General features: G+C 58.9%; 2 protein-coding genes and 1 long non-coding RNA gene across 3 annotated transcripts; 1 reads left to right on the top strand and 2 right to left on the bottom strand.

Moving 5' to 3' along the window:
• Positions 1–10907: 10907 nt before the first annotated feature.
• LOC120385130 (anoctamin-6-like) lies at positions 10908–34797 on the top strand. Its single transcript, XM_039504241.1, has 8 exons — positions 10908–10992; positions 11917–12071; positions 13921–13995; positions 15172–15213; positions 24345–24444; positions 25346–25506; positions 27621–27728; positions 34739–34797. The coding sequence occupies exons 2-8, from the start codon at positions 12057–12059 to the stop codon at positions 34766–34768; spliced, it is 531 nt and encodes a 176-aa protein (XP_039360175.1). The 5' UTR covers positions 10908–10992; positions 11917–12056; the 3' UTR covers positions 34769–34797.
• Positions 13879–30667, bottom strand: LOC120385131 (anoctamin-7-like). The gene is made up of 3 exons (XM_039504243.1): positions 30279–30667; positions 29518–29608; positions 13879–14462 (listed from the first exon to the last, which is right to left on the bottom strand). The coding sequence occupies exons 1-3, from the start codon at positions 30640–30642 to the stop codon at positions 14456–14458; spliced, it is 462 nt and encodes a 153-aa protein (XP_039360177.1). The 5' UTR covers positions 30643–30667; the 3' UTR covers positions 13879–14455.
• On the bottom strand, positions 31038–32282 carry LOC120385140. Its single transcript, XR_005589292.1, has 3 exons — positions 32212–32282; positions 31716–31773; positions 31038–31090 (listed from the first exon to the last, which is right to left on the bottom strand). It is a non-coding gene; the product is annotated as an uncharacterized LOC120385140 (long non-coding RNA).
• Positions 34798–68820: the final 34023 nt, after the last annotated feature.

Raw genomic sequence — 68820 nt, forward strand, 5'->3', positions numbered from 1 at the left:
AGCCGGAGGATTGAAAGCAGCAACGTCAAACCCCTGTGCAGCTAGCAGGAATGGACACAGACTCTCCCTTGTATCTCAACAGAGGTTTAGTTTTACTCTTGGTAAACTACAAGGCTAAAGGGACGGGCGCTGGCACCAGATCTAAGGAATGAAATACAACACAATCATCATCGTTATGCCCATCGTTGCCCCTTTAACCTTCCGTTGTCTCTCTCTGACCACCGTCACCCTCCGTCGGTTCACTGAGATTGCCACACTCATTGCTTCCAACACACACCTGATCTCCAATTTTGCAGCCAAAAGAAAAGTGATAGGCTTTCTTAACCATAGTGTTTATACTGCACTTTTGTGACGCAAAAGTCACTTCACCACAAACATAGCACAAGTTATCTGCACTGTTCACACAAGTACGAGGCATCTCTGCTCACTTTGGCTAAAGAGAAATGGGTCCCTTTGCAAAATCAAACACTGACAAATAAGAGAGCAAGACACTGTATGATTTCTACAGCTGATATAGGGCAATTGGTTCAGCTTCGTTATGATTGCATCATCCATGACTTCTAGGAATAACATGATGCAATTCATCGCTGTTGTCTTAGTGCCTGAGCATCCACAGAGCCAAACTACAGCCAGACCTGACCTCACTTTGAGGCTGGCTAAACTTAAAATGCTGCTGTGACACTGCTCTAGCACTGTGGAGAAGACAGTTGTACAGTGACTGGAGGGTTTTCCATCCCTGTAATAGCTACATTGAGAGAACAATCTTTCATTTCATTTAGCACTATCTAACCATGGCTTAGGTCAGCTTAATTATACTGGTTCTGGGGTTTTCACATCCTGAAAGACGTACTTGTTAGATGGTTTATCCCATCACCCTCCCATTCCCTGGTCCTTGTCGAGTGACCAGAGAGCATCAATACACAAAGTTCAAAGGTGCAAACAAGTCAATGTTTATTATGCGGTAAACTTCCAGCAAGCAATGATTCCAATTTCCTTCCTCAGTGTCCCCCTTCCCAGCTCTGACACCACAGAGGCTTGCCTGTGTCCCTGTTCCCCTTCCCTGTTCCTATTCCCCTTAGCAAAACATAATTCTAATTCCCCTACCCCCATTCCCATTCCCCCCCCTTACTTCCTGATTGACTGCAGACTATATAGTAATACTTGAGTTCTGCTTAGCTATGCCTTAACCAATCATTTTACTGAAATGTAACTAACCAATCCTAACATATTGTAACATGATTATCTAACCAATTATACCCCACCACCTTAATTGGTTTACACTCAACAAATTAATTATACAGCAGACTGAAACAATCACAGCACCAGACAGAGATTATACAGACAAGCAATAGGAAAGGGGGGACTACAGTGCTAGAACAACACAGAAATGAGGATTTCACCCTCAGCTATTGATCAGTGAGTTGTTCCCAGACAGAATGCTGTCATGATAGAGGTTGTGGGTGCTGGTTGCTTAACTGTCTGGCCCACAGGGCAGGATTTCATGTTCACCGTTACTTTCTCAGAATGCCAGCACCCATCTTTTGTTCACTTAAAATGCGAGCAGGAGATTACAACACCTCAGAACTCATGGAGCTCCAGGAAACATGTAACTTTAGGTCCGGGTGAGCGTGTCTAAAAATCAGCTGTGCTGTAGAAGGTCTCTAGGAGTTGAAAGAGATGTGCCACCTCGACCTCCCTAAAGAGTTCATCAACTATTAACAAAAACTAGGGTTCATAAGTCACAGTCTTTGTAGCAGGAGGATAGTGGGCTGGTCTAAAGTGCTAGGTTTTTTTAAGACTCTTTTTTCCTATCTCTTGGATGTTTTGGTCTCTGCATAGAGACGTGGTTTCAAACCCCACTCCTGACATGATCATCTGGAGAAAATAGCCTCACTTCAATCTCCTGTGCAACAATAGAACCCTATTTGCTTAGCTTTTCTATTCCAGTAGTTGTGAGAGAAGCTCCAAACCAGGGGGAAACAGGGCCTGTTCTCTCGACCCATCAATTTTTGTCTTCCTTCATTCCAAGCCCTTTCCTCAGATACATCCGTATTTCCCACACTATCTTGTTTAATGTTCTTTGCTTTTATGAAACTTTAGGGTCATCATTTAATTGCCACACAACTGTACTTATGAAGTGAAGTGAAACACAATATTTTTCGGATATTCTTGCAGAAGAGTTTTGCTTTCTGACCTGGAATTGAACAGGGACTGCCCGAGGGGGACAATGCTACTCCCTTTTCTTGGCTCATCCAAAAAACATAAGTTCTTGATGCCCTTTGGGTTCTCTGTTCTTCAAAGGCAAATGAGCTGGTTTAGTGGCTACTGAGAAAGCCTTAGAAAAGGGCCCCAAAATTGACAACGGGTGATTTTTGTAGTGTAGTGGTTATCACATTTGCCTAACATGCAAAAGATCCCTGGTTCAAAACCAGGCACAAACATTGTGGCTTTCCTTCCTTTGGCCTTTTATCACTCCAAGTCCTGTCTCAACTACATCCGTAGCTTCTGTGCTTTCTTCCTCATTTTTTTTCCTTTCATGGAGCTTTAAATTGAAAAGGAGAGGCTTAGCCGGCATTTTGAGGGAAGGAACAGACCATCATTTGGGAGACTGCCAGCTCCATAACAAATCTGAGCGTAGAAGAATCCCAACCCATTGTCCTGCATATTTAGCTCCCAGCCAGCAGTATTTCCCTTGCCTTTTTTTTTTTTTTTGAGCTAACCTTGAGTCCAGGGCGCACACACTCTCTCCGCCCCACACATCAAATCTGGCCCTGCTGCAAAGTGACCCCTAAGAACCAGCAACCTGCACGAGAGCATGACTGGGGAAAAGGTTTCCCATGAAGCTTATAAGCCACTGGCTGCGTTGGAAAGAGGCAGGCTCTGAGCGTAACAGTCAGCAAAGAAGGCCTGTTTGGGGATGTGGCTCAGTGGCTCAGTGCCTGATTCGCATGTATAAGGCCCTGGGTTCACTCCCTACATTTGCCTTTCACCCCTGCTGCTTTGCTCAGGCCCAGCTGGCATGTGGCCCAGCCAGTCTCCCTGCACAAGTGTCAGTCCTGAGCAGTGATGGCAAAGTGCCAATTGCATGGAAGCTCTGTGGGGGTTTCTGCTCCTAAAGCCCCAGGGTGACTCTAAGATTCCCATCCACTGAGCTGCTTGATGAGGAAGGAGCCCTCCTGAGTCCCAGGCTTCCTGTGTGAACATCTGATTTGTGGGAAGCAAGGGAGGGGGAGGGTAGGAGCAGAGGTGAGCTGTGGCAGGGGGCAGGGTGGCCCTTTTAGAACCATTTGTCCTGGGACAACAGGTTCTAAAATGGCTTCTAAATTTAACAACCGGCTCCTGCGAACTGGTGAAACCGGCTCCAGCTCAGCACTGCGCTAACCCATTGCACCACTGGAGCCCAACTCAGGAATTGTCTCTTTGTTTCATGGATGGATTAGTGGAGTGGGGGGGTTGCATTAGCTAAAACAAATCCATATTAAAGGCTGCAGGATGGCAGCAGCAGAGGTGGGGAGCCTCCTTCCATGTGCTAGAGCTGGTTCCCCCTTCCGTTGCTCAGGGGAAGGTTGGTGCTTTGAGCCCACCCGGTGCTGGAACGTCCCATGGGTGAGATTAACGGGACTCTTGGGAAGGGAGGGGAAGTATTTTCTATCCCTGCCTAGCTCCATTGGTCTCCTGTGGCCCTTTTGGCTCTCTGCTCCCTGTTGGGAGATGCAGAGACAAGCCCCATCTGGGTGAGTCACTGAGAGGCTGTGTCCCATGGCATGTGTGGGGAGAGGGGTAGGGGTGGGATGGGGCTCAAGGAGAAGGTTGTGTGTGACAATGTGGGGAGGGGAGGTGTGTTCCTTAGGATAGAAATGATGAAAAACACAGGGGAAGTGACAGTGAAGCCCCGTGTCTGAGTGTTATGACCCTGTGTGGTGCTGCCGTTCACCTTCCCCTCCTATGGTCTCAGCTTTCATTGAATCCAGCATTTTTTCACCTGTCCTCACCACAGAGGTGTCCCACATGCCTCAGCTACTGAGTGTCCCTCTTAGAGACGCCGAGGACTGGAACTGATTTCAGCTGCTGGACAGCTCTGCTAGGTCTTTATTCATTTGCACAGGAAAATGCTGAGTGTTTAAATTCATTTCAAGCCCCGCCCCCATTCAGCGAACTCCTGAACATACTGGAGATGGGTCTGGAAATCGATTTTCATTCGAAAAAGTTTTTAAAGGGAATCACTTGGATTGGAACTAGGAACCCATTACCCTGCTGGGAAACATTCACCCACTGATTTATACTCACAACAAGGAGTGTCCTGTATAGCCCAGAGCAGGAACAGTTTTTACCCTGGGGATTAGTAAACTTTCTCTCTATACAAACACCACAGCTTACAAACTCCCCACCCCCGCTCTGTGTCACCAGAGCACAACAACAACTCTCCTTGGGGCACACACAGCTCCCCAGCTCCCTGCCCGTCAGTCTCTCCAGCATTGCTCCAATCCCTTAAAGCAGGGTCTCAACCACGATTTACCTTAGGGCCGGTGCCAGTCCTCCAGTCCTCCCAGTGGCCAATAATGTCACTCATACCACTCAGAACCCGCCCCCCAAAACTCCGCCCTTCACCTGCCTAAGGCTCTGGGAGGGAGTTTGGGTGGGGGGAGGAGGTCTAGGGTGCAGGCCCTGGGCTGGGGATTGGGGTGCAGGAGGGGTGGAGACTCTGGGGGGTGTTTGGGTGCAGGAGGGGTGAGAGGCTGGTCTCTGGGAGGGAGTTTGGGTGGGGGAGGGGTTCTGGGGTGCAGGCTCTGGGATGGAGTTTGGGTGCAGGGTGCAGGCTCTGGGCTGGGGCAGGGGGTAGCAGGAACAGGAGGAGGAGTGGGGTTGCAGGTTCTGGGTGGGAGACTGGGGCAGGCGGGAGGGGGCTGGTGGGACGGAGGAGGGGGTGCAGGCTGTGGGAGAGAGTTGGGGGCAGGGGTGTGTGGAGCGGGGAGCAGGCTCTGGGAGGGAGTTTGGGAGTGGGAAGAGGTATGTGGGGAGGGGGTGAGGGTGCAGGCTCTGGGAGGGGGTCAGGGATGCAGCACTTACCTGCGGAATAGGAGCTTGCTCTGTCCATCCCATGCATTGACCTGGTATTGCAGTGTCTCCAGGACCAGTGCCTCTCCTTCTGGGGAGAATTGTCTGGTTACAAAAGCAGAAAGAGTTTCACACTAAAGATGCTGATTTGAGAAGTTTTTTTTTTAAGTAGTTGAAAAATCAGGTCTCTTTAGTCCTTTGGTTTCTTCATGACAACATATTGTTAAAATTTCTTGGGAATGTTTTCTAAGCTACAGATAGATGTGTTTCTTAGTCTTGCTGGAGGATTATTTTAAAAACCAGAATTCTTCTGTTTGCTGTGAGTCTTTTCAACGATATGAAGGATGAATGCTTTTTGGACTGAGGGTCTGTTTGGGAGATGGTTGGGTGTGTGTGTGTGTGTGGTGGGGGGAACACAGATTGGTAGTACTTGAGGTCACATGTATGTCAATAATTAACTGGGGACATTAGGGTTTGTCCTTTTTGTTTCACATTTTCCTCCATCCCTCCCTCCTTTCTCTTCTTCTCTTGCTTATTTTGTTCTTTCTCCTGTTCCCCTCCCAACACCAGGAGGGGGGGGGTGTTGCGGGGGAGGGCTCTGCAGCTCCCACTGTGGGAGGTCCACCCAAAAAAGTGGGGCTGAAATAGTGCTCGGGCAGTCAGGGCCAGATTAACCTTTTGTGGGTCCCGGTACCAAACATATTTGTAGGCCCCTATGTAGTCACTGTGGGCTCCGAGTGTGGGCCTGGTGGGGCAGTGCCATTGGTGCCATAGGATACCCGGTACTGAACCTCAGAGACATTTTTCATTTTGATCACACACCCCTACATGACTGTACGCATTGCCATACACAGCTCCCTCAGCCCCCGGGTTTTCTTATTGAGCTGTACACCCATGTGGGTTTACCAGTGTCCACAGTGAGCAGAACTTTCATAGTGATCAAGGAAACTCCCCACAGATTTATCTCCTTCCTCATTCAGACCTTCTCTAGCCATGTCTCCAGTACCCCCCATGTCACCAGTCACGGCAGATGGTCCTAGTCTCAGCTCAGAGTTCTAAAGCCAGCAGACACCTGATCAGGTCTGACAGATTCCCCCCCTCAGCCCCCATCCTACCATGTGAGCCAGCCAGCTGCAAACACCATCTCCCCAAAGTCAGGACTGAGCCCTTGGGAATCCAAAGCCACCAGCCTCTCTCCCTCTGCTCCCATCTACATGCTAGTCTGCTACCTGGTCACCACCACCTCTCCCCATACTTGTTTCCTTTCCACTTTGGAAATGCTCCCACCCAGCTGGAAGCTCCCTCTGCCAGCCTGACCTGCTCCCTCCTTCCCTGCTCCCCTTGACATTCCTGTCCTACTGGTGCCCTCTGTTCCTTGAGGTGAACTCCAGTGTCTTTAGCTGCTCTAGCTTAATGGCCCCAGTAGTCACAGAGCCACCTGCAGCTTCTCTGGCTACAGCCATGGGGCCAGTTCCCAGAGGCCAGCCTTAGCCAGCTGCAGCTACTAGCCGCAGGAGGGGTGGCAATGCCAGGGCTGAGCGTGCTTGAACCTTGCAACGGCAGCACTAGGGGCTCTAAATCCTCAGCCCTGGCCCTAGGCAGCTGCAGACTCTGGAGTTAGGCACTTCCCTCCTCTAGGCCATGGCTTTAAATACCTGCGATTCCCATCACCTGCAGCAGAGGCCACCAATTCCCACGCCCCCCTCAGCCAGCACCTAGTCGTGCAGAAAGTGCAGCCTGAGTGATTTTGGAGGCTGGGGTGCCAGGAGGTTCCCATCCCTGAGCAGCAGCTCTGCAACAAGCTCACGTGCGTCCCAGTTGGGACATTAGCTGTTACTGACAAGGCTTGTCTGTGTTCTTTTTTTTATCTCATTGTTAGGTGTGAGAAGTATGAACTGTTGAATAGGTTCCATTAGTTGGTTAATAAGATGTCTACGAAGTAAATCACTGGCTTTAAAATAAGATCCAATCTGGAGCATATGAACTATTGACCCTGGACTCCATCTCTGAGAGGGGACTTGTTTACCATCAGGGACAGGCTCAAACCAGTCCAAACCGGTTTTCCGCCAAAACCAGCCCTCAGCGTTCCATCTCCTCAGCCCTTTTCCCGCCACAGAAGTGATATAAGGACGTGCTCAGCGCCTGCGCGGGCCGTCCCCAGCGACGGCCCTCCACGGTCGGGTCTTCCCAGTGCTCCCGAGCCGAGAGCGACGAACCCCTGGGTCCCGCCGTGAGACTGAGGAACAGGAGGCCTGTCACCCCATTCCTGCCGTCCTGCATCCCTGGTGTCCAGCCTCCCACGGAGCCCCTTGGAGTGAGAGACCCGGGGGCACTGGGGCTGGGCAGGAAAGTGACTCTGCCCGGGAACCCGGGAGAAGCCTCAGAGCTGCCTCAGCCCCAGTGGAGCTGCAGCAGGAGCTGCCCCGGCATCGCTGGGATTTGGGGGCAGAGACTGGGGCCTGGCAGGGGGATCCCCTGTGGTGTGGGGAGATGGGGGTGTCAGGCAGGAGGAGAAGCTGGAGTTGGAGGGGGAAGGTCAGTGGGACGCGGGGAGGGGGTTGAACTGTCTCTGTGCAGCCAGGAAATTCCCAAGTGGGGGGAGAAGTGGTGGGCGGGGGTAGGGGGGAGGGGGGTTAATTGGATCCTGTCCCTGTTTGTGCCACTTGGCTCTCGCCCCCGATACAAATTCTCTCTAGTTCTGCCCCTTTTCTCGCTCAGTGTCTCACACGGGGCTATAAAATCTGGGGCGATTTCCCCCCTTTCCCCTCCAATGATCAGCTCTCCCGTCTCCCCCGATTTCCCCCGTTCTCCCCATGAGTCTCAAACGTCAGTTTAAAATCTTCTCTCGTGAGGGGCATTTTCCACCCGTGTTATCTGCAGCGATTTGTCCTTGTGTAGGTGGGAAATTGTTGCCCTGCGTCATTCCCCAGCACATGGCTGCCCCTGGAGTGGGGGTGGGATGGCTCAGTGGCTTAATGCTCAAATAAATTTGTTAGTCTCTAAGGTTCCACAAGTACTCCTGTTCTTTTTGTGGATACAGACTAACACGGCTGCTGCTCTGAAACTATGTAACTGTACTCTCTATGCCAGGATCTAAATCATGAATGAAGATATTGAACAGAACTGGACCCAGAGCTGAGCATGGTGGGACCCCACTCCTTATGCCCTTCCGGCCTGACTGTGAACCACTGATAACTACTCTCTGGGAACAGTTTCCCAACCAGTTATGCACCCACCTTAGAGTAGTTCCATCTAGGTTGTATTTCCCTAGTTTGTTAAGGAGAAGGTCATGTGAGACTGCATTGAAAGCCTTCCTAAAGTCTAGATAAACCATATCTGCCGCTTCCCCCCATCCGCAAGGTTTGTTACCCAGTCAAAGAAAGCTATCGGGGGCTGGTTTGACACAACTTGTCCTTGATAAATCCAAGCTGGCTATTGCTTCTGTCCCTATTATCTTCTAGATGTTTTCAGATGGATTCCTGAATTGTTTGCTGCATTATTTTCCCTGGTGCAGAAGTTAAGATGACTGGTCTGTAACTGCCTGGCTTGTCCTTATTTCCTTTTTCATATATGGGAACTACATTTGCCCTTTTCCAGTCTGCTGGAATCTCTCCCATCTTCCATGACTTTTCAACTATAATAACCAAAGTAAAACTAGCCCATTGGGTCTGTGAGCAGGTAAATCGCCTCCCTCGCCCAGCAGCTCCCCCAGGGCAATGACCCAATGCCTCCCCCCACCACAGGGACAGAAGCTGAAAGTCCATCTGATGGCAGGTCAGGGGCTAGCGTGGAATGTGCTGGGATCTCGGCCTGGGCCCTAGTGGGGTAGGTGACCCCGTCACCCGTAACCACACCCAGCAAGGCCTGCACCGATTTTCTCCCTGTCTGTGAGTCCCAGCAGAGAGACCAGGGACTCATTGGTCCATGGAGAATGAGCTTTCCCCCAGCTGGGGCTGCAAACCAGTGATCAAGGGCAGCGGGTGAGGAGCTTGCACTAGCGCTCCTGCAGGGTCCATGGTGTGGGGTGAACAGAGAAATCCAGTGTCCAGGGCTCTCAGGCCACGTGTCCATTCCACTGCAGGAGGGGATCTGGGAGCAGCCCGAGGGGACTGGGGCAGGAGTCGGGAAAGCAGCCGTCTGGGAGAAGGAGGGAATTCAGCTGTGCTGGGGAAGCTGGGCTGAGCAGAGATGCTGCTGCAGATGCTGCTAGTTCCCTGAGTACGACGCTGCAGCACTTTAACTACATGGTTAATATAGAGGTTGCAGCTCAGCTGAGTAGTGTGCTGCACTCATTTTAATGGTGTTAGTGGCTTTGCCAGGGTATAAAACCAGGGCCGCCCAGAGGATTCCGGGGGCCTGGGGTCTTCGGCAGGGGCCCCACTTCGGCGGTAATTTGGTGGCGGGGCCCTTCCGTTTCATGACCCGCCACCGAAGTGCCCGGAGACCCGTGGCGGGGACCCCCTGCTGCCGAATTACCGCCGAAGACCGGGCTGCACGTCGGCGGCGGGTCCCGCTTCGGCAGTAATTCGCCAGCAGAGGGTCCTTCCACCCCAGAGCGGAAGGATTCCCCGCCGCCGAAGACCGGGAGCAGAAGAAGCTCCAAGGGCCCGGTCCCGCAAGAGTTTTCCGGGGCTCCCGGAGCGAGTGAAGGACCCTGCTCCAGGGGCCCCGAAAAACTCTCGTAGGGGCCCCTGCGGGGCCCGGGGCCTGGGGCAAATTGCCCTCTTGCCCCTCTCGGCGGCCCTGTATAAAACTGAGGTGCAGCTTCACCCTGGTCACACCCCTCTATCCCTGCTCCACCCCTCCCCTCCAGCCTGTCCATGCTCCTCCCCGAGCACTCCTTGTGCCTACAGCTGCTGGGGAGGCACAAGTGGCACCTGTGTGGGAGGAATTTCCCAGGGTGGGGGAGGGCTTTACCCCTTCCCTACAGCCCCTTTGGCCCACCCTGGGCAGCATGGGAGGCAGAGCACAGTGGTGGGCTGGGGCCAGATTTCAAGAATGTCTCTTGATGTCAGATCCAAATATGGGATCCTGCCTTTACATGCGTAGGGGCTGGACACCTGCAGTGCCCAAGGACTCCACATGCAGCTGTGGCTGCAGTTGGAACAAGTTCCCTGCAGTCCTGTAGTTCAAAGGGAGAAACTGAGGTACCCAAAATTAGGCCATTGTTGTAAATTGAGGCCTTTCCGCCTTGCCCGTTAACAACAGTCGGTGGGCTAAGGCTCATTGGAAGTCACTGTTTAGACTTGATCACGGCTGACGTAGTCCTGGTCATAAGCAGAAGCCTGGCAGTGAAAGGTCCTGATTCCATCCCCAGCCTCCAGAGGCAGATGGTCCCCCAGGGATGGAACAACCCTGGGGAATATTTTACACTCACAGTCTTTCCCACGGGCTGGGTAATTCCACAGTCTCATTCACAGGGCTGAGAACCTCAGGGTTAAGTTGCACAAAGTGAAACTAACTGAAATGTGCCCCCTGCGCTGCACGCTGTGCTGTGCTGCCCTGGGGAGATGTGGCTTTAAGCTGCTGTCCCAGCCCCTTCCCACTCTCAAGAAGGACTGGGCCAAAAGAGATCTGATGAGGTTCAACAAGCGTAAGGATTTTTATCTCTCTAGGCCGATCTGATCAGAAGATCTCGGGGAGCCTTACAGTTTATCTCCCGCTGAGTCCCCCTTTTAAGGCCATCTATCAGAGCTGACTTTAATGAACTCCACACACACAAAGCTATAAAATAAAACAACAACACTTTATTTGCTAAGGGGAGAGGAAGGAATGGAAAGGGGAATGGATTAATGATTCTGGAGATTCGGAATAACACACAGGCACTTATAATACAAGATGTTCTATCTTTACAGACATCAGCGATAAAGGGTGCAGGATCCAGAAAAGAGAAGCCAGTAGTGAACACTGACCGTGGACAACAGATGAAACAGACAGGTACGTATCCCTATCTTAACTCCCACCCTAACCCGCTTTGCGTCGTCCTGAGTGCACGATTGATCTAACTAATCGGACCAGGTCCGTGTATGCAAGTTTGCTTTCCCAAAACAACAAACAAACAACCCCAACTTAATTAGTAAGTAGCTATTGCAGGCCCATAGCCAGTGGCAAGATTGTACCGCACCAGGAGAGAGAGCAGCCACCTGCACCTCTGACAGCTCAAAAGCTCAAGAGCCAGTGCCCCTGGCCCCTCCCCTCATTGGTCTCTGTAGGGAGCTGTTGCTGGGCAAGGTCAGATTCCTGCTCTTCCCACTTTCCCGCCTTTTCTAGGTACTGAGGAACAAGAACCTGACCCCAATGGAGGTCGCCTTGTCCTTTACCAAAACAAAATGGCCTTTTGATTTACAGAACTTATTTTAACTTTTATACAGAATAATTCGCAAACATGTATACTGAAATTAACATTTCCTCTTGTCGGTGTTACACCTGTTTTAAAAGATGTAACTGCCGACACCTGTGGCTTTGCCAAATTATGACCCACCCGATGAATAAATTGTCACATGGCGAAAAATTTGCATTGAACCCAAATACAACCATAGTATTACAGAGGGGTAGTGCTGATTAAAACATTCCTTATCGCAGACTGGGGATGTGTAATAACTGTTTGATTTGCTTCTTCCCTAATTACCACGGGACCAGTTAAACTAGGAATAGGAGAAGGAAGAACCAAAACAAATTGGTATACTCTTATTCCATACGGACCTACCATAGACCATTTACCAGAGTCTGCCGTTGTAACATTCATATTAAACCTCCTATACAAGTCTAACTATTTACGGAAAATTTAACCTTGATCTTACTGCAGTAGAAAGTTTTACAATGAAAAGACTCTTCCTGCTTTACATCCATTTCCCTGCATAGACGAACTATTGCAAGAAGGTGTGGATACAACAGTACATTGAGAGCCGAGAAGGAAGGACTGTGCTGGAGTACTAATTCTGAACATGGCACTAGGTCTTTCATGAACCCAAGGAGCTGATATATTTCCAGAAACCCACCCCATGGTACATGCTCAGGTACTTCCAATTTAATGCAACCGCAAATCTGAGAACTGTTGGGCACCCTAAGTTTGGTACAATTCCCAAAAGAGGTTTTACTATATCCCACTTACATGACATTTCTGTTTTTCTCTGCATCCCACAGGTGCAGCCTGATAGTTAAGGCACATTTCTGAAATTACTGCTTGAAATATACCTGCCTTGTTCGATCTTTCTTTGACCCACTTGAGCACACAGCACGGTTCTTCCTTGATCATTAAAACAGAAATGGGGTCATTTTGTTCCAAAGGATCCAGGGTGGCCATGGGATCCTCTGTGGCATAATGACTCCCTGTTATACAGAACAGATGGTCACCTTCAACCAAATCAATTAACCAAACCTTAACAAATACAGTGCAACCTATATACATAGAGAATAGGATGATGGCGGTCATGTCGATCTAGGAATGGAAGAGAAAATATGATTGGCACAGTTAAATGGGTTGATTTCCTTTCCATTCCTTTACCTGGCTGCTATGGAATCACTTTAATTTGATCCCCTTCTTTGCTGGTATTTGAACCTGATATACAGAGGCACTTGCTCCGTTTGTTATGATAACTGGACCCACCCAACGAGGACTAAGGACATGGCCTTTTCTATATAATACCTAAACATTACCTTTGTACCAACCACCCATCCTACATCATTAATGTGGCCTAACCAAGCACTAATGACTTGGTTATTAGCTTTTAGTTGAGGAGCTACTCGATGTTGAAGACTGCTGATGGTGTCTAGCAACTGTGACATGTATAAGTCTATTTGCACCCTGGGAAGGTACTCATCCGGTGGAACTCCTCCCACCCACTAAAGTTCAGGGGTGTGCATAATTCTCCCAGTTAGCATCTCGTGCGGTGAAAACCCTCACACAGTTCTAGTAGATCGCATGGCCGCTAGGATATATGGGAGTTTGCTATCCCAATCCCTTCCTTGCACATCTATTACTTTTCTAAGAGCAGTTTTCATGGCTCTATTAGCCTCTCGACGATAACAGATTTTGCGGGTGAGCAGCTATGTGCAACCGCTGTTTGATGTTTAAGGCCGCACACAGCGCTTTTGTGACTTCACCCACAAAGTGTGGTCCTCTGTCTGAATCTATTTCTGATGGGATACCAAATCGAGAAAAGGTTTGTTCCAGTATTTCCTCCTTTATGTTAGGCAACCACGCCACTTAGACACCCGTTCCAAAGTTTTGGACGCAGCATAGTGTCCCTGGCCATGAGCTACAGTTATTAGTTCTTTTCGTGGAGTTATTGGCATAACCAGTACAGGTAATTCACAGTTTGGTGATGTTGCTATAATCAATCCGTTTTGTCCTTACATATCCTTGATGTTTCCCTGCTGTTAAAAGGGCTTGGAGATCATTATCCTGTTTTTGCAGGGTCAAGATGCCATGGCCTGCTGACACATCTGGAGACGGCATCTTAACTACAGCAGCTGAAATTGGGTCTTATCCCATGTATATGCTGATCCTAACCTAGCAGCTTGTTTTGCTAGCTGATTGGCCTGATTGTCAAGCGTGGCCAGAACCGACCCCCTTCGTATGGGCTTTTACTTTGAACTCTTTTCTTCCAGATGGGAAGGGCTTGAACCACCCAACTAGAAGCAGAACACAGACAGATGTTTTCCTCAGGTGCTACCCCAGACGATACTGCCAGGACCGCAATTCATTGTGCAGCTTGTGCTGACGGCGGCCTCACCGTACCCTGCACCACTTGCTGTGTCCCCTCCTGGATTGCAGCAAACCCTGCAACAGGATGCCCTTCGTGGTGACAAGCACTCCCATCAACTGCCCAGAGTGTTAACCCTTTTCCTTGTACTTCTTCCCAGGATGTTGCTAAGAAGAATGGAGATAGTAAGTCTAAATCAGGATCTGGCAACGGACATTCGTGCTCATCTCCTGCGGTAATCGGAGCATAGGGAAGGATTCTCGTATGGGGGGGATCTTCTCAGTACGAATATCCCGATTGACCAGACTTAGAGTCCATCCCGCCAGCCGGGGAGAGGATACCCTTCCCTCATTAATTCTTCCAGAGATGACATATTTTACTGGAGTATGGCATGTCCTCACCACAATGAGAGCTGTGCCACTTAAATATTCCCAATGTGTTAGGGACCATACCAGGGCGAATACCTCACGTTCGCAAGCTGAAAACCTCGCCTCCACCTCACTGAGAGTTTTGGAACCATAGGCCATCGGTCTCACCTGGCCAATTTGTTTTTGCAGCAAAACAGCTCCAGTGCTTGCTGGAGTAGTTGCCAGGTGCAAGTAAAATGGCAGGCCTTGTTTAGGAGAGGCTCGCGCTGGTGCAGCCGCTAGAGCCTTTCTAAGATCATTAAAAAGGCACCTTTCACAATTGGCAAGTCAAATCCTAGTGAGGAAAAGACAAAGAAGCGTAAACTCTGGCAAGTCCAATGAAAAGTATAGGGCAGAGGCCAAAAATGAACGTGAAGAGCAACTAGCCAAGGCACAACAACTAACAGCAAAGGGTTGTTCAGTACATGGGATCAGGGCCGGCTCCAGGCACCAGCCTACCAAGCACGGGCTGGGGCGGCACCTTGGGAGGGGGGCACTCGGGGGTTGGGTTTATTGTTTTTGTTTGGCCAGGCGGCGCTGGGGGGAGGCGGGTCTTAGGAGGCGTGGTGCCGTGTTGGGGGGGCGGGGACTTGGGCGGTGCTCGGCTGGGGTGGGGACTTGGGCGACGTGCCGCTCGGGGGCGGGGATGTGGGTGGGGCGCCGCTCGGGGGGCGGGGATGTGGGTGGGGCGCCGCTCGGGGGGCGGGGCTTGGGTGACGCTACGGGCGGGGCCTTGGGCAGCATGACGCTCGAGGGGCGGGGACTTGGGCGGGGCAATGCTCAGGGTGGGGACTGGGCGGGGCGCCGCTCGGGGGGCGGGGCTTGGGTGACGCTCGGGGGCGGGGCCTTGGGCGGTGTGACGCTCGGAGGGGGTCCATGGGATGCAGGAAGTCTGCCAAACGGTCAGCAAAGCCACTAGGCAATCGGTGCTAAAGGAGCACTCCAGGAAGACCAGGCCACTGCGGCGAAGCTAAAAAAGTTCCTTGCTTCTGTCTTCACTGCAGAGGATGCGGAGGAAATCCAGACACGCCAGCCCTTCTTTTGAGGTGACAGATGCTAGAATCAAAGAATTATAGACCCATCTGGTTAGAAGGCACTGCATGGTCCTGGGTGGGTGTTTGGGTGAAGATGGGGGTTTGGGGTGTTGGCTCTGGGTGGGAGTTTGGGTTCTGGGTGCAGGGTCTGGGCTGGGACAGGGGGTTGGGGTGCAGGAGGGGGCTTGGGTGCTGGGTGCAGGGTCTGGGCTGGGACAGGGGGTTGGGGTGCAGGAGGGGGTACAAGCTCTAGGAGGGAGTTTGGGTTCTGGGTGCAGAGTCTGGGCTGGGACCGGGGGTGGGGTGCAGGAGGGGTTTGGGTGCTAGGTGCAGGGTCTGGGCTGGGACAGGGGTTGGGGTTTGGGAGCAGAAAGGGTACAAACGAGGGAGTTTGGGTGCTGGGTGCAGGGTCTGGGCTGGGACAGGGGTTGGGGTTGGGTGCAGGAGGGGTTTGGGTGCTAGGTGCAGGGTCTGGGCTGGGACAGGGGTTGGGGTGCAGGCGGGGGCTTGGGGGCTGGGTGCAGGGTCTGGGCTGGGACAGGGGGTTGGGGTGGGAGCAGAAGGGGTACAAGCTCTAGGAGGGGTTTGGGTTGGGTGCAGGGTCTGGGCTGGGACAGGGGTTGGGGTGCAGGAGGGGTTTGGGTGCTAGGTGCAGGGTCTGGGCTGGGACTGGGGGTTGGGGTTTTGGAGCAGAAAAGGGTACAAACGAGGGAGTTTGGGTGCTGGGTGCAGGGTCTGGGCTGGGACAGGGGGTTGGGGTTTGGGTGCAGAAGGGGGACAAGCTCTAGGAGGGGTTTTGTGCTAGGTGCAGGGTCTGGGCTGGGACAGGGGTTGGGGTGCAGGGGGGGGGGGGGGGCTGGGGTCAGGGCGGGGGGCGGGGGGGGCGTGGGGGGGGGGGGGGGGGGGGGGGGGAGGGGGGGGGAGGGGAGCAGGGGTGCAGGGGCTGGGAGGGGGGGGGGGGGGGGCAGGGGGTGGGTCTGGGGGAGGAGGAGGGGGGGGGGGGTGGCCCCCAGGGATGGGGGCTGGGGGGCAGGGGGGGAGGAGGAGGGGGGGGGGGACAAGATACCAGGCTGCTGCTCAGGAGGTCCAACCGGGATAAGCCCCCTCCTCAGATTCGACTTGGAGTCACCTGGTGGGGCGGGAGGCTGCCATGCGCCTCCTACTTCCACAGGCGCAGCAGCCTCAGCCTGCCCCCAGCGCCGCTCCTGTAGCCTGCAGTGGCAGCGGCCAGTGAGGAGCAGCAGTGTGGAGATGCAGGGGGCAGGCAGAGACGCTTGGGGGAGGCACGTGGGGGTGGCAGGCAGGGCCGGGGGATGCTCTGGGGGTGGCACGTGGGAGTGGCAGGTCGGGCTGGGGGAGAAACCCTGCCCTGAACATTGGTGGAGCCGGGCCCCTCGAGGCCCTGAATTTGCTGGAGCCCGGGCACCACAGGCCCATATAACTCGCCGCCTCTGGCAAGGTTCATCTAGTCTAACCCCTGCCAAGATGCAGGACTTTGTGTGTCTAACCCACCCAGCTTCTCTCTTCTGGCTGGGGTCCCTTGACTGCAGCAGCTCCCGATCTCCTCGCCTCCTCTGTCCCTTACTTCCTTCACTTCTCTGCCCACTGGTTTGCTGCATCTCTGAGTCCTCTCTATATGCCCTGGCCCAGCAGCTAGTTGCCCAGGCTACACTCCCATTGCCATCCGTGGGGGCAGCCTGGGCTGTGAGGGCTGCAGGTTTTGGTCCCTGGTCAATGCAGGTGCTATGGCTGCTGCACAGCTACGTGGTGACTCCTGCAGCCCATCACCAAACTGCGGGCCATATTCTGCAGGGTGGCCTCCTGGCTGAGATTCTGGGAGCAGAGAACCCTGGGTCAGAGAAGGAAAATGGCCCACACAGAACACACTGTCAATGGCTCCCACAGACGTCCCGTGACACCCGACTGTGCAGCCCAGAAGTTCTCCTGCTCCTTCATTGTCACCGCGGGCAAGAGTCTGGCAATGGGAATGGATTATGCATCTGGGCAAGGAGGAATTGGCCATGGAGGTGGAGGAGGACTTGGCTTTGCCCTCCTTATCCTCCTCCTCATCCAAGTCGTCCTCTTCTGCTTTCTTCTCCATGACCACGTGCTCCATTCCCATGGCCAGGTCCTCCCCCTCCTCCACTTCCTCCTCTCTGGCCAGATCCTCCCTCTCCTCTGTGGCCAGGTTCTCCTCCTCCTTTTCCTCCTCGTCCTCTTCTCTGGTCAGGTCCTCTTCCTCCTGCTCCTTCTCCGTGGCCAGGTTCTCCTCCTTCTCATCTTCCTCTCTGGCCAGGTCCTCTTGCTCCTACTCTTCCATTGCCAGGTCCACCTCCTTCTCTTCTTCTTCCCCCTGCATCGGCACATCCTCCTCCTCCTCCATTCCTGGGTCCTCCTAGTCTATAGTCAGGTCCTCTACCTCTTCTTCCGCCTCTTCTTCTTCCCCCTGCATGGCCACATCCTCGTCCTCCTCCATTGCCAGGTCCTCTCCCTTCTCCTCCTCCTGACCCAGATCCTCCTTGTCCTCCTCTGTGGCCTGGTCCTTCTCCATGGCCAGGTCTTCCTCTTTCTCCTCTGGAGCCAGGTCCTCCTCCTCTTCCTCCTGCTCCATGGCCAGGTGCTCCACTCCTGTGGCCAGGTCCTCTTCCTCTTCCTCCACAGGCAGGTGCTCCTCTTCCTGCTCCATGGCCAGGTCCTTCTCTTCTTCCTTTTGCTCCATGATCAGGTGTTCCTTTCTTCCTCTTCCTTTACCTTCTTCTTCCTCCTCCTTCTCAGTGATCAAGTCCTCTTCCTCTTCTGTGCAGAGGTCCTCCTCCTCCTCTTCTGCTGACAAGTTCTCTTCCTCCTCCTCTCCTCTGCTGCAGACACATTCTCCTCCTCCCCCTTTCCTCTGCTGCAGACACATTCTCCTCCTCCTCCTTTCCTCTGCTGCAGACACGTTCTCTTCCTCCTCCTCCTCCTCTTCTTCCTCTTCTGCAAACAAGTTCTCCTCCTCCTTTTCCTCTTCTGTAGTCAGATTCTCCTCTTCCTTCTCTTCAGACACATCCCCCCCCTCCTCCTCCTCTTCTTCCTCTTCTGCAAACAAGTTCTCCTCCTCCTTTTCCTCTTCTGTAGTCAGATTCTCCTCTTCCTTCTCTTCAGACACATCCCCCCCCTCCTCCTCCTCTTCTTCCTTTTCTGCAGACACATTCTCCTCCTCTTCTTCCTTTTCTGCAAACAGGTTCTCATCCTCCTCCTTGTTCTCTTCTATAGATATTTCCTCCTCCCCCTTCTCCTCTGTGTCCAGGTCTTCCTCCTCCTCAGTGGTAATGTTCTCCTCTTTCATCACTAGCTCCTCCACCTCCTCCTCTTTTTCACTAATCAGGACTTGCTCTTCCTGCTTCTCCTCCTCCTCTGTCTTTAGATCTTCCTCCTCTTCCTCTCTTTCTGTGTCAGGGTCTTCATCCTCCTCTGTCTTTTCCTCAGGGCAAAGTCCTTCTCTGACTGGTCTGTGGGGGTCTCTGCATCAGAGAGACAAGGGCAGAGGGTGACTCTTGCTGGGGAGGGGGGAAGAGGAAGGACAGGGGTGAGAAAGGATGGGGAGAGCAGATTTAATGTTTCTCCCTCCCATGTAAGCATCGAAAGGCAGAGAGATCCCCACAGTGTCCCTCTCACACCCCTTAGCCCCAGGACCCATTGCAGAGAGATCCCCACACTGCCCCGTCCACAGACCCCTCAGCCCCAATGACCCATGGCAGAGAGTTCCCCACACTGCCCCTCCCATAGACCCTCAGCCCTGTGGCCCCATGGCAGAGTGGGCCCTTCACTGTCCCATCCTCCCTGGGAGTTGCTCCAAATCATCAGGGACCCACTTCCCAGAAGCTCCCCCCATGCCCCATTGCAGGGGGTGGCTCTGCAACTCCCGCTGATGTCATTGAGCTCACGTGGCTCTGGCCAGACCCCTGGGCTGGGATCCCCACAATGACTGGGACAGAGCGACTGGGTGTTAATGGCCCTTGCTCCTCCCCATGCCCAGGGGGTCTCCTCACCTGCAGTGGAGGACCACTCAGCCTCCGTGTTGCAGAGAACCTCCAGAGAGTAGCTGCTCTCCTCTCCGGCAACAGTTAAGCAGCTGAGGCAGCGATCCCCCAGCTCCTGCCCTGGGAATGCCTCCTGCTGGCCCACACAGCTGGGATGAGGGCAGGCCTTCCAGCAGAAGCAAACCCAGAGCTGCGTTGCCTGGCTCCTGCCATGGGCTGAGTCCTGCCTGCCCAGATTGAACTTAGGCCACCTCCATCTCGGCCTGGATGTTGTCTCTCTCTGCTCAGCACCAGCCCTGGGGCTGGTTTCCTCCCAGTGAGCAAGGCCGAGCAGGACCATCTCCTGGGGTGGCCGGGGCCTGCTTCCCATGCCATGCGGATGGAGGGGCAGCTCTCTGTCTGGGGACGCTGGCAGCTGGTCCCCTCTGGCTCCGGGGCCACCTTCCTCCTGAGATACCTTCTCAGCACGTCCATCCTGGAACTGAGCAGGGAGCAGCCGTGAGTCTGGGGCAACAAAGCCTCTCAGCAATGGGCCTGTCTTGCCTCAGGGGGAATGGAACCTGGGTCCTTAGAATCATAGAATCTCAGGGTTGGAAGGGACCTCAGGAGGTATCTAGTCCAACCCCCTGCTCAAAGCAGGACCAACCCCAACTTAATCATCCCGGCCAGGGCTTTGTCAAGCCGGGCCTAAAAACCTCTGAGGATGGAGATTCCACCTAGGGAACCCATTCCAGTGCTTCACCATCCTCCTAGTGAAATAGTGTTTCCTAACATCCAACCTAGACCTCCCCCACTGCAACTTGAGACCATTGCTCCTTGTTCTGTCATCTGCCACCACTGAGAACAGCTGAGCTCCATCCTCTTTGGAACCCCCCTTCAGGTAATTGAAAGCTGCTATCAAATCCCCCCTCACTTTTCTCTTCTGCAGACTAAACAATCCCAGTTCCCTCAGCCTCTCCTCATAAGTCATGTGCTCCAGCCCCCTAATCATTTTTGTTGCCCTCCGCTGGACTCTTTCCAATTTCTCCACATCCTTCGTGTAGTGGGGCCCAAAACTGAACACAGTACTCCACATGAGGCCTCACCAATGTCGAATAGAGGGGAATGATCACGTCCCTTGATCTGCTGGCAATGCGTCTACTTATACAGCCCAAAATGCCATTAGCCTTCTTGGCAACAAGAGCACACTGCTGACTCATATCTAGTTTCTTGTCCACTGTAATCCCCAGGTCCTTTTTTGCAGAACTGCTGCTTAGCCAGGCGGTTCCCAGCCTGTAACGGTGCATGGGATTCTTCCGTCCGAAGTGCAGGACTCTCTTGGCCCCTGCTGACTCCACCCCAGGGGGCCCCTCCTAGTGCCTGAGTCACAAGGGCTGCTGTGCCCTGGGAAGTGTTTGGTGCCCAATAACAGACTAGGATTGTCATCCAGGCACAAGGGTACAAATCTATCACAATCTCCCAGTAACAACACAACAAGTGAGGAGCTTATTGGGCAGAGGGAAGAAAGGCCTGGGGTTAAGGAAAGAACAGGAGCAACTAGACTAGTAACCCATCAACACTCACAGCATTGACAAGGGGCCCGACCTGCCCCAACCAGCTCCTCCCAGCCCCTGCGCAGCAGAATGGGAGTTGAGTATCAGTTCTCTAGGGGCTGATGCTGCCCTGTGCTCCTTGGCCGGCTTGAAATTCACAAGGAAAACAAGCAAAGGGATTCTTACCGGGTCTTCGGTCTGAGTGTCAATGGGCACCTCCCAGGCTGTGACGCGTCTCCTCAGCTCCACTCCGCCAACAACCGAATGGAAACCAACCCCTTTGTCTCCGAGCACTGGCTTCTGATTGGCTCCCTCTGCTCCACTCCCCAACAGCCAATAACCAAATGTAAACTGACCCCTTTGTCTCCGAGCGCTGACTTCTGATTGGCTCTGGTAGTAGCTCCCGCATGTTCCGTCTCCGCCCGGCATTCCAGGCATGCTGGGAAGCGGTATCCTGAGCCCTGCAGCCATTGCAGTGGCGGCTTAACGCACAGGGGCCCATGCCCAGGGGCCTCGGGCAACTCTGGGGCCCTGGGAAAATCTCACCATGCTCGGGCAGCATGATTTCGTTGGTGATTGTCTTGCCTGGCATCAACAACGCTTCTGCTCTCACTCGTTTTCCATCTCACCACTGGGCTGGACTCTTTCCCTCTTCCCTCCTCTCCACCCCACATTTCTTTCCCCTTGGTGCCAAACACAACACAAGAGGAAAAACAAAGTTATCATCACAATCTGCCGTGATGGCTAGGCTCTCCTTCTCGCATCACCCACACCCCAGGGCTTACCCTGAACCCCTTTGCAAGATGTTGTCACAGATACAATTTGAAAGCAACCCACTGATCCTGCACCCAGCAAAGTCACGCTGCACAAGAGACTCTTGTCCCTTCAAATGGTATTAAGCCCACATAGCCCCAGGTGCAGCTAGGATGCACCTTATTTTCTTTAGTACTGGGGTTCTCGTCCTCTCCTTCCTATCTCTCTTGGACTCCATCTGTGGGAGTGGACAGGAAGTGTTACAGACACACAGACCCTCCCCCAGCTCTCTCTGCACCCTGGGCTCACACCTGGTTGTCTCCCCAATCCTTGGCGCTGTCCAGCATGCCTCCCCCCGCAGAAGTCATAGAATCATAGAATATCAGGGTTGGAAGGGACCTCAGGAGGTATCTAGCCCAACCCCCTGCTCAAATCAGGACCAATTCCCAACTAAAGCATCCCAGCCAGGGCTTTGTCAAGCCTGACCTTAAAAACCTCTAAGGAAGGAGATTCCACCACCTCCCTAGGAAACCCATTCCAGTGCTTCACCACTCTGTGAGTGAAAAAGTTTTTTCCTGATATCCAACCTAAACCTCCCACACTGCAACTTGAGACCATTACTCCTTGTTCTGTCATTGGGTACCACTGAGAACAGTCTAGATCCATCCTCTCTGGAACCCCCTTTCAGGTAGTTGAAAGCAGCTATCAAATCCCCTGCTCATTCATCTCTTCTGCAGACTAAACAATCCCAGTTTCCTCAGCCTCTCCTCATAAGTCATGTGCTCCAGCCCCCTAATCATTTTTGTTGCTCTCCGCTGGACTCTTTCCAATTTTTTCACATCCTTCTTGTACTGTGGGGCCCCAAACTGGACACAGTACTCCAGATGAGGCCTCACCAATGTCAAATAGAGGGGAATGATCACATCCCTCGATCTGCTGGCTATGCCCCTATTTATACAGCCCAAAGTGCCATTAGCCTTCTTGGCAACAAGGCCACACTGTCGACTCATATCCAACTTCTCGTCCACTGTAACTCCTAGGTCCTTTTCTGCAGAACTGCTTCCTAGCCATTCGGTCTCTAGTCTGTAACAGTGAATGGGATTCTTCCGTCCTAAGTGCAGGACTCTGCACTTCTCCTTGTTGAACCTCATCAGGTTTCTTTATCTAGGTCCCTCTGTATCCTATCCCTACCCTCCACTGTATCTACCACTCCTCCAAGTTTAGTGTCATCAGCAAACTTGCTGAGAGTGCAGTCCATGCCATCCTCCAGATCGTTAATGAAGATATTGAACAAAACCGGCCCCAGCACCGACTCTTGGGGCACTCCACTTGAAACGGGCTGCCAACTAGACATGGAGCCGTTGATCACTACCTGTTGAGCCTGACGATCTAGCCAGATTTCTATCCACCTTATAGTCCAATCATCCAGCCCACAGTTCTTTAACTTGCTGGCAAGAATACTGTGGGAGACCATATCAAAAGTTTTGCTAGAGTCAAGGAATAACACATCCACTGCTTTCCCCTCACCCACAGACCCAGTTATCTCCTCATAGACGGCCATTAGGGTAGTCAGGCCGGACTTGCCCTTGGTGAATCCATGGCGCCGCCCGCCTTGGTGGTGCTGAGTTCTGGGGCTGGGGTGGGGTCCGTCCGTTTCACAAGCTGCGGCTCTTCCCACGTCCCGAGCTCATGGTAGAATCCCGGCAGGAGTTTGGGGCAGAGGGAGCTGCCCACCCCCCCGTATACCAACCCTCCCCTCCCCTGCCTCATTCCAGACGCTGAGTCCCAGCCCTGCCGCTGCCCTGGGGCAGGTGGGTTTCTAGTCCCAGTTGGGCCCCTCTCCCTAGGCCAGCGGTTCTCAGCCCCATCAGCACACCGGGCCGCCGGGTAGTGTCTGCACTGGGTGGCTGCAGCCCACAATGGCTAAGAGGTTGAGAACCGCGGCTCTGGGCCGAGTCTGTGGCTGCTCTGGGCCAGGCCTCTGCAAAGCTCCCGCGGTCCGTTACTGGGGCCATTTCAGCCACTGTCCTGGCTGGACGGGGAGCAGCGGGAGCTGGAGGAGGAGGGAACTGGGGGGGTCCTTGCAGCTCAGGGGCTGCCCGGTTAGAGCCCAGCCCTGGGCGGGAATCCCCGGCAGAGCCTGGTTCCTCGCTCGTTCCGTGTGCTGGTTTCCCCTGGAGCTAATGGAGTCGGCGTCCCTGCGGTGGAGGGGTGGGGGACTCCGAACAGACCCAGAGCCGTAAGCGAGGCGAAGGTTTGGCCTTCAGGATAGCTGGTGCCCTGTAGTGCATCTGCAGAACCGTGGCCGGGGGGAGTCTGGGGCTGGGATAGCCGGGGGCTGCGGGTCAGGATTGAGGGACACCAGCAGGGCTGTGGGGGGGGGGGAGCCCAGGGCTGGGATAGCGGGGGGCTGGAAGTCGGGACTGAGGGGCACCGGCAGTGCTCTGTGAGGAGGGAGGGATGAGCCCAGGGCTGGGATAGTGGAGGGCTGCGGGTCGGGACTGAGGGGCACCGGCAGGGCCGTGGGGCGGGGTGAGCCCAGGGCTGGGATAGCAGGGGCTGTGGGTCAGGATTGAGGGCACTGGCAGTGCTGGGGGGGGGAGCCCAGGGATGGGATAGCAGGGGGCTGCGGGTCGGGACTGAGGGGCACCGGCAGGGCCGTGGGGTGAAGCAGCCCATCTGGCTCTAGGTTCTCCTCTCGGTTTCCTGGGCACTGAAACATTCCCCTGCTCCCCCCCACCGACCCAACGAATCCGAGCTGGGGCGCGGGGGCGAGGCTGGCCGGGCGCGGAGCTGCACGGTTCTCCCCTGCCCCCGTCTCGTTTGTTTCCGGCTGCAGGATGAAGAGGACGAGGACGATCCCATCTACGTGCATGGTGACGAAGGCTACAGCCCCAACCTCAGGGGCAACTACTTCCGAGATGGGCAAACCAAGATCGGTGAGCGCCCCTTGCCCTGCCCTGCCCCTCGGCAGCTCCCCGGGCCTCTGTCTGGGAGGAGCTGGGAGCGGGTGGCTGCGTGGGTACGTCCTCTCTGGCTGTGTGAGCTGGGCCCGGTGCAGTCTGGGGCGACCTAAGCCACCCTACGTCACTGCCCTCTGCAGTCTGCCGTCGAGCAGCCTTGGCGCGCCTTTGCATTGTGCCAACTGCCAACGGGCCTCCCGGGCTGTGCCGGGGGCTGGGCACAGAGATGCTCGTTGCCTCAGACAGAGGCACGAAGAGCAAGTGACTCTCCCAAGGACACCCAGGGGGTCACTAGCAGAGCCAAGAAGTGACCCTCCATCTCCTGCGTCCCAGCCCCATGACCCTCCTTGCTCTGCGAACATGTGCTCCCTAAATCTCTTTTCCTCGGCATCATCATGTGGCAGAGAGTTCCACTGGCTAACGTACATTGTCCAGAGCAGTAATGAAATGATCCAAAGCCCCTTGCTTGGCCACGTTAACGAGGCTCCCTCCCTCCCCAGGGCCCTGCTCACCCCTGTGGGCTGCGGCTGCAGGGGCTTCCCGTTCGCCTGCGGGCGTCCCGCTGCAGAGCCCGAGGCCACGCCCGCTGCAGTGCCCGGGGAATCTCCGCTGAGGCTAGCGGTGAGGCGCCCCAGCTGGTGGGCTGCATGTGCCAGAGTGGGGCTGATGTTCCCTCCAGCAGGGGGCGGTGGTGGCAGTGGCCCCACTCTAGGGCCCTAGGGCTGCTGTCTCCCCGCCCCCGCGCCCATCCTGTGCGTGGTCTGGGTGTTTTATGATCACGGTGAGTTTCGCTGCTGCTCCCCGGCCCTGCGGGAGGCTCCCAGCCCCTGGCCCGCTGCAAGGCCGGACCGCAGCCCCCTCCCCTTCGCCCCCGCAGACTTCGTGCTGGTGTGGGAGGAGAAGGTGCGGCCCCCGAAGAAGAGGAGGGGGAAGCTGGCGGCTCACGAGGCCAGAGGCGACCGGCCACGCGGGCACCACGAGCACTGGAGGAGGAAGTTCCTCAACAACCTGAGAAATGCCGGGCTGCTGATGGAGAAGGTGAGAGGAGAGATGCCTCCCTCCTCCGGTCCCGGCCGCATCCCTCCTGGGCCCCGGGCCCCTGCTGTGTCCCTCCCCCGCCCCCAGGTCCCTTCCATGTCCCTCCCCCACCCCCTAGGTCCCTGCCGCGTCGGGTTGCCAACTTTCTAATCACACAAAACCCAGCATCCCCGCCCCTCCTCCGAGGCCCCACCCATGCCCCGCCCCTTCTCCGAGGCCCCGCCCCTACTCACTTCATCCCCCCCCTCCATCGCTTGCTCTCTCCCACCCTCATTCACTTTAACTGGGCTGGGGATTAGGTACGGGGGGTTGGGGATGCTGGCTCTGGAGTGGGTCTGGGGATGAGGAGTTTGGGGTGCAGGAGGGGGCTCTGGGCTGGGGCAGGGGGTAGAGGTGAGGGCTGTGGGAGGGAGTTTGGGTGCAAGAGGGGGCTGCGGGGTTCATCGTGGTTCCCAGCCAATGGGAGCTGCAGAGCCGGCATTAGGGTCAGGGGCAGCGCGTGGAGCCTCCCTGGCCGCCCATGTGCCTAGGAGCTGCAGGGACCTCGGGGCCGTGTGAATTCTGGGCAGGCAGGAGCCTGCCTTAGCCCCGGGCCCCGGTTGTGCCGCCGACCGAGTCACCAGGGTCCCTTTGTGACGGGCGTTTCGCCTGGCAACCCAAGGTCCCTGCCATGTCCCTCCACCTCCAGGCCCCAGGCCCCCTGTGACGATGCGGTTCTGGCGGGACCCAACTGCGAGTGCCAATTCAGGACCAATTGCTCAAACAGGGCAGTCACAGCCCATGGCTGGGGGTTTCCACCTCTAAGGCAAACCAAACCAGCCAGACAGAGAGGACTTCGGTCTCACCCCACTGGCTAACCACAAGTCACACAAGGAATTTCCTTAGACACTCCAGTCTCCCAGTATCACCACCAGTGCCACTCGTCCTGGGGATGAATGGTTATGAAAACCAACACCCCAATAAAAGAAAATGGTTCCCTCGATCCCAAAGGACCAAGCCCCAGACCCAGGTCAATATACACATCAGATCTTACCCACAAATCACGCTGTTGCCAATCCTTTAGAATCTAAAATCTAAGGGTTTATTCATAAAGGGAACAAGGTAGAGCTGAGAGCTAGAACTGGTTACATGGAATCAATCACATACAGTGATGGCAAAGTTCTTGGTTCAGGCTTGTAGCAGTGATGGAATAAACTGCAGGTTTAAATCAAGTCTCTGGAACATCCCCCGCTGGGATGGGCCATCAGTCCCTGTGCAGAGCTTCAGTTTGTAGCAAAGTCCCTCCAGAGGTAAGAAGCAGGATTGAAGACCAGATGGAGATGAGGCATCAGCCTTTTAGAGGCTTTACAGCAAAATGGAGTCTGGAGTCACCTGGGCAAGTCCCTGCACTTTGCTGAGTCACAAGGCGTGTCTGCCTCCTCTCCATGGGTCAGTTGTGTAGCTGATGGTCCTTAATGGGCCCTCAAGCAGGCTAGGCAGGGCTAACACCACCAGAAACACAGCACAAATTTGAAATACAGACAGTACAGAGCCAATACTCATAACTTCAACTACAAAATGACACATGCACCCAGACACCATAATCATAACCAGCCACCCATAGCCTGGTCTTAGACACCTTATATGATCCTTTACATAAGATTTGGTGCCACTACAGGACCTTGGTTGCAACCATGTTCTATATGGTCCCAGATCATATCAGTAACGTCACACCCCGCCATGGCCCTCCCCTCTCAGGCCTGATCCCCCAGCGTCACCCCTCCGAGCCCCAGCCCCCACCCCATCCCTCTCCCACTGGGTCCAGGCCCCTGCTGCATCCCCCTCCCAAGCCCGGGCCATGTCCCCCCATCCCAAGGCCCTGGCCCCCACCACATCCTCCCGGCTCCAGCCAGGCCTGGCTGTGGCTGATTGGGGTGACGGTGCATTGGGAGACTCTCGAGGCCTTGCTGGCCCCAGGATGCAGCAGTCGGAGAGAAGGCGGCTGTCCCCTGCCTGACCCCAGGGCCGTGTGTCCCATCCCTGCCCTACAGACCCTGGCCTGGAGCCCCTGGACGCAGGCACATGGCAGCTCTGCCCCTGGGGCTCCGTGTTCAGCCCCTCCTGCTTCCCCGCAGGAGGAGATGCTGAGCGAGCGGAAAACCATCCACTACCTGAAGCTGAGCGCCCCGTGGGACGTGCTGGTGTTCTACGCCGAGGAGCTGTGCCTGCGAGCGCCCCTGCAGGTCAGTGCACCCGGGGGGGGGGCGGCTCTCCCACCAGCACCCCCATTGCCCTCTGCTAGCCCAGTCCTGGGCTCCCCGCATCTCTGCCAGCGCCCCTCAACCCCGACCGCAGCCCTCCTACCCCAGCCTGGGCTCCCACCCAGCTCTGCCAGCGCCCCGACCCGCAGCCCCTGCTAGCCCAGCCCTGGGCTCCCCAGCTCTGCCAGCGCCCCTCAACCCCGACCCGCAGCCCCCTCCTACCCCAGCCCTGGGCTCCCCCACCCAGCTCTGCCAGCGCCCCTCAACCCCGACCCGCAGCCCCCTCCTACCCCAGCCCTGGGCTCCCCACCCAGCTCTGCCAGCTCCCCTCAACCCCGACCCGCAACCCCCTGCTAGCCCAGCCCTGGGCTCCTCACCCAGCTCTGCCAGCGCCCCTCAACCCCGACCCGCAGCCCCTGCTAGCCCAGCCCTGGGCTCCCACCCAGCTCTGCCAGCCCCTCAACCCCCGCAGCCCCTGCTGGCCCAGCCTGGGCTCCCCAGCTCTGCCAGTGCCCTCAACCCTGCCTTGGGCTCCCACTCTGCCACCCAGCCCTGGGCGCCCCCCAGCTCTGCCAGCGCACCGACCCGCAGCCCCCTGCTAGCCCAGCCCTGGGCTCCCCCCCCAGCTCTGCCAGCGCCCCTCAACCCCGACCCAGCGCCAGCCTGGGCTCCCCACCCAGCTCTGCCAGTGCAGAGGCCCTGCCCCCTGTTCAGCCCTGCAGCTGTGCAGGTCCCTGGTTGGTCACCTCACCCGGACAGCCTTGTTTCAGCCCTTGGCAGGTCCTTCTGGGCTGTTGGACCCCTGGAGTACTGGAAGAGGTGAAGCGCCACGCTGGCTCCACTGGGACTGCATGGACTTCCAGGAGGGGCTGCTGGTTCCCACGACCCTCCATCCAGCAGGGTTGGCTCTGCCCAGCTAGCCAGCATGGGTGCAGGCGTGCACGTGTCGGGATCCTTCCTCTCCTCCCTGAGGCCAGAGGGGGCTGTGGCTGGATACACACCTCCCTGCAGGGAACGAGGCCGCCTGCCCCAAAGCACAGACACAGACCAGAGGAGTTTAAGGAGACTCTCTCTTCAGGTCTCCAGCCACTAACTGGTGCCAGTCCTGGACATGTGAGCAGAGCCGAGTGCAGCGATGCACTCTCCCAGCGATGGCACTGGGTTGGCAGGTGGCACCATTCATGGCACCTGAACCTGTATTCCCTCAATAGCCCACCAAGGGCCCCCACCCTTCTCCTCCTCAGCTGTCCCCTCTCTTGGGTGGAAACCCGCCTCTCCCTGCTGCCCGGGCTATTTCCAGGCTGTGCAGCCCCCTGCTTACACTGTGCCATTGCCCAGAAAAGCAGGCTGGTGGGTGGCCAGCGTTGGCACTTTGCTTTCTCTCCAGAGGCTGCAAACGGTGCCTTGCCGGCAGTTATACGGCGCCACCCCGCTCTCCCTCAGCAAATCACCACATATCAAAGCCCCTCCTTGTGTCTCCCTCCTTTCTTCTGACAGCTGTGACCCGGGGGCTTTTGCTAGGCCTGGGAGCGGAGAGTGATGGGAGCTGCTGGAGTAGCCCCTATAGCACCCCCACCCCCTATAGCGCCCCCGCCCTTCGAGAAGGCAGCACCCAGGCCGCACACTAGTAACGGCGGCTGGCGGCAGCCTGCGAATTCCTGTGTCTGAGGGCTGGATGTCGGGGGGCAGGGAGGGGGGCAGGGTAGGATGGCAGGGGTCCTCCTCACACACCCCCCCTCCTGCGCTCCCAACCCCAGCCCCACAGACTCACGCGGGCGTGTTGGTTCCCATGGCAACCAGGCCTGCGAGGAAGACCACGGTGCCCACGGCCGCAGCAGGGAGCAGCCAGGCCGTGTAGAAGCCTGCAGAGGGGACGGGCACGTGAGACCAGCCCCCGGAGGAGGGCGACACCGGGCAGGGGAGACCCCCTCCCTCCCCTCTCCATCAAGGGTGGGGCACCAAGACTCCTGAGTTTCACCCCCAGGGCTGATGCCCTGTGTGGCTTGGGGAAAGTCCCTCCCCCGTCCGTGCCTCAGTTTCCTCAGCTGTAAAATGTGGACAATGATCCCGCCCCACCTGGCAGGCTGGGGGCAGGACTAAGGCACTTGCAGACTCTGCATGGCACCTCGCTCACCCTCTTCCACCCCACGCCCGCCCACGCCCCTGTGAAGCAGGGGCACGGGGCACCAGCCACATGGCACTGCTGGCACTTGGCAGCACCAAGGGAAAGAACCAGGAGACCTGCCCACACGGTCCTGCCCCCCGGCCCTTTCTGTACCAGTCAGGGTGCCGGGAATCTGCCTCTGCCGGCCGGACACCGAGAGCCCTGGGCAGCGCCACCGGGCAGCACAGGCTGGGTGAGCCTGGCTGGGGGCAGAGAGAAGCCCTGGGGCTCTGTGTGTCCAGCAGGCTCCAGGAACAATCCCCGTGATCCCCATCCCAGCCCCAACCTGGCCCCTGGGACGCTGCAGGGGAGGCGCTGGGGGCAGGGGGGCAGAGGCGGACAGAGGGGAGGAGGAGGTGGGCTCTCACCCAGCCAGGCGAAGTAGATGGCAATCTTCTCCCCGAAGTACTGGCGGATGTGATCCAGCGGCTGGTACCGGTACCAGCAGCCCCACTGGGCCCAGAAGCGGTAGAGGACTTGGCGAGGGTTCAGGGCTTCATCGGGGACCTCAGACTCAGGCGTCTCGAAGGGGCCCTGGGTCAAGGCAACAGAGAGGGAGACGGGTCGGCCACCTGCACAGCCAGGGGCGACTGCGGATGGGGCAGGGTCTCTGCAGTGCCCAGGGAGCAGAGCTGCCAACGGCTGCCCGGGACCCCCGCCTAGTGCCGGCTGAATGGCCGCAGTGACCAACCAGGACCTGCAGAGCCAGCAGCTGCCCCCCGGTCCCCACATCCCAGCTCCGGAGGGACGTCTGTGTCCCCGCCCCATCCCAGCTCCGGAGGGACATCTCTCTCCCAGGCCCCCCATCCCAGCTCCAGAAGGACGTCTCTCTCCCAGGCCCCCCATCCCAGCTCCGGAGGGACGTCTGTCCCCGCCCCATCCGAGCTCCGGAGGGACGTCTCTCTCCCAGGCCCCCCATCCCAGCTCCAGAAGGACGTCTCTCTCCCAGGCCCCCCATCCCAGCTCCGGAGGGACGTCTGTCCCCACCCCATCCCAGCTCCGGAAGGACGTCTCTCCCAGGCCCCCATCCCAGCTCCGGAGGGACAGCAGCCCACCCGGCAGCCCCTACCTCGAGCCGCGGGAAGCCAGCGCCGTACACCCGCTCGTGCAGCAGCCGGCTGATCCCGATCTCGGCACGTGTCCGCTTCCCGTAGATGGTGCGAGCCAGGATCTCATAGACCTGCCGACCCTAGTAGCGCTGCTCCGTCAGCAAAGTCCTCCCTAGCAAGGGCTCACGCGGAGCAGTAACCCAGCAAGTCCCTGCTGGGAGCAGCCCTGGAGCTCACACACCTGGACCTTGCACCAGAGCCTTGGGATGCTAATGGGAGCCTTCCCATAGACCTTTCTGGCCCAGCCCCCAGGGCAGGAGCTGCCCACGGCTCTGATGCCCCCACATTCCCCTTGGCTCATGCTAGGTGCAGGGCAGAGGGAGCCTTCCTGACCCTTCCCCAGGCAATCAGCCGTGCCCTGGAGCCTGAGATTGGATTCAAACACACGTCACTGGTTCTAGTGTTTCCCACCAGCTGTGGGGCCTGCGGAGGCTGAAGCACAGAGCTGGGCCCGAAGCCATGAAGGGGGATGATTCTGGGTTGGGGTTTCTACACAGAGCTGGGGGCAGGGTTGGGTCTGGGTGGGGGGTTAAATCAGCCCATTAGAGAGCCAGGGGATTTCGATCTGGCTGCCCACCATGTGATGGGCCCGTGGAGCTGCCTCTAGGGCAACGGGGTTAATTACGGACCTGGGCAGAGCAGGGCTGGGAGTGGGGCAGGCCCCTGAGGTCCCCACGCTCCCCCCACCCTACTCACGATGCGATGTCTCTGCGTGTTGCTGAAGTAGGAGTCCCGGGAGTCGCTGCCCAGGAACCTGGGGGGGATAATCAAACAGCCAGTCGGGCCAGGGGAAGGGAGGCAAGGAGGGAGCTGTGACGAAGTGGGGATGTTCTGGCTGTGCTCTGTGAATGCTGAGTGGGGAGTGCTGGCCTGGGAAGGCTGCAGGGGAGTTGTGCTGGGACTGGCTGCATTGGGGATGGGAGACTTGCCTTGAGGAGGACACCTGAGCACGGAACATGAGACCCCAGGAAGGGGCTGAGGTCGGCCAGGTGACACCTCTGCCCGGAAACTGGACAAAGGACACAAAGGCTGGGAGGAGCCGGGGGAGGCTGAGTGAGAGGCTGGAGGGAGTTTCAGTTTGGAGCTGGCTGGGAGACTGGAGGGGAGCCCAGATGGGGCTCTGGTCTCCCAATGCAGCTCTGGCCTCCCTGGCCCCCCAGATGGACCTAACTGAGGGAGTCCCGAGACTCACTTGTCCAGCTTGGACCTGCGGAAGGCGCAGGTGTAATAGTCCGCGGGCTTGCTGGGGACGTGCTGGTGCAGGGCGTTGGGGTGCAGAGTCTCCTCAGGACCTCGGCGGAGCTGTTCCAGTCCGGGTTGGGCTGGGCCTGCGGTCGGCACAGAGAGCGCCAGGGCTGGGGTGGCCAGGGAACCTCCCAGCCCGACAGTCACCCGCCGGCGGCGACGGGGCCAGCCCCCCCCCTCCTTCCTGCCCCCGGGGGGCCCACCAGAGCGGGGGGGCGGGGCTCAGCTAGCAGGGGGCTGCGGGTCGGAGCGCTGTCAGAGCTGGGTGGGGAGCCCAGGGCTGGGCTAGCAGGGGGCTGCGGGTCGGGGTTGAGGGGCGCTGTCAGAGCTGGGTGGGGAGCCCAGGGCTGGGGTAGCAGGGGCTGCGGGTCGGGGTTGAGGGGAGCTGGCAGAGCTGGGTGAGGAGCCCAGGGCTGGGCCAGGGGGCTGCAGGTCGGGGTTGAGGGGCGCTGGCAGAGCTGGGTGGGGGAGCCCAGGGCTGGGGTAGGAGGGGCTGCGGGTCGGGCTGGAGGGGCGCTGTCAGAGCTGGGTGGGGAGCCCAGGGCTGGGGTAGGAGGGGCTGGTCGGGGTTGAGGGGCGCTGGCAGAGCTGGGTGGGGAGCCCAGGCTGGGCCAGCAGGGGCTGCGGGTCGGGGTTGAGGGGCGCTGGCAGAGCTGGGGAGCCCAGGGCTGGGCTAGCAGGGGCTGCGGGTCGGGTTGAGGGGCGCTGGCAGAGCTGAGGGGGAGCCCAGGCTGGGGTAGCAGGGGCTGCGGGTCGGGGTTGAGGGGCGCTGGCAGAGCTGGGGGGGGAGCCCAGGTCTGGGCTAGCAGGGGCTGCGGGTTGAGGGCACTGGCAGAGCTGGGAGCCCAGGGCTGGGGTAGGAGGGGCTGCGGGTCGGGGTTGAGGGGCGCTGGCAGAGCTGGGGGAGCCCAGGGCTGGGGTAGGAGGGCTGCGGGTCGGGGTTGAGGGGCGCTGTCAGAGCTGGGTGGGGAGCCCAGGGCTGGGGTAGGAGGGGGCTGCGGGTCGGGGTTGAGGGGCGCTGGCAGAGCGGGGTGGGGGAGCCCAGGGCTGGGCTAGCAGGGGCTGCGGGTCGGGGCACTGGCAGAGCTGGGGAGCCCAGGGCTGGGCTGCAGGTCTGGCAGAGCTGGGTGGGAGCCCAGGCTGGGGTAGGAGGGGCTGCGGGTCGGGTTGAGGGGCGCTGGCAGAGCTGGGGGGAGCCCAGGGCTGGGGTAAGTGGGGGCTGCGGGTCGGGGTTGAGGGGCGCTGGCAGAGCTGGGGGGGGCCCAGGGCTGGGCCAGCAGGGGCTGCGGTCGGGGCGCTGGCAGAGCTGGGGGGAGCCCAGGGCTGGGGTAGCTGGGGCTGCGGGTCGGGGTTGAGGGGCGCTGGCAGAGCTGGGGGGGGAGCCCAGGCTGGGCTAGCAGGGGCTGCGGGTCGGGCGCTGGCAGAGCTGGGAGCCCAGGCTGGGGTAGGAGGGGGCTGCAGGTCGGGTTGAGGGGAGCTGGCAGAGCTGGGTGGGAGCCCAGGCTGGGGTAGGAGGGGGCTGCGGGTCGGGGTTGAGGGGCGCTGGCAGAGCTGGGGGAGCCCAGGGCTGGGCTAGCAGGGGCTGGTCGGGTCGGGCGCTGGCAGAGCTGGGTGGGGAGCCCAGGCTGGGGCAGGAGGGGGCTGCGGGTCGGGGTTGAGGAGCTGGCAGAGATGCGGGGAGCCCAGGACTGGGCTAGCAGAGGCAATGGGGGCTGGTGGGAGAGCCGCCCCGGGTGCACTGACCTGCAGGGCGCCGCAGGCACAGCTCCTCGGCGTAGAACACCAGCACGCCCCACGGGCGCCAGCTTCAGGTAGTGGATGGTTTTCCGCTCGCTCAGCATCTCCTCCTGCGGGAAGCAGGAGGGGGCTGAACACGGAGCCCCAGGGGGCAGAGCTGCCATGTGCCTGCGTCCAGGGCTCCAGGCCAGTGTCTGTAGGGCAGGGATGGACACACGGCCCTGGGGTCAGGCAGGGGACAGCCGCCTTCTCTCCGACTGCTGCATCCTGGGGCCAGCAAGGCCTCGAGAGTCTCCCAATGCACCGTCACCCCAATCCGCCACAGCCAGGCCTGGCTGGAGCCGGGAGGATGTGGTGGGGGCCAGGCCTTGGGAAGGGGGACATGGCCAGGGCTTGGGAGGGGATGCAGCAGGGCCTGGACCCAGTGGGAGAGGGATGGGGTGGGGGCTGGGGCTCGGAGGGGTGACGCTGGGGGATCAGGCCTGGAGAGGAGGGCCATGGCGGGGTGTGACGTTACTGATATGATCTGGGACCATATAGAACATGGTTGCAACCAAGGTCCTGTAGTGGCACCAAATCTTATGTAAAGGATCATATAAGGTGTCTAAGACCAGGCTATGGGTGGCTGGTTATGATTATGCTGTCTGTGTGCATGTGTCATTTTGTAGTTGAAGTTATGAGTATTGGCTCTGTACTGTCTGTATTTCAAATTTGTGCTGTGTTTCTGGTGGTGTTAGCCCTGCCTAGCCTGCTTGAGGGCCCATTAAGGACCATCAGCTACACAACTGACCCATGGAGAGGAGGCAGACACGCCTTGTGACTCAGCAAAGTGCAGGGACTTGCCCAGGTGACTCCAGACTCCATTTTGCTGTAAAGCCTCTAAAAGGCTGATGCCTCATCTCCATCTGGTCTTCAATCCTGCTTCTTACCTCTGGAGGGACTTTGCTACAAACTGAAGCTCTGCACAAGGGACTGATGGCCCATCCCAGCGGGGGATGTTCCAGAGACTTGATTTAAACCTGCAGTTTATTCCATCACTGCTACAAGCCTGAACCAAGAACTTTGCCATCACTGTATGTGATTGATTCCATGTAACCAGTTCTAGCTCCCCTTTATGAATAAACCCTTAGATTTTAGATTCTAAAGGATTGGCAACAGCGTGATTTGTGGGTAAGATCTGATGTGTATATTGACCTGGGTCTGGGGCTTGGTCCTTTGGGATCGAGGGAACCATTTTCTTTTATTGGGGTGTTGGTTTTCATAACCATTCATCCCCAGGACGAGTGGCACTGGTGGTGATACTGGGAGACTGGAGTGTCTAAGGAAATTCCTTGTGTGACTTGTGGTTAGCCAGTGGGGTGAGACCGAAGTCCTCTCTGTCTGGCTGGTTTGGTTTGCCTTAGAGGTGGAAACCCCCAGCCATGGGCTGTGACTGCCCTGTTTGAGCAATTGGTCCTGAATTGGCACTCGCAGTTGGGTCCCGCCAGAACCGCATCGTCACAGGGGGCCTGGGGGTGGAGGGACATGGCAGGGACCTTGGGTTGCCAGGCGAAACGCCCCGTCACAAAGGGACCCTGGTGACTCCGGTCGGCGGCACAACCGGGGCCCGGGGCTAAGGCAGGCTCCCTGCCTGCCCAGAATTCACACGGCCCCCAGGTCCCTGCAGCTCCTAGGCACATGGGCGGCCAGGGAGGCTCCATGCGCTGCCCCTGACCCTAATGCCGGCTCTGCAGCTCCCATTGGCTGGGAACCACGATGAACCCCGCAGCCCCCTCTTGCACCCAAACTCCCTCCCACAGCCCTCACCTCTACCCCCTGCCCCAGCCCAGAGCCCCCTCCTGCACCCCAAACTCCTCATCCCCAGACCCACCCCAGAGCCTGCATCCCCAACCCTCCCCCCCCCGTACCCTAATCCCCAGCCCAGTTAAAGTGAATGAGGGTGGGAGAGAGCAAGCGATGGAGGGGGGGGATGAAGTGAGTAGGGGCGGGGCCTCGGAGGAGGGGCGGGGCAGGGGGGGGGCCCCGGTGGAGGGGCGGGTTGGCTGGGTTTTGTGTGATTAGAATGTTGGCAACCCGACGCGGCCGGGACCTAGGGGGTGGGGGAGGGACAGGGAAGGGACCTGGGGCGGGGAGGACACAGCAGGGGCCCGGGCCCAGGAGGGATGCGGCCGGGACCGGAGGAGGGGAGGCACATACCGGGGCCCACGGTGATAAGTCTCTCCTCTCACCTTCTCCATCAGCAGCCCGGCATTTCTCAGGTTGTTGAGGAACTTCTTCGTTGCAGGCCAAGGCACGCTTCGGCCCGTGAGCCGCCAGCTTCTCCTGGGGCTGTTCTCTTCCACAGCACGAGTTCGTGCGAAGGAAGTTGCAACTGCGCCTGCAGCGGCCAGGGCGCCGAGTCATCGAGCAGCAGGCCTCAATGCGATCATAAACGCCCAGACCACACAGGATGGCGCCGGGCGGGAGAGCCAGCCCAGCCTCAGAGCGCATCGCCACCGGTCGCCTGGAGGTAAACATCAGCCCGTTTCCGCACAGCGCAGCCCACCAGCTACCGCAGCGCCTCAGCGACCGGTCGTGCGGGCGTACCGGTGCCCGCAGCCGGACGCCATGGAACGGAAGTTTCGGCAGTCGCAGCCCACAGGGTGAAAGCAGGGCCTCGGAGTCGTGCCATCGCAGGGCTTTGGGATCGTTTCATTAGCTGCTTCGCCAGCGGAATCTCCCGCACATGATGATGCCGAGAAAAAGAAGATTTAGGAAAGACATACCGTAGAGCAAGTGATAAACATAGTTGACGCAGGCGGAGGTCATTTCTACTTCTGCTATGAGCCTCGGTGTTCTGGGAGAGCTCACTGCTCTTCAAGGTCTCACAGACAGAGGCACTACAGCAAGTGACCTCCCAAGGACACCTAGGGTCACTAGTTTGTTTCGGCATGACCTCCATCTCCCTAAGTGTCCCCAGCCCCACGGACTCCCCTGGTCTGAACATGTGCTCCCCAAATCTCTTTCTCGGCATCACTGTGGCAGAGTCCACTGGCTAACGACATTGTCCAGAGCAGTAATGAAATGATCCAAAGCCCTTGCTTGGCCACGTTACCTATGCCCCTCCCCTCCCCAGGGCCCTGCTCACCCCTGTGGGCTGCGGCTGCAGGGGGCCTCTCGCTCGCCTGCGGGCGTCCCACAGAGCCTGGCGCCGCGCCTGCTGCAGTGCCCGGGGGAATTTCCGCTGAGGTTATGGTGAGGCGCCCAGCTGGTGGCTGTGGTGTGCCAGAGTGGGGCTGATGTTCCCTCCAGTAGGGCGGTGGTGGCGAGTGTGCCCCACTCTAGGGCCTCTAGGGCTGCTGTCTCCCCGCCTTCGCCCATCCCAGCGTGGTCTGGGTGTTTTATGATCACGGTGAGTTTCCGCTGCTGCCCTCGCCCCGCGGGAGGCCCTGCCCCCTGGCCCTGCAAGGTCGGGATCGGGTGCCCTCCCTTCACCTCCTGCAGACTTCGTGCTGGTGTGGGAGGAGAAGGTGCGGCCCCAAGAAGAGGAGGGGGGAAGCTGGCGCTCATGAGGCCAGAGGCGACCGCCACGGGCACCACGAAAGCACTGGAGGAGGAAGTCTTCAACAACCTGAGAAATGCCGGGCTGCTGATGGAGAAGGTGAGAGGAGAGACTTATACCGTGGGCCCCGGCATGTGCCTCCCTCCTCCGGTCCCGGCCGGATCCCTCCTGGGCCCCGGCCCCTGCTGTGTTCCTCCCCGCCCCCAGGTCCTTCCATGTCCCTCCCCCACCCCTCAGGGTCCCCGCCGCCGGGCTGCCAAACTTTCTAATCACACAAAACCCAGCATCCCGGCCCCCTCCTCCGAGGCTCCACCCATGCCCCGCCCTCTTCTCCGAGGCCCCCGCCCTCATTTTTCATCCCTCCATCGGGTTGGCTCTCCCACCTCATTTCACTTTAACTGGCTGGGGATTAGGTACGGGGGTTGGGGATGCAGGTGTTTGGGGTGGTCTGGGGATGAAGTTTGGGGTGCAGGAGGGGCCTGGGCTGGGGTAGGGGTAGAGTGAGGGCTGTGGGAGGGAGTTTGGCAAGAGGGGCTGCGTGGGGCTCCACTGGTTCCAGCCACCGGGAGCTGGTGGGGAGCCGGTGACAGGGTCAGGCAGCGCAGGAGCCTCCTCGGGCCGCCCATGTGCCCAGGGGAGCTGCAGGGACCTTGGGGCTGAATTTGGGCAGGCAGGAGCCTGCCTCTAGCCCCGGCCTCTGCCAGCTGACCGAGTCACCAGGTCCTTTGTGACGGGCGCCGCTGGCAACCTGGGTTGGTCCCTGCCATGTCCTCCACCTCCAGGCCCCAGGCCCCTGTGACGATGCGGTTCCTGGCGGGACCCAACTGCGAGTGCCAATTCAGGACCAATTGCTCAAACAGGGCAGTTACAGCCCAAGGCTGGGGGTTTCCACCTCTAAGTAAAACCAAACTGTTGCAGACAGAGAGGACTTCGGTCTCACCCCACTGGCTAACCACAAGCAAGTCACACAAGGAATTTTTAGACACTCCAGTCTCCCAGTATCACCACCAGTGCATTCGTCCTGGGGATGAATGGTTATGAAAACCAACACCCCAATAAAAGAAAATGGTTCCCTGATCCCAAAGGACTGCCCCAGACCCAGGTCAATATACACACTGTGATCTTACCCACAAATCACGCTGTTGCCAATCCTTTAGAATCTAAAATCTAAGGGTTTATTCATAAAGGAACATGTAGAGCTGAGAGCTAGGAACTGGTTACATGGAATCAATCATGGTTACAGTGATGGCAAAGTTCTCGGTTCAGGCTTTCTGTAGCAGTGATGGAATAAACTGCAGGTTTAAATCAAGTCTCTGCAGAACATCCCCTGCTGGACCAGGCCATCAGTCCTTGTGAGAGAGCTTCAGCAAGGTAAAGGCTAAAGTCCCCTCCAGAGGTCAGAAGAGCTACAGGATTGAAGACCAGATAGTGGGAGATGAGGCATCAGCCTTTTAGGTAGGCTTTACAGCAAAAATGGAGTCTGAGTCACCTGGGCAAGTCCCTTTCGCATACTTTGCTGAGCATGCCATCACAAGGCGTGTCTGCCTCCCTCTCCATGGGTCAGTTGTGGAGCTGATGGTCCTTACTGGGCCCCTTGGCAGGCTAGGTGGGCACACCACCAGAAACACAGCACAAATTTAAATACAGACAGCACAGAGCCAATACTCATAATCTCAACTACAAAATGACACATGCACCCAGACACCATAATCATAACCAGCCACCCATAGCCTGGTCTTTAGACACCTTTATAAGATCCTTTACATAAAGATTTGGTGTCACTTACAGGACCTTTGCTGCAACTATGTTCTTATGTATGGTCCCAGACTCATATCAGTAACGTCACACCCCGCCATGGCCCCTCCTCTCCAGGCCTGATCCCCCCAGTCACTCCCCTCCGGAGCCCCAGCCCCACCCCATCCTCTCTCCCACTGGGTTCAGGCCCTGCTGCATCCCCTCCCAAGCCTCCTGGGCCATGTCCCCTTCCCAAGGCCCTGGCTCCCCCACCACATCCCCGGCTCCAGCCAGGCCTGGCTGTGGCTGGGATTGGGGTGACGAGCATTGGGAGACTCTCGAGGCCTTGCTGGTCCCAGGATGCAGCAGTCGGAGAGAAGGCGGTTGTCCCCTCGCGCCTGACCCCAGGGCCGTGTCCCATCCCCGGCCCCACAGACCTCTGGCCTGGAGCCCTGGACGAGGCACATGGCAGCCTTGCCCCTGGGGCCTCCCAGCCCAGCCCTCCCGCTTCCCGCAGGAGGGATGCTGAGCCAGCCGGAAACCATCCACTACCTGAAGCTGAGCGACCTCGTGGGACGTGCTATGTGTTCTACGCCGAGGAGCTGTGCCTGCAGCGCCCCGGTGAGGTCAGTGCACCCAAAGGCCTCCCAACCAGCCCCCATTGCCCTCTCTGCTAGCCCAGTCCTGGGCCCCCTGCATCTCCTGCCAGCCCCCCCTCAACCCCGACCCGCAGCCCTCTCTACCCCAGCCCTGGGCTCCCACCCAGCCTCCCTGCCATCGCCCGACCCGCAGCCCCGTTAGCCCAGCCCTGGGCCCCACCCAGCTCTGCCAGCGCCCTCAACCCTGACCCGCAGCTCCCTCCTACCCCAGCCCTGGGCTCCCACCCAGCTCTGCCAGCCCCCTCAACCCCGACCAAGAACCCCTGCTAGCCCAGCCCTGGGCTCCTCACCAGCTCTGCCAGCGCCCCGACCGCAGCCTCTCAGCCCAGCCCTGCCTCAGCCTCTGCCACGCGCTCAACCCCGACTCCGCAGCCCCTCCTACCCCAGCCCTGGGCTCCCCACCCAGCTCTGCCAGCTGGCCTCAACCCCGAATTCGCAGTCTCTCCTACTCCCAGTCTCTGGGCTCCCCAGCTCTGCTAGCTCAACACCCGTTCGCAGCCCCCTGCTAGCCCAGCCCTGGGCTCCCCACCCAGCTCTGACAGCGACCGACCCGCACGGCCCCTGCTAGCTCCCAGCCCTGGGCTCCCCAGCTCTGCCAGGCGCTCCCGACCCCGCATGGCCCCCTGGCTAGCCTCACAGCAGCTCCTGGGCCCCAGCTCTGCCAGTGCCCCTCAACCCCACTCCGGCGAGTCTCTCCCCACCTCCACCCCTGCAGCCCTGGGCTCCCCTCACCAGCTCTGCCAGCGCCCCCTCAACCCCGACTCCGCATGGCCCCCACTACCCCAGCCCTGGGCTCCCACCCAGCTCTGCCAGTGCCCTCAACCCCGACCTGCAGCCCCCTTGCTTGGCCACCAGCCCTGGGCCCCCAGCTCTGCAGTGCCCCGACCATGCAGCCCCCACTCTACCCCAGCCCTGGGCTCCCACCCAGCTCTGCCAGCTCCCTCAACTCCGACCCGCGGCCCCTGCTAGCCCAGCCCTGGGCTCCCCACCTCCAGCTCTGCCAGCGCCCCTCAACCCACGACCCGCAGCTCCCACCTACCCCAGCCCCTGGGCTCCCAGCTCTGCCAGTGCCCCGACCCTGCAGCCCCCTGCTAGCCCAGCCTGCCTCAGCCTCTGCTAGCGCCCCTCAACCCCGCACCGCAGCTCCCTCCTCCTACCCCAGCCCTGGGCTCCCACCCAGCTCCTGACAGCGCCCCTCAACCTGACCTGCAGCCCTCCCACCCCAGCCCTGGGCTCCCACCCAGCTCTGACAGCGCCCTCAACCCAACCTGCAGCTCCCTCCTACCCCAGCCCTGGGCTCCCACCAGCTCTGCCAGCCCTCAACCCCGACCGCAGCTCCTCCTCCTCCTACCCTGTGCCCTGGGCGGCCCCAGCTCTGCCAGCTCCCTCAACCCCGACCCAGCCCCCTGCTAGCCCAACCCCTGGGCTCCCACCCAGCTCTGCCAGCTCCTCAACCCCCGACCGCGAGTCTCCTGCTAGCCCAGCCCTGGGCTCCCACCCAGCTCTGACAGCCGCCTCAACCCCGACCCGCAGCCCTCCCACCCCAGCCCTGGGCCCCACCCAGCTCTGGACAGCGCCCGACCGCAGCCCCGCTAGCTCAGCCCCGCCCCCAGCTCTGCTAGCCCCGTGTGCAGGAAGCAGTGGGGACTGGCCCCGCCTCCGCTCGCAGGTGACTGTCGGTCTGGGAGGTTCCTGGCCACCTTTGGCCTGACGCTGTCTGTGCCGACCGCAGGCCCAGCCTAACCCGACTGAACAGCTCCGCGAGGTCCTGAGGTGAGACTTGCATCCCCAACCCGCCTCTCTGCACCAGCATCGCCCCAACACAAGCCCAAGGATTCATTACACCTGCGCCTCCGCGCAGGTCCAAGCTGACAAGTGAGTCTCGGGACCTCAGTTAGGTCCATCTGGGGCTAGGAGGCCAGAGCTGCATTGGGAGACCAGGAGCCCCATCTGGGCCCTCCAGTCTCCAGCCAGCTCCAAACTGAAACTCCTCCAGCTTCACTCAGCCTCCCCGGCCTCCTCCCAGCCTTTTTGTGTCCTTTGTCCAGTTTCCTACAGAGGTGTCACCTGGCTGACCTCCAGCCCCTTCCTGGGGTCTCATGTTCCGTGGCTCAGTGTCCTCTCAAGGCAAAAGTCTCCCATCCCCAATGCAGCCAAACCCCAGCACAACTCCCTGCAGCCTTCCCAGGCCAGCACTCCCACTCAGTATCTCACAGAGCACAGCCAGAACATCCCCACTCTCGTCACAGCTCCCTCCTTGCCTCCTTCCCTGGCCCTGACTGGCTGTTTGATTATCCCCAGGTTCCTGGGCAGCGACCCCGGGACTCTACTTCAGCAACACGCAGAGACATCGTGATCGTGAGTAGGGCGGAGGAGCATAGGACCTCAGGGCCTGCCCCACTCCCAGCCCTTGCCCCTCGCCTTGGTGGTCCGTAATGAACCTGCTGCCCTAGAGGCAGCTCCACGGCCCATCACATGGGCAGCCAGATCGAAATCCCCTGGCTCTAATGGCTGATTTAACCCCACCCAGACCCAACCCTGCCCCCAGCTCTGTGTAGAAAACCCCAACCCAGAATCATCCTCATGGCTTCTCGGGGCCCCAGCCTGTGCTCTAGCCCCGTAGGCCCTACAGCTGGTGGGAAACACTAGAACCAGTGACGTGTTTGAATCAATCTCAGGCTCCAGGGCACGGGCTGATTGCCTGGGGAAGGGTCAGGAAGGCTCCTCTGCCCTGCACCCCAGCATGAGCCAAGGAATGTGGGGGCATCAGAGCCGTGGGCAGCTCTCGCCCTGGGGCTGGGCCAGAAAGGCCTTGGTGGGAAGGCCCATTAGCATCCCAAGGCTCTGCAAGGTCCAGGTGTGAGCTCCAGCCGCGCCCAGCGGGACTTGCTGGGTTCCTGCCTGCAGGAGCCCTGCGAGGGTGGGATTTTGCTGACGGCGCCAGGCTCTCGGGCGTTGGCAGGTCTATGAGATCCTGCCTGCACCATCTACGGAAGCGAAACGCAGCCGAGATCGGGATCAACTGGCTGCTGAACGAGCGGGTACGGCGCCGCTCTTCCGCTGCACGAGTGTAGGGGCCGCCGGGTGGGCTGTCCTCCGGAGCTGGGATGGGGGCCTGGGAGAGACGTCCTTCCGGAAGTGCTGGGATGGGGGCCTGGAGAGAGACGCTCCTCCGGAGCTGGGGGATGGGGCCTGGGAGAGACGTCCTTCTGGAGCTGGGATGGGGGGCCTGGGAGAGAGACGCCCTCCGGAGCTCGGATGGGGCGGGACAGACGTCCTCCGGGAGCTGGGATGGGGGGCCTGGGAGAGAGACGCCCTTCTGGAGCTGGGATGGGGGCCTGGGAGAGGAGATGTCTTCTCCGGAGCTGGGATGAAGGGACACAGACGCCCCTCCGGAGCTGGGATGTGGGGACCGGGGCAGCTGCTGGCTCTGCAGGGTCCTGGCTGCCATCACTGCGGCCATTCAGCCGGCACTCAGGCGGGGGTCCCGGCAGCCAGTTGGCAGCTCCTGCTCCCTGGGCACTGCAGAGACCCTGCCCCATCCGCAGTCGCCCCTGGCTGTGTGCAGGTGGCCGAATCTCGCCCCTCTCTCTGTTGCTTGAACCCAGGGGCCTCCCTTCGAGACGACTGGAGTCTGAGGTCCCCTGATGAAGCCCTGAAACCCTCGCCAAGTCCCCTCTACCGCTTCTGGGCCCAGTGGTTGCTGCTGGTACCGGTACCAGCCGCTGGATCACATCCGCCAGTACTTCGGGAGAAGATTGCCATCTACTTCGCCTGGCTGGGTGAGTAGCCCACCTCCTCCTCCCCTCTGTCCGCTCTGCCCCCTTGCCCCCAGCGCCCCCTGCAGCGTCCCAGCCAGGTTGGGGCTGGGATGGGGATCAGCCGGGGATGAACGGAGCCTGCTGGACACACAGAGCCCCAGGGCTTCTCTGCCCCCCAGCCAGGCCTCACCCAGCCTTGTGCTGCCCGTGGAAGGTGGCGCTGCCCAGGGCTCTCTGCAGTCCGGCCGGCAGAGGCAGATTCCCGGCACCCTGACTGGTACAGAAAGGGCCAGGGGCAGGACCGTGTGGGCAGGTCTCCTGGTTCTTTTCCCTTGGTGCTGCTGCCATGCCAGCAGTGCCATGTGGTTGAAACGTGCCCCCTGCTTCACACAGGGGCGGCGGGCGTGGGTGGAAGAGGGGAGCGAGTGTGCCATGCAGAGCTGGGTAAGTGCTCTAGTCCGCCCCCAGCCTGCCAGGTGGGCGGACTGTCCACATTTTACAGCTGAGGAAACTGAGGCACGGACGGGGGAGGGACTTTCCCCAAGCCACACAGGGCATCAGCCCTGGGGGTGAAACTCAGGAGTCTTGGTGCCCCACCCTTGATGGAGGAGGAGGGGCCCCCTGTCCGGTGTCGCCTCCTCCGGGCTGGTCTCACGTGCCCGCCCCTCTGCAGGCTTCTGCACGGCCTGGCTGCTCCTCGCCGCGGCCGTGGGCACCGTGGTCTTCTCGCAGGCCTGGCTGCTATAAACTAACACGCTCGCGTGAGTCTGTGGGCTGCTGGGAGTGCAGGAGGGGTGAGGAGGACCCTGCCATCCTACCCTGCCCTCCCCTGCCCCCGACATCCAGCCCCTCAGACACAGGAATTCTCGCAGGCTGCCGCCAGCCACGTTACTAGTGCGGCCTGGGTGCCGGCTCTCTCGACATGGGCGGGGGCGGGGCGCCTATAGGGGTGGGGGTGCTATAGCTACCTCCAGCAGCTCCCATCACTCCGCCTCCCAGGCCTAGCAAAGCCCCCGGGTCACAGCTGTCAGGAAGAAAGGAGGAGACACAAGGAGGCTTTGATATGTGGTGATTTGCTGAGGAGAGCGGTGGCGCTCGTGATAACTGCCGGGCAAGGCACCGCTTGCAGCCTCTGGAGAGAGCTGTGCGCCAACGCTGGCTGACCACCAGCCTGCTTTTCTGGGCAATGGCACAGGTGGTTATGGGGGCTGCACAGCCTGAAATAGCCCGGGCAGCAGGGAGAGACGCAGGTTTCCACCCAAGAGAGGGGACAGCTGGAGGAGGAGAAGGGGGTGGGGGCCCTTGGTGGGCCATTGAGGGAATACAGGTTCAGGTGCCATGAATGGTGCCACCTGCCAACCCAGTGCCATCGCTGGGGAGTCGGTGCATCGCTGCACTCTGGCTCTGCTCATGTCCAGACTGGCACCAGTTAGTGGCTGAGACCTGAAGAGAGAGTCTCCCTTAAACCTCTGGTCTGTGCCTGTGCTTTGGGGGCAGGTATGGCCCTGTTCCTGCAGGGGAGGTGTGTATCCAGCCACAGCCCCCTCTGGCCTCGGGGGAGGAGAGGAAGGATCCTCGACACGCACGCCCGCACCCATGCTGGCTAGGCTGGGCAGAGCCAACCCTGCTGCCTAAGGGGCCTGCCTGATGCAGCAGAAATCCCCACCTCTGGGGTTTTCTGCACAGACGCCCCACAAAGCCATGCCTGGAGCTCCTCTGCTCAGAGCTGTGCTGAGGGGAGGGGGCGGAGCCTGGATCAGCCGGGGAGCCCCGGCTACTCCAGTCCCAGCATCTCCCAGCAGGAGGCGCCGTAGGAAATGGCACAGTGGTGCCAGCCCCAGGAGCTAGCGCCAGCCTGTCCCAACCCAGGTGGGTAAGGCGTAGGGCAGCAGTTCAAGGAGAGCGCCCAGTTACCCCCGCGCCAGCAGGAGGCGCCAGGGAGCAAGGCCAGAGGGAGATGGAGGCGGTGAAGATGGTACGCATGTGCAGGGGAACGGGCTTCTGCGTCTGGTGAAGAGGCCGTGTGGCCCCTCTGTTCTGGTGCCCTGCAGGTCGGGTACCTGTTTGATCACCCCGGACGGCTTTCTTCAGCGCTCTCATGTCCTTCTGGCCGTGACCTTCCTGGAGTACTGAAGAGAAAGCGCCACGCTGGCTCATCACTGGACTGCATGACTTCCAGAGGAGGTGGGTTCTGGTACGACCATCCATCCACTGTGTTGGTTTCTGGCTCAGCTAGCCAGCATGGGTGGGGCTGCAGGTCGGGTTGAGGGGCGCGGTAGAGCTGGGGTGGGGAGCCCAGGCTGGGGTAGGTGGGGGTTGCGGGTCGGGGTTGAGGGGCGTTGGCAGGAGCTGGGTGGGGGAGCCCAGGTTGGGCTGGCAGGGGCTGCGGCCGGTTGAGGAGCTGGCAGAGCTGGGGCGCCAGGCTGGGGCAGGGGAGGGGGTTGCGGGTCGCTGAGGGGAGCGGGCAGAGCTGGGTGGGGAGCCCAGGCTGTGTAGGAGGGGGCTGCGGGTCGGGCTGAGGGGCGCTGCAGAGCTGGGTGGGGGAGCCCAGGCTGGGGTAGGAGGGTGCTGCTGCGGGTCGTTGAGGGGCGCTGCAGATGGGGGGCCCAGGCTGGGCTAGCAGGGGGCTGCGGTCAGCGCTGGCAGAGCTGGGGAGCCCAGGGCTGGGGGTAGGAGGGCCATGGTCGGGGGTTGAGGGGCGCGGGCAGAGCTGGGTGGGGAGCCTAGGCTGGGGGTAGGAGGGGGCTGCGGGTCGGGCAGGAGCCGGGCAGAGATGCGGGGGAGCCCAGGACTGGCCAGTAGAGGGGCTGGGGCCAGGGAGCTGCCCCCGGGTGCAATTGACCTGCACGCCGAGGCACAGCTCTCATGAGAACACCAGCACGCCCCATCGGGGCGCCTGCTTCAGGTAGTGGATGGTTTTCCGCCGCTCAGCATCTCTCCCGCAAAGCAGGAGGGGGCTGAACACCTGAGCCCCCAGGGGGCAGAGCTGCCATGTGCCTGCGTCCAGGGGCTCCAGGCCAGGTCTGTAGGGCAGGGATGTATCACACGCGGCCCTGGGGTCAGGCAGGGGACAGCCGCTCTTCTCTCTCCGATTGCTGCATCCTGGGGCCAGCAAGGCCTCGAGAGTCTCCCCAATGCAATCACACCCTAATCAGCCACAGCTGTGTTTCTGGCTGGAGCCGAGGATGTGGTGGGGGCCAGGCCTTGGGAAGGGGGACATGGCCAGGGCTTGGGAGGGGATGCAGCAGGGCCTGACCCAGGAGAGGGATGGGGTGGGGGCTGGGGCTCGAGGTGACGCTTGGGGGACTCAGGGCCTGAGAGGGAGGGCCATGGCGGGGGTGTGGATGTTACTGATATGGATCTGGGGACCATAGAACATGGTTGCAACCAAGGTCCTGTAGGCACCAAATCTTATGTGTGTTGATCATATATGTGCCCAAGACCAGGCTATGGGTGGCTGGTTGGTGATTATGTGGTGTCTGGGTGCATGTGTCATTTCAGTTGGAAGTGAGTATTGGCTCTGTACTGTCTGTATTTCAAATTTGTGCTGTGTTTCTGCAGTTAGCCCTGCTCTAGCCTGCTTGAGGGCCATTATGACCATCAGCTGCTACTAACTGACCGGCGTGGAGAGGAGGCAGACACGCCTTGTGACTCAGCAAAGTGCAGGACTTGCCCAGGTGACTCCAGACTCCATTTTGCTGTAAAGCCCTAAAAGGCTGATGCCTCATCTCCATCTGGTCTTCTTAATCCTGCTTCTTACCTCTCTGGAGGGACTTTGCTACAAACTGAAGCTCATTAAGGGGACTGATGGCCCATCCCAGCGGGGATGTTCCAGAGACTTGATTTAAACCTGCAGTTTATTCCATCACTGCCAAGCCTGAACTAAGAACTTTGCCATCACTGTATGTGTGTGATTGGATTCTATGTAACTAGTTCCAGCTCAGCTCTACTCTTTTTCCTCATGAATAAACCCTAGATTTTAGATTCTAAAGGATTGGCAACAGCGTGATTTGTGGTGCAAGATCTGATGTATATTGACCTGGGTCTGGGGCTTGGTCCTTTGGGATCGAGGGAACCATTTTCTTTATTAAAGTTGGTTTTCATAACTATCATCCCCAGGACGAGTGGCACTGGTGGTGATACTCGTGGGAGACTGGAGTGCCTGGTGGAATTCCTTGTGTGACTTGTGGTTAGCCAGTGGGTGAGACCAAGTCCTCTCTGTCTGGCTGGTTTGGTTTGCTCTTAGAGGTGAAACCCCAGCCATGGGCTGTGACTGCCCTGTTTGAGCAATTGGTCCTGGAATTGGCACTCTGTAGTTGGGTCCCAAACTGCATCGTCACAGGGGCCTGGGGCCCGAGGTGAGGGACATGGCAGGGACCTTTGGGTTGCCAGGCGAAACGCCTGGTCACAAAGGGACCCCGGTGACCCCGGTCGGCGGCACAACTGCCCGGGCTACAGGCTCCTGCCTGCCCAGAATTCACACGCCCCGAGGTCCCTGGGTGCAGCTCCTAGCACATGGGCGCCAGGAGGCCTCCACGCTGCCCTGACCCTAATGCCGGCCTCTGCAGCTCCCATTGGCTGGGAACTACTGCGATGAACCCCGCAGTCCCCTCACTCCAAACTCCTCCCACAGCCCCTCATTTACCCCCTGCCCCAGCCCAGAGCTCCTCCTGCACCCCAAATCCCTTTGATCCCCAGACCCACCCCAGAGCTCTCATCCTCAACCCTCCCCGCACTCCTAATCCCCAGCCCAGTTAAAGTGAATGAGGGTGAGAGAGCAAGCGATGGAGGGGGATGAAGTGAGTAGGGGCGGGGCCTCGAGAAGGGGCGGGATGCAATGGTGGACAGAAAGTTGGCAACCCGACGCTGCAGGGACCCCAGGTGGGGAGGACATGGAAGGGACCTGGGCGTGGGGAGGGACACAGCAGGGCCCGGGCCCAGGAGGGATGCCGGGACCGGAGGAGGGAGGCCATACCGGGCTCCACGGTATAAGTCTCTCCTCTCACCTTCCATCAGCAGCCCGGCATTTCAGGTTGTTGAGGAACTTCCTCCTCCAGTGCTCGTGGTGCCCGCGTGGCCGGTCGCCCTGGCCTCGTGGGAGCCGCCAGCTTCCCCTCCTCTTCTTCGGGGCCGCACCTTCCTCCCACACCAGCACGAAGTCTGTGGGGCGAGTGAGGGCTGCGGTCCGCCTTGCAGCGGCCAGGGCTGGGAGCCGCAGGGCCGGGAGCAGCAGCGAACCACCGTGATCATAAAACACCCAGACCACGACAGGATGGCGCGCAAGGAGACAGCAGCCCTAGGGCCCTAGGGAGTGGGGCACACGCACCACCGCCCTGCTAGGGAAACATCACCCACTCTGGCACATGCAGCTCCACCAGCTGGGGCGCCACCGCTAGCCTCAGCGAGATTCCCCGGCACTGCATGGGACATGTGGCTCGGGCTCTGCAGCCGGGACGCCCGCAGGCGAACGGAAGCCTCCTGCAGCCGCTAGGCCCACAGGGGTGAGCAGGGCCCTGGGGAGGGAGGAGCTGTTAACGTGGCTAAGCAAGGGGCTTTGATCATTTCATTACTGCTCTGGGACAATGTACGTTAGCTAGTAGAACTTCTCTGCCACATGATGATGCCGAGAAAAGAGATTTAGGGAGCAGCATGTTCGTGAGAGCAAGGAGGGTCATGGGGCTGGGACGCAGGAGATGGAGGGTCACTTTTGGCTCTGCTAGGTGACCCTGGGTGTCCTTTGGAGTCATTAGTTCTTCGCAGGCTCTGCGTCTGAGGCAACGAGCATCTTCTGTGCTTCAGCCCCGCACAGCCCAGGAGGCCCGTTGGCAGTTGGCACAATGCAAAGGCGCGCCAAGGCTGCTCGGACGGCAGACTGCAGAGGGCAGTGACGAGGGTGGCTTAGGGTCGCCCAGACTGCACCGGGCCCAGCTCACAGCCGAGAGGACGACGACGCAGCCACCCGCCTCCCAGCTCCTCCTGTGACAGGCCCGGGAGTGCCGAGGGGCAGGCAGGGCAGTAGCGCCACCGACCGGTCGCCCATCTCGGGAAGTAGTTGCCCCCTGAGGTTGGCTGTAGCTCTGTCACCATGCACGAGATGGATCGCCCCGTCCTCTCATCCTGCAGCCGGGAAACAAACGAGACGGGGCAGGGGAGAACTGCAGCCTCGCGCTCGGGCCAGCCTTTGCCCCCGCCCCAGCCTGATCTGCGGGTCGGTGGGGGAGCAGGGGATGTTTCAGTGCTCAGGAAACCGAGAGGAGAACCTAGAGCCAGATGGGGCTGCTTCACCCACGGCTCCTGCTGCATGCTCCTCAGTCCTGACTCCGCATTCCCTGCTATCCCATCCCTGGCTCCCATCACTGCCAGTGCCCTCAATCCTGGACCCACAGCCCCTGCTATCCCAGCCCTGGGCTCACCTCCCGCCCTCACAGCCCTGCTGGTACCTCCTCAGTCCTGACCCGCAGCCCTCCACTATCCCAGCCCTGGGCTCATCCCTCCCCTCCTCACAGAGCACCGCCGGTGCCCTCAGTCCCGGGACTCCCAGCTCCCCTGCTATCCTGTGCCCTGGGCCCCAGCCCTGCTGGTGTCCTCAATCCTGACCCGCAGCCCTGCCATCCCAGCCCCAGACTCCCCGGCCACGGTTCCGCGAGGATGCACTACAGGCACCAGCTATCCTGAAGGCCAAACCTTCGCCGCTTACACGGCTCTGGGTCTGTTCGGGAGTCCCCCACCCCTCCACCGCAGGGACGCTGACCCATTAGCTCCAGGGGAAACCAGCACACGGAACGAGCGAGGAACCAGGCTCTGCCGGGGATTCCCGCCAGGGCTGGGTCATTTCCAACCGGGCAGCCCCTGAGCTGCAAGTGACCCCAGTTCCCTCCTCCTCCAGCTCCCTGCTGCTCCCCTGTCCAGCCAGGACAGTGGCTGAAATGGCCCCAGTAACTGACCGCGGAGCTTTGCAGAGGCCTGCCCAGAGCCGCCACAGACTCGGCCCAGAGCCGCGTTCTCAACCTCTTAGCCATTGTGGGCTGCAGCCACCCCAGTGCAGACACTACCCGCGGCCCGGTGCTGATGGGGCTGAGAACCGCTGGCCCAGGGAGAGGGGCCCAACTGGGACTTAGAACCCACCTGCCCCAGGGGCAGCGCAGGGCTGGGACCCAGCATCTGAATGAGGCAGGGAAGGAGGGTTGATTATTTAAGTTGGGCAGCTCCTCTGCCCCCCAAACTCCTGCCGGGATTCTACCATGAGCTCGGGACGGGAAGAGCTGCAGCTAGAAACGGACGGATTCTCCCCCACCCCAGCCCCCAGAACTCAGCACTACCTACAAGTAAGTGGCGCCATGGATTCACTCAAGGGCAAGCCGCGCTCGACTAACCTAATTGCCTTCTATGAGGAGATAACTGGGTCTGTGGGTGAGGGGAAAGCAGTGGATGTGTTATTCCTTTGACTCCTATGAAACTTTTGATATGGTTCCACAGTATTCTCACAGCAAGTTAAAGAACTGTGGGCTGATGATTGACTATAAGGTGGATAGAAATCTGGCTAGACTGGCCAGGTCTAACAGGTAGTGATCAACGGCTCCATGTCCGCTTGGTAAGTCTGCTTCATGGAGTGCCCCAAGAGTCGGTGTTGGGGCTGTTTTGTTCATCTTCACACCCATCTTGGAGGATGAGAGTGGATCGGTGAATTTCAGCAAGTTTGCTGATGACACTAAACTTGGAGGAGTGGTAGATATGTGGAGGGTAGGGATAGGATACAGGAGGGATCTAGATAAAGAAAACCTGATGAGGTTCATCAAGGAGAAGTGCAGAGTCCCGCACTTAGGACGGAAGAATCATTCACTGTTACATCAGAGACCAATGGCTAGGGAAGCAGTTCTGCAGAAAAGGACCTAGGAGTTACAGGACGGCAGGTTGGATATGAGTCACAGTGTGGCCTTGTTGCCAAGAAGCAATGGCACTTTGGCAGTATAAATAGGGGCATAGCCAGCAGATCGAGGGATGTGATCACCTCATTTGACATTGGTGAGGCCTCATCTGGAGCATTGTGTCCAGTTTGGGGCCCACAGTACAAGAAGAAGGATGTGAAAAAATTGGAAAGAGTCCAGCGGAGAGCAAATAAAATGATTAGGGGCTGGAGCACATGACTTAAGAGGAGAGGCTGAGAAACTGGGATTGTTGGTTCAGAAGAGATGAATGAGCAGGGATTTGATAGCTGCTTTCTCAACTTACCTTGAAAGGGGGTTCCAGAGAGGATGGATCTAGACTGTCTTCAGTGGTACCCAATGACAGAACAAGGAGTAATGGTCCCAAGTTGCAGTGTGGAGGTTTAGGTTGGATATCAGGAAAAAAACTTTTTCACTCACAGAGTGGTGAAGCACTGGAATGGGCTCCTAGGGAGGTGGTAATCTCCTTCCTTAGAGGTTTTACTGTCAGGCTTGACAAAGCCCTGGCTGGGATGCTTTAGTTGGGAATTGGTCCTGATTTGAGCAGGGTTGGGCTAGATACCTCCAGGAGGTCCCTTCCAACTCTGATATTCTATGATTCTATGACTTCTGGTGGGGAGGCATGCTGACAGCGCCAAGGATTGGGGAGACAACCAGGTGTGAGCCCAGGGTGCAGAGAGCTGGGGAGGGTCTGTGTGTCTGTAACACTTCCTGTCCACTCCCACAGATGGAGTCCAAGAGAGATAGGAAGAGAGACGAGAACCCCAGCATAAAGAAATAAGGTGCATCCCTAGCTGGACCTGGGGCCTGTGTTAATACCAGTGGAAGGGACAAGCATCTCTTGTGCATGATCATGCTGGGTGCAGGAGCAGGGTGCCTAAATTGTAGCTGTGACAACATCATGCAAAGGGGGTTCAGGTGTCTCTGGGGTGGGTGATGCGAGAAGGAGAGCCCAGCCATCACGGCAGATTGTGATGATAACTTGTTTTTCCTCTGTGCTGTGTTTGGCACTAAGGGGAAAGAAATGGGGGTGGAGAGGAGGGAAGAGGGAAAAAGAGTCCAGTCGCAGTGGGTGATGGAAAACGAGTGAGAGCAGTGAAGCGTTGTTGATGCCAGGCAAGACAATCACTAACGAAACTATGCTGCCCGAGCATGGTGAGATGATTTCCCAGGGCCCCGGAGCGCCCGAGGCCCCCGGGCATGGGCCCTGTGCGTTAAGCCGCTACCGCAATGGCTGCAGGGCTCAGGATACCGCTTCCCAGCATGCCTGGAATGCCGGGCGGAGACGGAACATGCGGGGAGCTACTACCAGAGCCAACTGTAGTTAGCTGGAGACAAAGGGGTCAGTTTACATTTGCTAAGGCTGTTGGGGAGTGGAGCAGAGGGAGCCAACTGTGAAGCCAGTGCTCGGAGACAAAGGGGTTGGTTTCATTCGGTTGTTGGCGGAGTGGAGCTGGAGGAGACGCCACAGCCTGGGAGTACCATTGACACTCAGACCGAAGACCCGGTAAGAATCCCGCTTGTTTTCCTTGCACTCTGCCGCCAAGGAGCATGGTGGGCAGCACTCAGCCCTTTGAGGAGAACTGATACTCAATCCTACTTGCCGCGCAGGGGCTGGAGGAGTTGGTTGGGGCGGTCGGGCCCCTTGTCAATGCTGTGATTGTTGAGGTTATTAGTCTAGTTGTTCTGCTCCTTTCCTTTAACCCCAGAGGGCCTTTCTTCCCTCTGCCCAATAAGCTCCTCACTTGTTGTGCTACTGGGAGATTGTGATAGATTTGTACCCTTGTGCCTGGATGACAATCCTAGTCTGTTATTGGGCACCAAACACTTCCCTCAGGGCACAGCAGCCCTTTGTGACCTGTGGCACTAGGAGGGGCCCCTGGGGTGGAGTCAGCAGGGGGCCAAGAGAGTCCTGCACTGGATTTGAAGAATCCCATGCACTGTTACAGGCTGGGAACTGCCTGGCTAAGCAGCAGTTCTGCAAAAAGGACCTGGGATTGGCAGTGGATAAGAAACTAGATAAGGAGTCAGCAGTGTGGCTCTTGTTGCCAAGTAGTTGCCAATGGCATTTTGGGCTGTATAAGCAGACGTACTGCCAGCAGATCAAGGACGATCATTCCCTCTATTCGGACATTGTAGGCCTCATGGAGTACTGTGTTCAGTTTTGGGCCCCACACTACAAGAAGGATGTGAGAAATTGGAAAGAGTCCAGAATGGAGGGCAACAAAATGATTAGGGGCTGGAGCACATGACTTATGAGGAGAGGCTGGAGGGAACTGGGATTGTTTAGTCTGCAGAAGAGAAAAGTGAGGGGGATTTGATAGCAGCTTTCAATTACCTGAAGGGGGTTCCAAAGAGGATGGAGCCTAGCTGTTCTCAGTGGTGGCAGATGACAGAACAAGGAGCAATTGTCCCAAGTTGCAGTGGGGAGGTCTAGGTTGGATGTTAGGAAACACTCATTTCACTAGGAGGATGGTGAAGCACTGGAATGGGTTCCTAGGTGAATCTCCATCCTCAGAGGTTTTAGGCCCGGCTTGACAAAGCCCTGGCTGGGATGATTGTTGGGGCTGGTCCTGCTTTGAGCAGGGGGTTGGACTCAGATACTCTCCTGGAGTGTCCCTTCCAACCCTGAGAGATTCTATGATTCTAAGGACCCAGGTTCCATTCCCTGAGGCAAGACAGGCCCATTGCTGAGAGGCTTTGTTGCCCCAGACTCCACGTGGCTGCTCCCTGCCCAGTCTCAGATGGACGTGCTGGAGAAGGTGCATTCAGGAGGAAAGGTGGCCCTGAGCCAGAGGGGACCAGCTGCCAGCGTCCCCAGACAGAGCTGCCCCATCCGCATGGCTGGCGGCAGGCCCTGGGCCACCCCAGGAGATGGTCCTGCTCGGCCTGCTCACTGAGAAACCAGCCCCTCAGGCTGGTGCTGAGCAGAGAGACAACATCCAGGCTGAGGATGGAGGGTGGGCTTGGAGTTCCACCTGGGGCATGGGTGGCGGACTCCAGCCCAGGTGCAGGAGCCAGGCAACGCAGCCTGGGTTTGCTTGCAAGGCTCACCTCAGTCCTAGCTGTGTGGGCCAGCAGGAGGCATTCCCAGGGCAGGAGCTGGGGGATCGCTGCCTCAGCTGCTTAACTGTTGCCGGAGGAGAGCAGCTACTCTGGAGTGTCTTCAACATGGAGGCTGGAGTGGTCCTCCACTGCAGGTGAGGAGACCCTGGGCATGGGGGAGCAAGGGCCATTACACCCAGTCGCTCTGTCCCAGTCATTGTGGGATCCTGTGCCCAGGGGTCCTGGCCAGAGCCACGTGAGCTCAATGACATCAGCGGGAGTTGTAGAGCCACCCCTGCAATGGGGTGCGGGGAGCTGAAGTGGGTCCCTGATGATTTGGAGCAACCCCAGGGAGGGGATGGGATGGTGAAGGGCCCACTCTGCCATGGGGCCACAGGGCTGAGGGTCTATGGAGGGGCAGGTGTGGGGAACCTCTGCCATGGGTCATTGGGGTTGAGGGGTCTGGGGTGACGGGGCAGTGTGATCTTCTGCAATGGGTCCTGGGCTGAGGGGGTGTGAGAGGGACACTGGGGGATCTCTCTGCCTTGATGCTTACATGGGAGGGAGAGAACATTAAATCTGCTCTCCATCCTTTCTCACTTCTGTCCTTCCTCTTCTCCCAGCAAGAGTCACCTCTGCCCTTGTCTCTCTGATGCAGAGACCCTCACAGACCAGTCAGAGAAGGACTTTGCCCCTGAGGAGTGACAGAGAGGATAAGACCCTGATGCACAGTGAAGTGGAGTGGAAGAGGAGAAGATCTAAAGACAGAGGAGGGAGGAGAAGCAGAAGAGCAAGTCCTGATTAGTGAAAAAGAGGAGGAGGTGGGAGGAGCTAGTGATGAAAGAGGAGAACATTACCACTGAGGAGGAGGAAGACTGGAATGTACAGAGGAGAAGTGGAGGAGGAAACATCTACAACAGAAATACAGAGGAGGATGAACTGCTTCTGCAGAAAAGGAAAATAGGAGGAGAAATGTGTGTCTGGCAGTATAAGAAAAGGAGAGGAGGATGGGCCTGAAGAGAAGGAAGAGGAGAATCTGGGACTACAGAAGAGGAAAAGGAGGAGGAGAACTGTGGTTTGTGAAGAGGAAGAAGAGGAGGAGGAGGGGGATGTCTGAAGAGAAGGGAAGAGGAGAATCTGACTACAGAAGAGTAAAGGAGGAGGAGAACTTGTTTGCAGAAGAGGAAGAAGAGGAGGAGGAGGAGGAAGAGAACAGTCTGCAGCAGAGCAGGAGGAGGAGGAGAAATGTCTGCAGCAGAGGGAAAGGGGGAGGAGGGAGAATGCCTGCAGAGGAAAGGGGAGGAGGAGAAATGTGTCTGCAGCAGAGGAAAGGGGAGGAGTGAGTAATGCCCAGTAGAGCAGAGGAGGAGGAAGAGAACTTGTCAGCAGAAGAGGAGTGGAGGAGGACCCCGGGCAGCCAGAAGATAAATATATCTGATCACTGAGAAGGAGGAGGAAGAAGTAGCTGTACAAGAGAAGAAAGGAACACCTGATCACAGCAAAAGAGTAAGAGGAAGGACTCAAGCAGTGGAGCAGGGAAGAGGAGCACCTGCCTGTGGAGGAAGATGAGGAAGAGGACCTGGCCACAGAGGAGCACCTTGGGCCATGGAGCAGGGAGGAAGAGGAGGAGTGGACTCCTGCCTCAGAGGAGAAAGAGTTATTCTGGCTGTGGAGAAGGACCAGGGCCTACAGAGGGAGGATTGGTGAGGATCTGGGGTCAGGAGGAGGAGAAGGGAGAGGACCCAATGAGAGTGACTGAGTGACGCCATGCAGGGGCAAAGAAGAAGAGAAGTGGAAGAAGAGGTAGAGGACCTGGACGATAGACTAGGAGGACCAGAATGGAGTGGAGGAGTGAGTGAGCCATTTAGGGGTGAAGAAGAGAAGGAGGTGGACCTGGTGCAAATGGAAGAGTAGGAGCAAGAGACTGTCAGAGGAGGATGAGAAGGAGGAGAACCTGGCCACGGAGAAAGCAGCAGGAGGAAGAGGACCTGACCCAGAGAAGAGGACAATGAGGAGGAAAGGAGGAGGAGAACCTGGCCAAACAGAGTAGAGGAGATCTGGGCCAGAGGAGGGAAGTGGGAGGAGGGGGAGGACCCGAAGGTGGGAATGGAGCACGTGGTCATGGAGAAGAAAGCAGAAGAGGACGACTTGGTGAGGGAGGAGGATAAGGAGGGCAGCCAAGTCCTCTCCACCTTTGCGCCACCCTCCTGCCCAGATGCATAATCCATTCCCATTGCCAGACTCTCAGTTCTGCGGTGACAAATGAAGGAGCAGGAGAACTTCTGGGCTGCACAGTCAAAAGGTCACGGGACGCCAGGGAGCCATTGACAGTGTGTTCTGTGGGGGGCCATTTTCTCCTTCTCTCTGACCTAGGGTTCTCTTGCCCTAGAATCTCAGCCAGGAGGCCACTCCTTGCAGAATAATATGGTCCCGCAGGTCTGTGATGGGCTGCAGGAGTCACTCATGTGAAATAAAAGCAGCAGCCATAGCACCTGCATTGACCAGGACTAAAACCCGTAGCCCTCACAGCCCAGGCTGCTCCTATGCATGATGTGGCAATGGGAGGTAGCCTGGGCAACTAGCTGCTGGGCCAGTGGGGGCATATAGAGAGTGACCAGAGATGCAGCAAACCAGTGGGCAGAGAAGGAAGGAAGTAAGTAAGTGAGAGCGAGGAGATCGGGGGAGCTGTTGCAGTCACGGGCGTGGACCCCAGCCAGAAGAGAGAAGCTGGGTGGGCTAGACACAAAGTCCTGAATCTTGCAGGGGTTAGACTAGATGAACCCCTTGCCAGAGGCGTAAGGAGTTATATGGGCCTGTAGCCCACCCAGCAAATTCAGGGCCTCGAGGCCCGTCTCCAATGTTCAGGCAGGGTTTCTCCCCAGCCTGACCTGCCACCCCACGTGCCACCCCAGAGCATCCCCGGCCCTGCCTGCCACCCCACGTGCCTCCCAAGCTGCCCCTGCCTGCCTCCCTGCATCTCCACTGTGCTCCTCACTGGCCGCTGCCACTGCAGGCTGGCAGGGGAGCAGCGCTGGGGCAGGCTGAGCGGTTGCTGCGCCTCAGGGAAGTAGGAGGCGCATGGTACCTCCCGCCCCCACCAGGTGACTCTAAGTCGAATCTGAGGAGGGGCCATCCCGGTTGGACCTCCTGAGCAGCCTGGCAGGGGCCTGGGGGAGTGTCTGTCCCTGGGGAATCCTCTCTTGCCCCCACCTCAGGCCCCAGGCAGCCTTCCTGCTGCACCCAAACTCCTCATCCCTGGCCCAGACCCACCCTGCACCCTCCTGCACCCCAACGCCTGTCCTGAGCCCCAGAGCCCACCAACACTCAAACCCTCTCACACCCCGCAGCCCCAAATCCCTCCTGCACCCCAAAACCCTGTCCCATCCTGAGACTCTGCACCCAGCCCCAAGCCCTCCTGCACCCCAACCTCCTGTCCCAGCCCAGACCCTGCACCTAGCACCCAAACCCCTCCTAGAGCTCAGTTCCCCTTCTGCACCTACCTAACCCCCCAACCCCTGTCCCAGCCCAGACCCTGCACCCAGCAATCTAAACTCCTCGTTTGCACCCTTTCACCCCAAACCCCAACCCCCTGTCCCAGCCCAGACCCCACTCCAGCACCCAAACTCCCTGCTTGTACCCTCTTTCTGCTCCCAAACCCCAACCCCTGTCCCAGCCCAGACCCTGCACCCAGCACTCCAAACTCCCTGTTTGTAACCTCTTTTCTTGCTCCCAAACCCCAAACCCCTGTCTGTCCCAGACCAGACCCTGCACCTAGCACCCAAACCCCCTCCTGCACCTCCCAACTTCCGTCCCAGCCCAGACCCTGCACCCAGAACCCAAACCCCTCCTAGAGCTTGTACCCCTTCTGCCCCCAAACCCCAAACCCCTGCTGTCCCAGCCTCCAGACCCTGCACCCCAGCCCCTGGGCCCCTCCTGCACCCCAACCCCTGTCCCAGCCCAGACCCTGCACCCAGCACCCAAACCCCCTCCTGCACCCCAACCCCCTGTCCCAGCCCAGACCCTGCACCCAGAACCCAAACTCCCTCCTAGAGCTTGTACCTCTTCTGCTCCCAAACCCCAAACCCCCTGTCCCAGCCCCAGACCCTGCACCCAGCCCCCAAGCCCCCTCCTGCACCCCAACCCCTGTCCCAGCCCAGACCCTGCACCTAGCACCCAAACCCTCCCTGCACCCCAACCCCTGTCCCAGCCCAGACCCTGCACCCAGAACCCAAACTCCTCCTAGAGCTTGTACTCCCTCCTGCACCCCAACCCCTGTCCCAGCCCAGACTCCTGCACCTGAACCCAAACCCTCCTGTGAGCTTGTACCCCTCCTGCACCCCAAACCGCCTGTCCCAGCCCAGACCCTGCACCCAGCCACCCAAACTCCCCTCGTTTGTACCCCTTTCTGCTCCCAAACCCAACCCTGTCCTAAGCCTCCAGACCCTGCACCTAGCACCCAAACCCCTCCTGCACTCCCAACCCCTGTCCCAGCCCCAGACCCTGCACACCCAGAACCCAAAACTCTCCCAGGAGCTTAGAAAAATTTCTCTGCACCCAACCCCCAACCCCCTGTCCCAGCCCAGACCCTGCACCCAGCACCCAACTCCTCTCCCAGAGCCTACACCCTGCAACCCCTTTCTTCACCCAAACACCCTCCTGACCTGCAGTGCCTTCTAACCTGATGGGTCTATAATTCTTTTGATTCTAGCATCTGTCACCTCAAAAGAAGCTGGGCTGGCGTGTCTGGATTTCTCTCAAGACCTCTGCAGTGAAGATGCCAGAAGCAAGGAACTTTTTTAGCTTCTGCCGCAGTGGCTGGTCTTCCTGGAGTGCTCCTTTAGCACTGATTGCCTAGTGGCTTTGCTGACCGTTTGCAGACTCCCTGCATCCCATAAAATTCCCTCCACTCCCAAATCCGCCTGTCCCAGCCCAGACCCTGCACCCAGAACCTAAACCCCTCCCCAGAGCTTGTACCCTTCTGCTCCCTAAACCCCAAACCCTGTCCCAGCCTCCAGACCCTGCACCCAGCCCCCAAGCCCTCCTGCACCCCCAACCCCCTGTCCCAGCCCAGACCCTGCACCAAGCACCCAAACCCCCTCCAGCAACCCAAACCCTGTCCCAGCCCTCCAGACTCCTGCACTCCAGAACCCAACCTCCTAGAGCTTGTACCCCCTCCAACCCAACCCCTGTCCCAGCCCAGACCCTGCACTCCAGCACTCAAACCCTCCCAGAGCTTGTACCCCTTCTGCTCCCAAAACTGCAACCCCCTGTCCCAGCCCAGACCCTGCACCTAAACCCCTCCCAGAGCTTTGTACCCCTTCTGCTCCCACACCCCAACCCCCGGTCCCAGCCCAGACCCTGCACCCCGAACCCAAACCCCCTCCCAGAGCCTACACCCCAAACCCCTTCTTCACCCAAACACTCCCTCTCCCTGGACCTCTTGCAGTGCCTTCTAACCTGATGGGTCTATAATTCTTGATTCTAGCATCTGTCACCTAAAAGAAGGGGCTGGCGTGTCTGGATTTCCTCCCCAAGATCCTCTGCAGTGAAGACAGAAGCAAGGGAATCCTTTAGCTTCTCTGCTGCAGTGGCCTGGTCTTCCTGGAGGCTCCTTTAGCACCGATTGCCTAGTGGCTTTGCTGGGCCACTGGTTTGGCAGTGACTTCCTGCATCCCATGTACCCCTCCCTGCACCCCAAACTGCCTGTCCCAGCCCAGACCCTGCACCCAGAACCCAAACCCTCCTAGAGCTTGTACCCCTTCTGCTCCCAAACCCCAAACCCTGTCCCAGCCCCAGACCCTGCACCCAGCCCCCAAGCCCTCCCTCCCCACCTCCCAACCCCTGTCCCAGCCCAGACCCTGCACCTAGCACCCAAACCCTCCCTGCACCCCAACCCCTGTCCCAGCCCAGACCCTGCACCCAGAACTCCAAACCCCTCCCAGAGCTTGTACCCCTTCTGCTCCCAAACCCCAAAACCCCTGTCCCAGCCCCAGACCCTGCACCCAGCCCCAAGCCCTCCTGCACCCCAACCCCTGTCCCAGCCCAGACCCTGCACTCCAGCACCCAAACCCCTCCTGCATCCCAACCCCTGTCCCAGCCCAGACCCCACCCAGAACCCAAACTCCCTCCTAGAGCTTGTACCCCCTCCTGCAACTCCAACCCCCTGTCCTGCAGCCCCAGACCCTGCACCCAGCACCCAAACCCTCCTAGAGCTTGTACCCCCTTCTGCTCCCAAACCCCCAACCAACCCTCTGTCCCAGCCCAGACCCTGCACCCAGCACCCAAACCCCCTCCCTCCTAGGAGCTTGTACCCTTCTGCTCCCAACCCCCAACCCCTGTCCCAGCCCAGACCCTGCACCCAGAACCCAAATCCCCTCCCAGAGCCTTACACCCCAAACCCCCTTCTTCTCACCCAAACACCTCCCTGGACCTTGCAGTGCCTTCTAACCTGATGGGCCCATATAATTCTTTGATTCTAGCATCTGTCACCTCAAAAGAAGGGCTGGCGGGTCTGGATTTCCCTCCCGCATCCTCTGCAGTAAAGACAGGAAGTTAGCGGAACTTTTTAGCTTCGGGCCAAGAGTACCTGGTCTTCCTGGAGTGCCCTTTAGCACCGATTGCCTAGTGGCTTTGCTGCTGGGACTGTTTGGCAGACTTCCTGCATCCCACATGTACCCCCTCCTGCACCCCAAACTGCCTGTCCCAGCCCCAGACCCTGCACCCAGAACCCAAACCTCCGCCTAGAGCTTGTACCTCTTTCCTCGTCCCAAACCCAAACCCCTTGTCCCAGCCCAGACCCTGCACCCAGCCCCCAAGCCCTCCTGCACCCTAACCCCTGTCCCAGCCCTCCTGTGACCCCACCTAGCACCCAAACCCCCTCCTGCACCCCAACCCCTGTCCCAGCCCAGACCCTGCACCCAGAACCTAAACCCTCCTAGAGCTTGTGTACCCCCTCTCTGCTCCCAAAATTCCAAACCCTGTCCCAGCCCCAGACCCTGCACCCAGCCCCCAAGCTCCCTCCTGCACCTCCCAACCCCTGTCCCAGCCCAGACCCTGCACCTAGCACCCAAACCCCTCCAGCACCTCCCAACCCCTGTCCCAGCCCAGACCCTGCACTCCAGAACCTAAACTCTCCTAGAGCTTGTACCCTCCTGCACCTCCTGTAAACTCCCTGTCCCCAGCCCAGACCCTGCACCCAGCACCCAAACCCCTCCCTAGAGCTTGTACCCTTCTGCTCCTGCAACCCCAACCCTGTCCCAGCCCAGACCCTGCACCCAGAACCCAAACTCCTCCCAGAGCCCCACACCCCAAACCCCCTTCTTCACCCAAACACCCTCCCTGACCTTGCAGTGCCTTCTAACCTGATGGGTCTATAATTCTTGATTCTAGTGATCCAATACCTCAAAAAGAAGGGCTACGTGTCTGGATTTCCTCCGCATCCTCTGCAGTGAAGACAGAAGCAAGGGAACTTTTAGCTCTCACTAAGAGTGGTCTTCATCTTCCTGGAGTGCTCCTTAGCACCGATTGCCTAGTGGCTTTGCTGGACCGCTTGGCAGACTTCCTGCATCCCATGTACCTCCTGCACCCAACCGCCTGTCCCAGCCCAGACCCTGCACCCAGAACCCAAACCTCCTAGAGCTTGTACCCCTTCTGCTCCCTAAACCCCAAACCCCTGTCCCAGCCCAGACCTCTGCACCCAGCCCCCAAGCCCTCCCTGCACTCCCAACCCCCGTCCCAGCCCAGACTCCTGCACCCCAGCACCCAACCCCTCCTGCACCTCCCAAACCCCTGGTCCCCAGCCCAGACCTCTGGGACCTCCCAGGAAACCCAAACCTCCTAGAGCTTGTACCTCTTCTGCTCCCAAACCCCAAACCCCTGTCCCAGCCCCAGACCCTGCACCAGCCCCAAGCCCCCTCCTGCACCCCAACCCCTGTCCCAGCCCAGACCCTGCACCTAGCACCCAAACCTCCTGCACTCCCAACCCCAGTCCCCAGCCCCAGACCCTGCACCTCAGCACCCAAACCTCCTGCACCCCAACCCCTGTCCCAGCTCAGACCCTGCACCCAGAACCCAAACTCCCTCCTAGAGCTTGTACCCCTCCTGTACCCCAACCCCTGTCCCAGCCCAGACCCTGCACCCAGCACTCCAAACCCTCCTAGGAGCTTGTACCCCTCTGCTCCCAACCCCCAACCCCCTGTCCCAGCCTGTGACCCTGCACCCAGAACCTAAACTCCCTCCCAGAGCTTCAGGTTCCTAAACCCTTCTTCACCCAGCCCAAACACCCCTCCCTGGACCTTTGCAGTGCCTTCTAACCCGATGTGTAACGCAGGACCTTTTTGATTCCCAGTATCTGTCACCCCAAAAGAAGGGCTGGGCGTGTCTGGATTTCCCTCCTGCATCCTCTGCAGGAAGACAGAAGTAAGGAACTTTTTTTAGTCACGCAGTGGCCTGGTCTTCCTGGAGGCTCCTTAGCACCGATTGCCCAGTGGCTTTGCTGACCGCCTGGGCAGGACTCCATCCCATGTACCCTCCTGCACCCCCAAACTGCCTGTCCCAGCCCAGACTCCTGCACCCAGAACTCAAACCTCTCTCCTAGAGCTTGTACCCTTTCCTGCCCTAAACCCAAACTCCTGTCCCAGCCCAGACTCCTGCACCCAGCCCCTCGCCTCCTGCACTCCCAACCCCTGTCCCAGCCTGGGACCCTGCACCCCAGCACCCAAACCCCCTCCTGCACCCCAACCCCTGTCCCAGCCCAGACCCTGCACCCAGAACCCAAACTCCTCCTAGAGCTGTACCCCTTCTGCTCCCAAACCCAAACCCCTGTCCTCCAGCCCCAGACCCTGCACCCAGCCCCCAAGCCCCCTCCTGCACCCCAACCTCTGTCCCAGCCTCAGACCCTGCACTCCAGCACCCAAACCCCCTCCTGCACCCCTGGGCAACCCCTGTCCCAGCCCAGACCCCTGCACCCAGAACCCAAACCCCTCCTAGAGCTTGTACTCCCTCCTGCACCCCAACCCCTGTCCCAGCCCCAGACTCCTGCACCCAGAACCCAAACTCCCCTCCTAGAGCGGTACCCCCTCCCTGCACCTCAAACTCGCCTCCTGTCCTGGAGCCTGCAGGATCTCTGCACCCAGCACCCAAATCCCTGTTTGTACCCCTTTCTGCTCCCCTAAACCCCAACCCCTGTCCTGCAGCCCAGACCCTGCACCTAGCACCCAAACCCCTCCTCTCTCCCTGCACCTCCTGCAACCCTGTCCCAGCTCCAGACCTGCACCCAGAACCCAAACTCCTCCTAGAGCTTGTACCCCCTTCTGCACCCAACCCCAACCCCTGTCCTGTGCCCAGACCTCACCCAGAACCCAAACTCCTCCCAGAGCCTACACCCAAACCCCTCACCTAAACACCCTCCCTGGACCTTGCAGTGCCTTCTAACCTGATGGGCTCCATAATCTTTTTGATTCTAGCATCTGTCACTCAAAAGAAGGGCTGGCGGTCTGGATTTCCTCCGATCCTCTGCAGTGAAGACAGAAGCAAGGAACTTTTTTTAGCTTCGCCGCAGTGGCCTGGTCTTCCTGGGAGTGCTCCTTTAGCACCGGGATTTCTCCGCTTTAGCGGGCTTTGCTGACCGTTTGGCAGACTTCCTGCATCCCATGTACCCTCCTGCACCTCAATCCGCCTGTCCCACTTTCAGACCTCTGCACTCCAGAACCCAAACCCTCCTAGAGCTTGTACCCCTTCTGCTCCCAAACCCCAAACCCTGTCCCAGCCCAGACCCTGCACCCAGCCCCTCAAGCCCCTCCCTGCAAATCTCCCAACCCCCTGTCCCAGCCTCCAGACCCTGCACCTAGCACCCAAACCCCTCCTGCACCCCAACCCCTGTCCAGCCCAGACCCTGCACCCCAGAACCCAAAACTCCCTCCTAGAGCTTGTAAATTTCCTCCTGCAACCCAACCCCTGTCCCAGCTCAGACCCTGCACCCAGCACCCAAAACCTCCTAGAGCTTGTACCCCCTTCTTGCTCCCAAACCAAGAACCCCTGTCCCAGCCCAGACCCTGCACCCAAACCTCCTGAGCTTGTAAATTCCCTTCCTTGGTCTTTAAATCCCCCAACCTCTGTCCAGCCGACTCTGCACCCAGAACCCAAACTCCCTCCCAGAGCCTACACCCCAAACCCCTTCTTCACCCAAACACCTCCCTGGACCTTTGCAGTGCCTTCTAACCTGATGGGTCTATAATTCTTGATTCTAGCATCTGTCACCTAAAAAGATACACATGGTCTGATTTCCCAGATCCTCTGCAGCAGCAGCAGAAGCAAGGAACTTTTTTAGCTTCGCCGCGAGTGGCCTGGTCTCTTCCTGGAGTGCCCTTTAGCACCGGGATTGCCTAGTGGCTTTGCTGACCGTTTGGCAGACTTCCTGCATCCCATGTACCCCTCCTGCACCCCAACCGCCTGTCCCAGCCCAGACCCCCTGCACCCCAGAACCCAAACCCTCCTAGGAGCTTGTACCCCTTCTGCTCCCAAACCCCAAACCCTGTCCCAGCCCAGACCCTGCACCCAGCCCCCAAGCCCCTCCTGCACCCCAACCCCTGTCCCAGCCCAGACCCTGCACCTAGCACCCAAACCCCCTCCTGCACCCCAACCCCTGTCCCAGCCCCAGACCCTGCACCCAGAACCCAACCCCTCCTAGAGCTTGTACCCCCTTCTGCCCTGCAAACCCCAAAACCCCTGTCCTGCTTCCAGACCCTGCACCCAGCCCCCCAAGCCCCCTCCTGCACCCCAACCCCTGTCCCAGCCTCCAGACCTCTGCACCCCAGCACCCAAACCCCCTCCTGCATCCCAACCCCTGTCCCAGCCCAGACCCTGCACCCAGAACCTAAACTCCCTCCCAGAGCTTGTACCCTCCTGCAACCCAACCCCTGTCCCAGCCCAGACCCTGCACCCAGCACCTAAACCCCTCCTAGAGCTTGTACCCCTTCTGCTCCCAAACCCCAACCCTGTCCCAGCCCAGACCCTGCACCCAGCACCCAAACCTCCTAGGAGCTTGAGAAATTCTTCTGCTCCCCAACCCCAACCCCTGTCCCAGCCGCCCAGACCCTGCACCCAGAACTCAAACCCTCCCAGAGCTCTACACCCCAAACCCTTCTTCACCCAAACACCCTCCCCTGACCTGCAGTGCCTTTCTAACCTGATGGCCCATAATTCTCTTTGATTCTAGCATCTGTCACCCTCAAAGAAGGGCTGGCGTGTCTGGATTCGCATCCTCTGCAGTGAAGACAGAAGCAAGGAACTTTTTTTAGCTTCGCCGCAGTGGCCTGGTCTTTCCTGGAGTGCTCCTTTAGCACCGATTGCCTAGTGCGGTTTTGCTGACTGCTTCCATAGACTTCCTGCATCCCATGTAGCCCTCCTTGCACCCCAACCGCCTGTCCCAGCCCAGACCTCTGCACCCAGAACCCAAACCCTCCTAGAGCTTGTACCCCTTCTGCTCCCAAACCCCAAACCCTGTCCCAGCCCAGACCCACCCAGCCCCCTAAGCCCTCCTGCACCCCAACCCTGTCCCAGCCCCAGACCCTGCACCTAGCACCCAAACCCCCTCCTGCACCTCCCAACCCCTGTCCCAGCCCAGACCCTGCACCCAGAACCTAAACCCCTCTGAGCTTGTAAATTTCCTTCTCTGCTCCTGCAAACCCCAAACCCCTGTCCCAGCCCCAGACCCTGCACCCAGCCCCCAAGCCCCTCCTGCACCCCAACCCCTGTCCCAGCCCAGACCCTGCACCTAGCACCCAAACCCCTCCCACCTCCCAACCCCCTGTCCCAGCCCAGACCCTGCACCCAGAACCCAAACCTCTCCTAGAGCTTGTACCCCCTCCTGCACTCCCAACCCCTGTCCCAGCCCCAGACCCCTGCACCTGGGAAAGCACCCAAACCCTCCTAGAGCTTGCACCCTCCTGCCCCAACCCCCCAACCCCTGTCCCAGCCCAGACCCTGCACCCAGAACCCAAACTCCTCCCAGGGAGCCTACAATCTCCCAAACCCCTTCACCCAAACACCCCCTTGGACCTTGCAGTGCTCCTTCTAACCTGATGGTCTATAATTTTTTGATTCTGTGCATCTGTCACCTCAAAAGAAGGGCTGGCGTGTCTGGTTTCCCATCCTCTGCAGTGAAGACAGAAGCAAGGAACTTTTAGCCCCGCCGCAGGGCCTGGTCTTCCTGGAGTGCTCCTTTAGCACCGATTGCCTAGTGGCTTTTAAGTGACCGTTTGGCAGACTTCCTGCATCCCATGTACCCCCTCCTGCACTCCAACCGCCTGTCCTAGCCTCAGACCCTGCACCCAGAACCCAAACCCCCCCTCCCAGAGCTTGCACCCCCTTCTGCTCCCCAAACCCCAAAACCCCTGTCCCAGCCCAGACCCTGCACCCAGCCCTAAGCCCCCTCCCACTCCCAACCCTGTCCCAGCCCAGACCCTGCACCTAGCACCCAAAAACCTCTCCTGCACCCCAACCCTGTCCCAGCCCAGACCCTGCACCCAGAACCCAAACCCCCCTCCTAGGAGCTTGTACCCCTTCTGCCCTGTAAACCCCAAACCCTGTCCCAGCCTGTGACCCTGCACCCAGCCCTCAAGCCCTCCTGCACCCCAACCCCTGTCCCAGCCCAGACTCCTGCACCTAGCACCCAAACCCCTCCTGCACCTCCCAACCCCTGTCCCAGCCCAGACCTCCCACCTAGCACCCAAACCTCCTGCACCCCAACCCCGTCCCAGCCTCCAGACTCCTGCACTCCAGAACTCAAACTCCCTCCCAGAGCTTGTACCCCCTCCTGCACCCCAACCGCCTGTCCCAGCCCAGACCCTGCACCCAGCACCCAAACCTCCTAGAGCTTGTACCCTTTCTCTGCTCCTGCAAACTCCCCAACCCTCTGTCCCCCAGCCCTGTGACCCCGTGTGTGTGTGCACTCCAGAACCCAAGCCCTCCCAGAGCCTCAACCCTGTCCCAGCTCAGACCTGCACTTCAGCCCTAAACACCTCCCTGCACTTAACCCTTGAAAATTTCTAACCTGATGGGTCTATAATTTGATTCTAGCATCTGGTCACTCTCAAGGCTGGGCTATGGTCTGCATTTCCTCCTGCAACTTCTGCAGTGAAGACAGAAGTAAAGAACTTTTTTTAGCTTCGCCGCAGTGGCCTGGTCTTCCTGGAGTGCTCCTTTAGCACCGACCCTGCACCAGTGGCTTTGCTGGACTGCTTCATAGACTTCCTGCATCCTAGAGCATGTACCCTCCTGGGTGCACCCCAACCGCCTGTCCCAGCCCTGTAGACCCTGCACCCAGAACCCAAACTCCTGGGGAGCTTGTACCCCCTCTGCTCCCAAACCCCAAACCCTGTCCCAGCCCAGACCCTGCACCCAGCCCCCAAGCCCCTCCTGCACTCCCAACCCCTGTCCCAGCCTCCAGACCCTGCACCTAGCACCCAAACCCCTCCTAGAGCTTGCAATTCTCCTGCACTCCAACCCCCAACGCCCTGTCCCAGCCTGCAGACCCTGCACCCAGAACCCAAACTCCCTCCCCAGAGCCTACACCCCAAACCCTTCTTCACCCAAACACCTCTCCCCTGGACCTTTGCAGTGCCTTCTAACCTGATGGGTCTATAATTCTTTGATTCTAGCATCTGTCACCTCAAAAGAAGGGCTGATGTGTTCTGGGATTTCTCCGTGATCCTCTGCAGGCGTGGAAGACATGAAGCAAGGAACTTTAGCTTCGCCGCAGTGGCCTGGGTCTTCCTGGAGTGCTCCTTTAGCACCGATTGCCTAGTGGCTTTGCTGACCGTTTGGCAGACTTCCTGCCTCCCATGGACCCCCTCCGAGCGTCACACCGCCCAAGGCCCCCGCCCCTGAGCGTCACCTAAGCCCTCGCCTCTGAGCGGCGCCTCTGCCTATAGTCCCCACCCTGAGCACTGCTCCTGCCCCGCCCAAGTCCCCGCCTCGAGCGTCGCGCCCTTCACAAGCCTGTCCCGCCCTCTAGCGTCATGCTGCTCAAGCTCCCGCCCTGAGCCGTCACCTGGGTCTGCCCCGAGGCGGCACCCCGCCCAGTCCCCACCCTGAGCACACCCCGCGCCTAAGGCTCCGCCTCGGTACCTAAGCTCC

This window comes from Mauremys reevesii, linkage group 17, assembly GCF_016161935.1.
Source record: "Mauremys reevesii isolate NIE-2019 linkage group 17, ASM1616193v1, whole genome shotgun sequence".
NCBI classification, from domain to species: Eukaryota; Metazoa; Chordata; order Testudines; family Geoemydidae; genus Mauremys; species Mauremys reevesii.

What these genes read in the sequence shown, in the direction of transcription:
- LOC120385130 (XM_039504241.1), top strand. An exon ending in ACGCCAGCCCTTCTTTTGAG is followed by an intron (nt 15,214 to 24,344) that starts GTGACAGATGCT and finishes TTCCGGCTGCAG; the next exon opens with GATGAAGAGGACGAGGACGA. An exon ending in AGATGGGCAAACCAAGATCG is followed by an intron (nt 24,445 to 25,345) that starts GTGAGCGCCCCT and finishes TCGCCCCCGCAG; the next exon opens with ACTTCGTGCTGGTGTGGGAG.
- LOC120385131 (XM_039504243.1), bottom strand. Translation starts at nt 30,642, where the DNA reads ATGTGGGGACCGGGGGGCAGCTGCTGGCTCTGCAGGTCCTGGTTGGTC. An exon ending in CATCTACTTCGCCTGGCTGG is followed by an intron (nt 29,609 to 30,278) that starts GTGAGAGCCCAC and finishes TCCCCTCTGCAG; the next exon opens with GCTTCTACACGGCCTGGCTG.